This window comes from Chiloscyllium plagiosum, unplaced genomic scaffold, assembly GCF_037043375.1.
Source record: "Chiloscyllium plagiosum isolate Xiang-an unplaced genomic scaffold, Cpla_swu_hap1 HiC_scaffold_21, whole genome shotgun sequence".
NCBI lineage: Eukaryota > Metazoa > Chordata > Chondrichthyes > Orectolobiformes > Hemiscylliidae > Chiloscyllium > Chiloscyllium plagiosum.
In genome coordinates this window covers 68,936,271-69,008,359 of record NW_028270159.1, presented here as the reverse complement: position 1 = coordinate 69,008,359, position 72,089 = coordinate 68,936,271, and the positions used below count along the sequence as shown (strand labels likewise).

Genomic DNA, 72,089 nt, shown 5'->3' with positions numbered 1-72,089 from the left:
ATCTATGTTGTAAACTCAACCTTACTTGTACCAGCTCTTTTATCAAATTATGAGGTGAGACGATGTTTCTTAAGAGTTTTGGTTTCAATATCAGGGACGAAGGTTTTGTAATAAACTGTAGGCTCAATATTCCGAACAAATAATTCTCGATGTTGTGAATGTACTCCACATTCTAAACGTACAAATCGTTGTCGCCCCTCAGTTTACGATGCAAAATCATTATTTCCTATACAGTTCCTCAATATCTAAGTTTAGAATGATAATCTAGCTGACTACACTGCGTTTTCCGAAAATCTTCGTCTTTGAACGTGGTGATTCTCAGATTCAGCTTTACATTTATTTAACGTAAGAAGATAAGCACTGAGAACAGGAGAGGCAATTCAGATCCTTCAGGCTGTTCCACCATTTAATATGATGAAGATTGCCACCTCTACTTCAACTGGTTTTAACCGCCTGCTCTCTCACCCTTCAACTCATTGCAAATTAATCATCTGTATCTGTTCATCAACTTTGCTCATAGAACATCGGACATAGAACTTTACAGCGTAGTACAGGCACTTCGGCCGTCGACGTTGCGACGAACTGTGAAAATAATCTGATGCCCATCTAACCTACACCATTCCATTATTATCCGCAGGCCAATTTAAATGCCCTTAAGGTCAGCGAGGCTACTACTCTTGTAGGCCGGCCGTTGCACGTCCCTACCACTCTCTGATTGATGAAATTACCTCTAACATCTGTACTAAATCTATTCCCCGCTTGTCCCCTCATGTTAGCATTTACCATTTGAGGAAAATGTCTCTCCCTGTCCACCATATCTAACCCTCTGATTATCTTATACGTCTCAATTACAGCCTCAGTTCCCTCAACCTTTCCTCGTAAGACCTTCCTTCCATACCGGGCACCATCCCAGTAAATCTCCTTCGAACCCTTTTCAAAGCTTCCACATATTTCCTAAAATGCAGCGACCACAATACTCCAGGTGCGGCCTTACCAATGTCTTGTACAGCTGAAGCTTGACGTCGTGGCTCCTAAACTCAATCCCCCTTCCAATCACGGCCAACACACCACATGGCTTTTTAGAAACCCTGTTAACATGGGAGTCAACGTTCAGAGATTTATGCACCAGGACACCGAGATCTATATGTTCGTCTGTACTGTCAAGAATTTGACCATTCACAAAGTACTTTGCATCCCTATTACTTCAGAAGTGATCCACATGTGGCGTGGATCACTTCTGAAGTGATCCACGTCACATGTTTCTAAATTAAACGTTATTTTCCATCTCTCAGCCAAGCTCTGCATCTTTTCTATGACTGAAAAATGTGTTGCTGGAAAAGCGCAGCAGGTCAGGCAGCATCCAAGGAGCAGGAGAATCGACGTTTCGAGCAGACGTTTCCTGAAGAAGGGCTTATGCCCGAAACGTCGATTCTCCTGCTCCTTGGATGCTGCCTGACCTTCTGCACTTTTCCAGCAACACATTTTTCAGCTCTGATCTCCAGCATCTGCAGCCCTCACTTTCTCCTAGCTGATCTTATCTATGACCTTCGATAACCCACAACATCCTTTGGCACTATCCGTAACGCTGCCTACTTTAGTGTCAGCCGAAAACATTACTAACCTATCCTTTTTAGCACACATCCATCTCATTCTTTAAAAAGTAACCAAAAGCAGTGGCACCAAAAGAGATCCTTACGATGCACCACTGGTAACTGTGCTCCAGGATGAATATTTCCCATCAACCACCAACCTGTGTCTGCTTTCAGCTTCTCAACTTTCCATCTGAACCGATAAATCACCTTCAGTCCCTTAACTCCGTATTTGGTGCAGTAGCCTATAACGCAGAAGCTTATCAAACCCTCGGTGAAGTCCATATACATCACATCAACCACTTCACCTTCATCGACCTGTTTGTAGCCTTCTCGAAGAACTCTATAAGCTTAGTGAGGCACGACCTACCCTTTCCAAGATCGTATTGACTATCCCTAATCAAATTATTCCTTTCCAGATAATTATAAACACGATCTTTTATAACCTTGTCCAAGACAGTACCCACAAACAAGTAATGCACACTGGCCAGTAATTAACAATGTTCTCCCTACTCCCTTCTTCAACAAGGAAACAACATTTGTTATCCTCTCGACGTTTGGCATTACTCCTGTCGACAATGATGACATAAAGACCAAAGCCAAAGGCTCTGCAACTCATCCCTGCCTCGTAGAGAATACGATGATAAATCCCGTCCGGCTCAGGGTATTATCTATAATCAGATCTGCCAAAATTGTTGAACTCCTCCCTGTCAACCTCAATCTGATCTCATCTTGTAACCTTTGTCTCTGTATTGTCACTAACATTGCCCTTTTCCAATGTGAATACCGACGAAAAATATTCATTAAGCACTTTCCCAATATCCTCAGATGCCAAACACAACTTCCCACGACAATCTTTGATTAGCCCTAATCTTACTCCTGTCATTCTTTTATTCCTAATATACCTATAAGGTTTCCTTTGATCCGATCCACCAACAAATTCGCATGTCCACTCCTGGCACTTCTTCGCACTCTCATTGTCCTTGCATTGAATAGTGAATTGCACAGATGCACAACACATTAAGACAAGTACAGTCTTCCTCATGAGAATAAAAGAGAATCCCAAGCGTGCAGAAACAGGCTATTCATCCAAAGAGTGCACAACAACCCTCTGAAGGTCATCCCAAGCAGACCCACCCATTGCCTGTATCCTTGCATTGTCTATAGCTAATGGCCTGACCTGCACAAGCATGGACACTGTGTACATTGTTAGCATTGACAATCCACCTAACCTGCTCATTCTTGGACTGTGGGAGGAAACGGGAGCGCCACATGAATGCCACGCAGACACGGGGAGAATGTGTACATTCCACGCAGGCAGTCGTCCAAAGCCGGAATCAAAGCCGGGTCCCTGATGCTGTGAGGAAGCATTGCTAACCACTGAGATAGCTCTGCTTAAAATATGCTAGCCGTTATTTATCTCCAATCTCAATTCAGCGGATGTCTTTGGAAAATACAATAACAGCCTGTGTCCTGTGTGTCTGAAGGGGTCCCCAACACCCAATATGCCCACACTTTTCAGTGACTTCACTAAATATTACAACTCCCACAATTCCTTGGCCAGAAACCATACTTGTGCCGGCAATCTGGCACTGTGCATGTCCAGAATGGGGACGGAGTTTGGTGTTTGTGTGAGGCGGAGCTGGGGCGGATTACACTCCAGACTCTAATTGGCTGTAGGGGAAAGTCATCCACTACTTCCATTGTTCTGTCCCGGAGGCAATGTGTCACCAACACCTCGTGAGATGAAATTCCATCCCCAAATCATCATTATACTGTGATTTGAACAACGGAAAGCAAAGAAGGACCTGACTTTATTTCTTTTGTTTCATTCTGATGTTACATTGCTAACTTGGAGCAAATTAAGGGCAGAGAATTGAAAGCAGAACTGGTACAGAGTCTAACCAGGACGGTAGGTAGAGGGATGTTTCTGTATATTAGCAACTCCATGAGAATGGCGATGGTATACGTTGGGGAGCAGCACAGTTAGAATGGTGGGATAGAGTGGGTGGAGTGAAGCATTACAGGTTTGGGAAAAGCAGTGAAATAAGTTATTCCAGACAAACTGGAATTGTCGGTTCTGAATTTCTAATCTTTACTTGTTCATTGTTACAACATGCGAAATTTTGAAGATTTGCAGACTGATATCTCAAACTTATATGTAGATTGTGAATAAATTAACCAGGATTTGAAGAATCATAGATAGAGATTGGCTGGGTCAAAATGCGGAATCTCTTTCCCTCACAACATTCTAAGCCTTTTTGTGTCAAATTGACAGCAAATGGTTCAAAATGGCAGCTCGTCATCATCTTCTCAAAAGCATCTAGAGATGAGGAACAAATACTAGCTGAGACAGTAATGCCAATGTCCTGTCAATTACTTGGTTTATTTTTAAAAATAAGTAGGTTTCTATCTCTACTTCCTCAAAGCTTATTAATGTCACAGCAGGATGATGAGTGACGCTGAGTGCATCCTCCAGGAGGCCGAAACATTTCATCACCCCTGCTCACACCGACTCAGTAGCACAGAAATATCACTGGAACATAAGGCGTGAGGCCAAATGAGGGGTAAGATGTAGTCCTTAGAGTTAAAAGCATCAAAGTGTGTTGGAACAAAGTGGGAGCAGGGTATTGAGCTCGGTGGTTAGCCAGAAGAACATTGAATGATGGTGGGTGTGGGGGAGCTGTAGATAAATGGTGCGGCAGGTAAAGGTTGGTGACCTGGGGAATAAGTGAAAGCAGGTACAGCATATGATGTGTTTGATTGATGGGAGTAATCAATCCGGTTGGTGGCAGGGAGCGGGGCAATGAGGGATAGAGGCTGGGAAAGGATGGAGGGGATGTGGAGGGATGTCATTTCAAGTGAATGGTCTGTGGGGTGCCCAGACATTGTTCCTTCAATAGGAGTTGCGGTTTGTTTTGGAAATGGCAGTGAACAATGATAATCATGTCAAACACGGACTGATTGGAGGAATTGGAATGGGTGCCTAATGGGAGGTCCGGTCGGACCCAACGGTTCTGGCTGTGATGCTTACTTACCAAATCCTTAAGTATATGTTCAGGGTCCCGTTGCAGAGAAGACCACATCGGGAGCACCGGATGTATTAAACTGTTTTGTAAGAGAGGCAGGTGAACCTCTGTCTAACTTGGAAGGTGCGTTAGATGGAGGTTTGGGGTGGTGGTATACTGGCAGACTTAGTTTTTCTTTTCTGGTTGCATGAGAAGGTACATGGGGCTTCGGTACCAGCGTGGCATGAACCAAGGACTGTCAGAGTGAATTGTCCTTGCAGACATCAGAGGGTGTGAGGAGGGGAAGATGTTCTTTTTGGTGGGATCTATTTGGAGTTCGTGGAAGTGTTTGACAATGATGCATTGGATGCAAAGACTAATGAGATGGTAGGTGAAGACAAGTGGATCTCTATGCTTGTTGGGTTGGGAGGGAGTTTAGAGGTGTGAACTGGGGAATGGAGTTGCTGCAGCTGAGGGCGGTGTGGATAATGGAATGAGGAAAAGCATGTTAGTCTAAAGAGGTGGACATCAGGGATGCTGGCAACTGTTAACTGTCAACATCAGAGCATGCGCAGAGGCAGAACAATTGCAAGAGTCCACCAGCTCAATAAACAGTTTTTAAGTTTCATATCGAATATCAAAAATCAGAAGTTCACAAAACTCAGCTCTTCTCACCTCCAGTGGGATAATTTGTTTGCTGTTTGAATTTCGTTCCTTGGTTCCAGAAACATCCAGACCCCGCCCAACACGCTGCTACCACCGGCATCACTCACGTGGAGACTCCCTCTCGCTGCAGACTTCTCCAGACGAAAGCGACTTCTGGATTTGACAGCTCTTCCGGTTCCTGATTGACACCTGTTTGTTTCGGACGTTTCACTCAGATTTCAGCAGCATGGTGGCTTTGCTAACAAATTTACTAAAGAAGAATGCAAACGTTTAGTGGACAGAACAATGCCAGGAGGCATTTGAGAACTTAAAAGCAGTATTAACCATTGCACAAGTTCAGGCTGCATCAATGTTTTTGAAAATACTCAAATTTACAATTGATGCTCGCGATCTAAGAGTTTGAACTCTGCTGCTATCGGAAGATGATGATGGAATTGAACGCCCAGTCGCCTACTTTGCAAAGGAATCCAGCACTACCAGAGAAAGTACTCTAGCATTAGAGAATAAAGATATTGAGTTTGGTACAGGCGTTACAACATTTTCTGTGTCGGATAGGGACAAAAAAACCTGCAGATTCTGGAATCGAAAGTAGACAAGCAGGATGCTGGAATAACACAGCAGGGATGCAGAATGAGAAGGTGTAGAAGTCAAAGTTTCGGGTGTAACCTTTCTTCACGATTGAGGCAGTAGAGTGGAGATAATCAAAGGCAATGAGAGCACTGACAATGTCTTGGATTTAGGTATGATATTTCATGGTGGGGTTCTGGGCAAAGGGGAAGTAAGGTGTGGAGTCAGATAGTTGGCGTTCCACCTCTGCGCTACAGAGGTCCATTCCACAGACTACCACTGTCTCACATTTTCAGCGAGCATGATGGTGAGCCGAAGGATGTTACAGAGCGAGTGGAGTGCTTCACTTTCGGAAGGGGAGAGTTTGGATTGTGTGGTGGTTGGTGAAGTTTTGGCGGCCATTGTTACGTCGTCAGTTTGCAGTGACGAGCTATAAGGTGGGTACAATGCCGAATGAGGGGACAATGACGAGGAGGAAGGTTGAAGGTTGCAGAAGGGGTCCTTTGAGGGAGATTTGACGTTTTCTGCTCCAGAACAAGGCACGACGACAAAGGCAGCGGAAGGAAAGCTCCGCAATGTGGTAGATCCAGAATTCATTTAGTTGCGGGTGGAGGAGATAAAACGTGAGCCGGTTCCTTACGGTAGACCGTCTGGTCGCAGAGAGTTCGAGGTTGGATGCCCAGTAAATGTGTGGCAAGGCTCCGTGGTGGAATTTTGGGCGAGTCTCGTGGTGGGTGATGGACGCAGGGAGGAACGGTGATGGCATGTGGTGCGTGAGGATTGGATGTGGTGTGGTGGGGGAGTGGGTGTGGAAATAAATGGTGATTGGGAGTGAAGTGGGTTGGGGAGTGGGGTGGGGATCTGAGAAAGGGTGCAATGGGATGAGGTGAAGGGGGTAAGTGGATGGGTGCGATGAATTGTGGGGTGGATGTATGAGGAGAGAAAGTTGGTGTGTGGTTTGGATACAGATCGGAGTAGGTCCCATGACTGATGTTATGTTCAAGGAACATCACCTCTGCCCTCACAAATTCTGTTTTCTTTAAGGTTATTAGCCGTTTTGCTTCTTGTTATCGTTCAAAGAGCTCTGCCTACTGTACCATATGATATTTCCAAGACACGCTAAAGATCATTGCATCACCCAGATAAACTGCGCAATTTGTTTGTCGGGCCACAACTTTGTACGTGAGTCTTTAGAATGTAACTAGTTTGATCTTCATTCTTAAAGGCATCCCCTTGAATTGATATTGGCCGTTTGGTGTAACAAATACAGAAATTTATTTTGCATTCGAAAATATATGTACCTTCAATAATCAGGCAGAAAATATGATGGAAGTAGCTTGTCGAAACTTCTCCACACAGTCTTGGTACTGGGTATAAGTCCAATTTTGTTAAGGCGATGACTTTCTGATCGTCCACAAAAATCCATGAGTGCCATCAGTTTTGCGAACTAGCATGATCGGTGAATTCCACTCATGCTGATTAGGTTCGATGATACCTTCATTGGGCATCACATTCAAATCCTTCTAGACCTGCGTGGCTTTGAGGGGATTAAGTATATAGTGGTTTTGTTTTATCGCAACAGCGTTCCCCCTTTCCACATTATTCCCCCACAAATAGTCCTTTCCACCTTATTCCTGCATTTGTTTTCATACTGCTGGAACAAACCTCTCAGCTGGTTTATTTGCTCATGGTTCAGATAGTTCAATAAATTATCTCAGTCCTCAAGGAATTCCTCATTATTTAATCTATATCTCGGCATATTAAACTTCATGAGACCTTTATTAAAATAATTCGTATAATACTGACAGAATGGTCGAAAATTGGCATGAAGGGTCTGATGTTCCCCTTCTAAGGCTCCCTCCATTTCAGGATGATGCGCACTTGATTTAAGTGCTGTATCCCTTAGCTATTAATAACTTGTTTAACAGTCTAACAGAATCTCTCGGGGGAGCCCATACCGCCTGCAGAAAGCTGCAAACTTCTCTCCCCTGCCTTTTGCCTTAATGCTTCGTTATAGTATTGCTCCCAAAAGGGTGGTAGATACATCCATTATGTTTCGTAAGTACTGGTTCAACCTTTTAATTTTAGCAGAAGATGAACGCAATCAATCATAACCCATGTGAAAGGTTCTTCGAATGCGGGAACTGGCAACAAAGGTGCCTGATGCTTACCCACCCTTTGGGACGTACGACATGAACAGCAATATTTAACCACAACTTTGTTAAATATATATGCTTTTGTATTTTGGCTGAATCTTCCTCGCACCTCGGTGACCTGCAACTGTTTATTCATGAGATACTCATAACATCTGTCTGGATGTTACTTGTAACACAATCTAACTTATGTCTACCCTTTCCTCCTCTGCACATGATCCCAGTTTTCGTCTTATGGAGTTCAATGTAGGTAGGTAAGTGTGAGGCGATTCACTTTGGTAAGAGTAACAAAAAGATGGGGTACTGGGCTAATGGTCGGATACTTGGTAGTGTGGATGAGCAGAGGGATCTTGGTGTCCATGTACACAGATCTCTGAAAGTTGCCACCCAGGTAAATAGTGCGGTGAAGAAGGCATATGAAGTACTGGCTTTTATTGGTAGAGGAATTGAGTTCCGGAGCCCTGAGGTCATGTTGCAGTTGTATAAGACTCTGCTGCGGCCGCATCTGGAGTATTGTGTGCAGTTTTTGTCGCCATACTATAGGAAGGATGTGGAGGCACTGGAACGGGTGCAGAGGAGTTTACCAGGATGTTGCCTGGTATGGTAGGAAGATCGTATGAGGAAAGGCTGAGGCATTTGGGACTGTTTTCATTGGAGAAAAGAAGGTTTAGGGGTTACTTGTTAGAGGTGTACAAGATGATTAGGGGTTTAGTTAGGGTTGACCATGAGAACCTTTTTCCACGTATGGAGTCAGCTATTACGAGGGGGCATAGCTTTAAATTAAGGGGTGGTAGGTATAGGACAGATGTTAGGGGTAGATTATTTACTCAGCGAGTCGTGAGTTCATGGAATGCCCTGCCAGTAGCAGTGGTGGACTCTCCCTCTTTATGGGCATTTAAGCGGGCATTGGATAGGCACATGGAGGATAGTGGGCTAGTGTAGGTAAGGTGGGCTCGGATCGGCGCAACATCGAGGGCCAAAGGGCCTGTACTGCGCTGTATGTTTCTATGTTATATGTTCTGTGTTCTATTCCTTCTTTAAGATACAGCCCTCAGAAATGCATTCTGGTTCCTTTTCTGAGTTTGCATCAACATGGAGACCTATCATCGTCTTCTATTTATTTTGCAATTCCCTTTGCCGTTCAGGACCAAAAACGTGTGTTTGACCCTCGGCCTGTTCAGGTTTATCGTGCAACATTATGTGAAACATGACTCCCGTTAACTGAATCTCAATTCCTTCGTCTTTCTCTTTTTTAGATTATTGCTGTGACTTAGAATAGTGGGATCTGGTTGCTGCACATTACGGAAAACTTCCATGGACTTGTTCGGTAAACTTCTCAGTTTCTTGATCTTCCTTTGGCTTCTCCACAATAAGGGGAGTCATTCCCGCATTGGATCCTGATATATCATTCACAGGAGTAATTATAACTTCTTTCTCTTCCCCTAATGTTTTTTTTTTCATGAAGAAACTTTACACACAGAGGCCAATTCTTTATAGATATCGGGCTCTACCTCAGTACCCATCCCCCGCCTAGCCTGTCCAGTCGCCTGCATCTCCATCTAATTTCTTGTGGATTCCTTTATTACTTTCAACAGCGCCACTGGCTTAGTTGAAAACCCTCATCTTTTCCCACAGTGCCTTTCTTCAATGACCAGCACTGTGACTTTACGTGTACGACCTTTTGTCAGTGAAACTCCCTTTTTCCTGAGCCCCTCATAAACCACCCGACTCCAACTCCATTACAGTGAGAACACCTAAGGCCTTTCACCTCCTTTCCACACTCTTGGGCTTCTTTTTGAACGTGTGGTAAACTATTATCTGTGTGCTCTGCTCTTTTTTTCGTCGTGCAGGATCTCCCCTTCTCCCAATTTTAATCGCTCACAGGATGAAATTCTTGTTGGAGCTAATCTGTGCCTTCGGCACCAATGCATATTCATCTGCCCTCTCTGCTGCGCTTCTCATTTCATACCATTTCTGTTCGTCTATATGAATTCTTTACATCTCTGGAAGTGAATTTTTAAACAACACCCAGCAGAATAAAATCTCTTAAAGCGTCAAAAGTCTCATCTATTTTTAAGACCATCTTACAAAATCACAACGTTTAATTCTTTCGAACACAACATAAATCTGATTTGGTTCCTTAATGATGTTTCTGAATAGCTGTCTATACGCTTCTGGTACCATTTCATAAGCGCTCAAAATAGTCTGTTTGACATTTGCATAAACTCTTCACTCTTCGTTTGATAGCGCTGAAACCGCCTCACTAGCTCTGCCTACCAGCTTATTCTGAATTCGCATTACCCACAAGTTATCTGACCACTCCATCTGCCAAGTTAATTTGTCCAGTTAAATAAAGAAGGCTTCAACATTTGTTCATCATATTGCTGCAATTTTAAAAACATATTTGTATACATCACTGCTATCGCTCTTCATCTCTATCCTGTTAAATTGATTTCCCAAATTCGCCACTTTTGCATTTCAAGTTCACTCTCCCTTTCTTGTTCTCTTTCTCTAATTTCTACTCTCTCTTTGCTCAGCTAAAAGCCTTCTCTCCCTTCCTGTTTGCTCTCTCTCTTTCTCTCTCTAACTCTCTTCTTTCTCTCATGGTTTTCCTTATCTTCTAACTTCATTTACCTCAATTGCAACTGAATTTTTCGAGCTCTACCCGATTTGTCTGTTTCTCTGATATACCGAAATCCTGACAAAGTACATCACAATTTCAGCTTTCCTTTCGTCCTTGATTAAAACCAATTCGAGCCCGTTTGCTAATTATAAAAATATATTCTTCGTCTCTCTTTCTTAGCTTTCTTGGCAAATTTGAGAAGCATCTTGAAACCTTCAAACATTTTTAGCAATATTGGGAGCAATTTCCTTCACTTTTGTTTAAACCAACCACAAGTATTCAAAACTAAACAATTTTTCTCAACGACACTTTGTTGAAAGGACACTAATCGGCAAATGTTTAAAGCTGCTTGGACATTTCATCGCAAAACCTGTTCAAATCTGTCCAAATCTCAAAATGAATATTTCTAACCTGCCCCAGTCAAATAGCGGTGAGTCATGCTGTTCATTAAACCAAACAGTCAGACAAGCTCAGCTCGCCTCGTAATCTGTTATCAAATGAGTGACAAAGAACCTTCAAATCACACTATTCAAAGAAAATGACTTCAATTTGTTTTAACTCTATAAGTATTAATCAATTATTCATAACTCTTAGTATCCCTTTCTCTTAACTTCTTACTATGTACCTTCAACTTCATAACAATACGATGTTCCCATAAGACATTTATTAAAATTTCGTCAGCTTAATGTCAGAAGTACACAGCAACTGTGGCCTGCAGTGTCTTTCGTCTTCCAGCCGAACGCACCCTGGGTCACCATCTTTCTTCTTACAGGTAATATGTTTCATATGAAAAGGTACCTTTGATAGAAACTGTGTCCGAATTTATTGGATTTGTGTTGATGGCAGAGGCTTTTTCCGTAATTTTTAAAATGTCTGCATTTTAAATTTCGCAACGTCTGATTGTCTCATTGGTTAGATTTTGGCAAAATAATAAATTCAAACTCGATTGTGTTTTAGTATCCTGGAGCATAATTTAAATTGATGGTAAAATTCATAATGCAATCAAAACAGCAACCAACTCAAGTATTCACTTCACAGTGAAATGTCAGATATTTCAATTTTACAGTACACTCTGGGACTGGCATCTCATCGTATCTCACAGGTGCTTGTAAGCCCTCCGTTCAGAACAGTATTCACTCCCTCTTCAAGTTACTTCACACACTTTCAACTTCAAAATACTTGTTACTTATAAAGTGTATACAGGGGTCTCCATTTCATTTAAATATCATTTTGCAGACAGACTGACGGCATGTCGTTCGTGATTTGAACTGACTGGCGTCTCCTATCTGGGCTTTAGACAGGATTGGATGGCTCAAGCCTGGAATTTGGACGGATGTAAACAGACGTAGAGATTATTACCATAAATCTTTAAATATATCTGTGAAGTGGAAAATCCGATGAATTTCAGTTACTTGTGATTGGTTAAATTGAAAATGAGGGAAATTGTTCTGAACATTGCTAAATAGGTTGTGAGATTTGAAGATGCTTCACAAGTTTGCCACAAGAGTTTCGAACGACAGAGGAAGGGTCCGAATAATTTCAGAATTATCAAACAGTTTACAATTGAATTTTACTCAGGATAATAAGAAAACTGAAATTTTACAGAGTTGGACAAGCACTTCTGCTTCTCAGAAAAACATGCAAGTGTGGTGGAGTTAAAAATAAGCGAAATTGCAAATGAGACAACTGGAGTTGGAAGATAAAGGTGGAGAGATAAGAATGTTTTGTCTTGTAAAAGGCAAAAAGGGAGGAAAGAGAGGGATAAAAATAGAGAGCTTGAACATCCTGAGTTGCAGATTGAATACAAAACTCAACTTAAACGAATAGAGATGAAGGCAACAGAAATGTTCAGTGAGGAGGAAAGTGATAATAATTAAATCTATGATAGCCAAAGTTCGGGTAGGGAGAGATACAAATATTTCATTACATTAGCGAACTTCGATTAAAAAGATGTCAAAGGCTTTTTTTCCACTTCTTTTGAGAAATTCGCGAGGCAGATGGACAGACCAGAGACTGTGTGGGTCATGTTAATTCAGACTAAGTTGTCGGCAGTGCCATTGAGTGGCTTGCTGCGCTGTCAGATGAAATGTCAAGAGATGAAGAAGATGTGAAGCAGGTTATGTTGAGCCCCTACGAGTCGTTACCAGAAGCATATGGACAACGGTTCAGAAATGGGAAGAAGGAACTAAGTTTGAATCATGTCGAGATTGAAATTATTAAATGTCGCAACTTCGGTAAATAGTTGAGGGCATTAAAGATAGAAAAGACATACGAGTCTATTAGAGAGATTATTTTGCTTGTGGGATTAAATATTCACTTCCAGAAATGCCAAGAACTCATATAAAGGAATGGAAAATTAAAACAGTGAGAACAGCTGCAGATATGCATTAGTGAGTAAAACATAATTCGCTTCTAACAGGAAATTCAGTCCGTGGGTATAGAAATTTTGAAAGGCAGAGATCCTTCTGAGAAAAGCAACGATTGGATCACACTGGGAATAGTTTACCACAGGTGAAAGAAAGAAACCTAAGAGGGTAAAAAGGAATTGAAAGACCTCGGTGTTTTTCATTGCAATAATGTGGGACAAACAAAGTCACAGTGTTCGTCGTTGAAGAAAGGCACTGAGAAAAATTATTTTGAAGAAGAAGTTAAACCAAAGAGATTTGTAAAGGTAATGAAGGAAATCTCAAAGCAAGTCAAATAACTGCAGGGGAGTCTACAGCCGAGGCATGGGTTACGTATTGAGTTCTTGCCTGATCTTTATAAAGACTTCACTGCTCTCAGTAAAGTTTACTCAGGAAGAACGGGGAAGATGGGAAATAAATTAAAATAGTGAGAGACGCAGGATTTAATTAATCTCTTATAGTAAGGAATGGATGTATTAAAACTCTTTTTAGTGTTACCAGAGAGAGAGTGGTTATCTGTGGGGTAGATTGAAAGAGACTTAACGTTCCCACTGTGCAAGATCATGTTGGAATTTCTACACAGGATGAGGAAGAGACCGTGACAATGATTGAAAGAGAGGCAATTCCGGGAATACAGTTGGTTCTTGTGGAAAAAAAAAACTCTCAGAAACTCCGTGTAGTGGAGAAGCCAAAGGAAAATCAGGGGAATGACGAACGTGAAGAAAGGTAAAGTGGAATGTTTCCGGACAGTGTGGTCAGAAGAACCCACAGCCATATGTTGAGGCAATAAGGAAAACTAACGTGAGACCCAAAACCTAAACATAGAACAGTACAGCACAGTAGGGGCCTTATGGGCTTCGATTTTGCGACGACCTGAGAAACTAATCTGAAGCCAATCGAACCTCCACCAGTCAAGGAGTAGAAGTTGAGATTCACTTAGCTGACAACTTATTTCACGAAATGATAAGGCAAGAGCCTGAACAAGGAGAGGGCAATGCAGTGGTGTTTAGTTCTGAACGATTACATGAGTTATAAGGAAAAGATGAGCCATTGCAAGATTTGCAAAATAAATCCAATTTGGAAAAGAAATCTGAATGTGTTCCCAAGTGTTATAATGTCACAGATAGAATCCTAACTTAAAAGTGGAGACAACGGCAGTTTAGGGCAGAAGAGAAAGGAGTTGAAGTACATCAGATTGCCATGCCGGTAACATACAGATGTAAAGATTTATAGGAGCACAGGAATTAATATTAGGAAGTCATCTCGGAGTGAGTAGATATAGGCTAAGATAAATAAAACACTTCTATTGGTCTATATTGCACAAAGATGCAGTTGAATTTATACAGACATGTCATATATGTCAGATCGAAACACCACATACACTAAAATAGCCATCGCCTTTAAAAATGAAACCGGACTGGTACTCCTGGCTGACGCCTACATCCGAAGGTCCACAGATTGATGCTGCTGCCCGATGTCTATAATCTGGATACTCGTGGACTGGTGCTGCTGCCTTCGACCTCATATCGGGAACACCGCACACTTGTACTACTGCCTGAGGCCTACAAATGTGCACTACGTAGACTGAACTACTGACTGAAGTCTGCAATCCAGAACCTAGCAGACTGTTGCTGCAGTCTGACACTTATTATCTGGAACCCCACGGACTGTTCCTAGTATAAAGTTTCTGTGAAGATCGACAATCTATGTTTGGAATTGTTGGTCGGTTCACTAATCGGATTGGTTATTTTGCAAATGTTTCATCTCCCAATTGAACCTTCATTGCTGCGTTGCCTCTGGATGAAACATTGTTGTCGTGATCCGCCCTGAATTGATACAGTTCTGTCTGCCTTGGCAGTGGTTGTATTTCCAGTTTTGTACTGTTGTGGTCTGCAGATGGGGTTGAGGTTAATGATTTTGTTTATGGAAGGGAAACAAAGCATTTAAAATCCTTCTCTCCGGAGTCTGCAGCCTGAAATTTAATTTCAGGGAGGGCAGACAGAACCAAGACCAGGGGCTGCTGGGAATGTAATCAAACCGTTATAAAGGCTGATACATTCGTTCAGCGGCTGAACCTGCCTTCCTCCTCGAATCAAAAAAAGGACTCTGGTATAATGCAGGGAATTTGGTAATTTAAGGTAAGTTGGCGAAAGAAAATCCTTTTTCGTTACTTTACTCTCAATTTAAACAAAGTTTAAGATGAGAAATAGCAGGAAATATCAGAGATGCATTATGCTCCTCTTGCTCAATGTGGCAGCTCAGGGACACAGCTGGGCTCATTTGTACATCTTGTTGGCCTTCATGACGGCTCTGGAACTGCGGATGAACTCACTTTGAAGCATACACGATAATGTAGGGGTAATGAATAGCACGTTTAGTGAATTGTTCACACCATAGACGAGGATTACTGAGGGAGACAGGGAACAGATGACCAAAAAGTAGAGAGAGAACAGGACGTCAGTACAGGTGTCTTCTGCGGCCATCTCCCTTTTAAACAGGTATACCGTTTGTACACTGTAGGGGGGAATGCTTTACCAGGGGAAGGTAGCATCAGCCAAATTAATAGCATCGTGGCAGTCTGCTATACAGAAGGGAGGGAGAAAAGAATGAAAAGACTATAGTCAGAGGGATTCCAATTATCAGGGGGTTTGATAGGCTTTTCTGTCGTCAAATTCGAGACTTCTGAATAACATGTTGACTCCCAGGTGCGAGCGTCAGGGATGTTTTGAATCGACTGCAGAAATTTCTCAAGGGTGAGAGTGAAAATCCAGTTGACTTGGTACATGTTGGCACCAACGATATCGGTAAAAACGGCAATGAGGTCCTTCACTCAGAATTTAGGGATTTAGGAGCCAAGATGAGAAGTCGGACCTCAGAGGTAGTAATCTCAGCTTGGCAAACCAGTGCTCCGTGTGAGTCAGTGCAGGAATATTCGCATATTTAGGATGAGTTCGTGGTTTGAGAGATGGGACAGGAGGCAGGATTTCAGACGTATTGGACAATGTGAACGGTTCTGTGGGATGTGGGGCTATTACAAATTGGATAGTCGACAGCTCGGCCGGACTGAAACTAATGCCCTTGGGGCGTTTTTGCTAATGTTGTTGGGAAGGGTTTAAATTAATTTGGCAGCGGGCTGGGGACTGAATGAGAAGGTTAGTGAACAATAAGATGGTAGTAATTAAAGCTTGTAAGGCACTGGAAAATGAAGTCAGAGTGACTTAAGGGAAGAGTACGCAGGAAGCGATCAAAGAATTCAGAGTGACTGGTGGTCGGAGGTGCATTTGTTTTGATGCAAAAAGTATAGAAGATGAGACAGATGAACTCAGGGTTGAGATTAATGCTTGGGAGTAAGATATTTTTAATAATACATTTTAATAATACATTTTTGAGGAAAGGGCATGATTGGCAACTAAATATCCGAGGATATCGATGCTTCAGGCAGGATTGAGATGGAGACAAATGGGATGGAGGAGTCTCACTCCTGGTCAAAGAAGATATCAAAGCTGTGCTGAAGGAGGGCATTATGGAGGACTCGAGCATAAGACAATATGGGCAGAGCTGACAAATTTGAAGGGTGCCGTTCCAGTCTTGGTGCTGTACTACAGGTCTCCCCACAGCGAGCATGAGATGGAGGTACAAACATGTAATCGGATTATGGAAAGGTGTAGGAGCATCAGGGCGGTGATGAAAAGAGATTTTCAATTTCCAAACATTGAATGGGATTCACTTAGTGTTCGAGGATTAGACGGTGCAGAATTTGGAAGGATCATTCAGCAAGGATTTTCTCGGGTAGTATGGAACTGGTCCAAATCGTGAAGGGGCCATGCTGTACCTGGTGTTAGGAAACGGAACCAGCCAGATGGTTGACGTTTCAATGGGGAACTATTTTGGGAAGAGTGATCACAATTCCATATGTTTTTGGATACTCATGGACAAAGGAGAGATTGTTCCGAAATGAAGTGTGCTAAATTGGGGGAATGCCAACTACAATAACATTCTGCAGGAACTGGGAAATATAGATTGGGAGAAGCTATTTGAAGGGAAGTACACATTCGATATGTGGGAGGCTTTTAAAGCGAGGTTGATTAGAGTTCAGGAGAGGTATGTTCCTGCGAAAATGAGAAATAGCAATGGCAAGGTTAGGGAACCACTGATGACAGGCGAAATTGTGAGACTCGCCAGAGGAAAAAGGATGAGTGCATAAGTCCTAAGCGACTGAAGTCGGAAGAAGCTTTGGATGAATATTGTGAATGTAGGACCAATCTAAAATGAGGAATTAAGAGGACTAAAAGGAGTCATGAGATCTCCTAAGCGAACAGCGTTAAGGAAAACCCGAAAGCATTTTATTTATAGAAAAGGACCGAGTGGGTGATGAGGGAAAACGTTGGTCCTTTCAAGGACAAAGGAGAAAAGATACGCGTGAAGTCAGGGAAAATGGGTGAGATTCTTAATTAGTACTTTCCATTGGTATTCACCGAGGAGAGGAACATGGTGGATGTTGAGGTTAAGGATAGATCTTCGATTTCTCTTCGGCATAAGAAAGGACGACGTATTGTGTTTTCTAAAAGGCACTAATGTGAACTAGTGAACAGGACCGAATGGGGTCTATCCCAGGTTACTAAGCGAAGTGCGAGATTAAATATTTGGGGCTATGACAGATATCTTTGCTGCTTCATTGAAAACGAGGGAGGACTCAAAAGACAGGAAAACGACTGATGTTGCCCCTTGTTTAAGAGAGTTAGCACGGATTATCAAGTTAAGAACAGAACTGTGAGCATGAAGTCAGGTTTAGGGCAGCGTCTGTAGAAAATATTAAGGGATATGATATATATATTATATATATGTGTGTGTGTGCATACACACACACACACATACATGCATACTTAGACACATTTGGAAGAAAAACGCTTATGAGTGATAGGCACCATGGTTTTGTGCAGTGAATGTCATGCCTAACAGAGTCCAATAGAATTCTTTGCAGGGGTTGCAAAGTTGATTGATGAGGGAAGGGATGTAGATATCATATGCATGGACTTTAGTCGGGCATTTGACAAGGTTCCCCATGGTAGCCTGACGAAGGAGGTGAAGTCACATGGCGTCCAGTGTATTCCAACTGGATGGATAGAGATCTGTTTGTGCAACAGGAGAAACAGAGTAGCAGCAGCTTCTCAAAAGGTAGACCTGTATATAGTGGTGTCTCACATGGATCCGTGCTGGGACATCTGTTGTTTTGTAGGAAAGTGGCAATTGCCTGATTAGCAAATTTGCAGATGACACTAAGATTGGTGGAGTAGCAGACAGTGAAAGGGAATGTTAGAGAATACAGAAGAATATAGATAAATTGGAGTGTTGGGTAGAGAAAGGGCAGATGCAGTTCAATGCAGGTCAGTAGAGAGGTCAAGAAGGATACCGCGTGCTTTCATTCATTGGACGGGGAATTGAGTACAAGATTTGGCAGGTCATGTTACCATTGCATAAGACTTTGCCTCGACCACATTTGGAATACTGCGTCTAGTTCTAGTCGCCACATTACCAAAATGACGTGGGTGCTTTGGAGAGGGTGCAGAGAATGTTCACTAGGGTGTTGCGTGGAAGGGACGGTGCCAGCTATGAGGGGAGGTTGAGTAGATTAGGATTAATTTCAATGGAAAGAAGGCGGTTGAGGGGGTACCTTATTGAGTCCAACAAAATCATGGCAGGTGTAGTAAGGGTGGATAGCAAGAAACGTTTTCTCCCAGTGTCAAGGACTCAAAAACAGGGGTCACAATTTCAAAGTAAGGGTGAAAAGTTTAAGGGAGTAATGCGTGGCAAGTTCTTCATGCAGAGAGTGGGGTGTTCCTGGAACGCGTTTCCAGCGGAGGTGATAAGGGTGGGAACTATAGCGTTATTTAACACTTGTCAAGACAGATATGTGAATGAACAGGGAGCAAACGAATACAGATCCTTGAACGTAGATGGCGGATTTAGATAGCGGATATGGATCGCTGCAGTCTTGCAGTGCCAAATGACCTATTCCTGCGCTGTGACGTTTTGTGTTCTTTGTGTCAGTGGATGAAAACCAGGCCGCACGGAGTTCCAACAATTGCCTCTGTTTAGCCTGTCCTAGTATTGTAACATTGCCCCAGTTGAACTAGTATCCTTCATTGTCAGCGGGTCATGTCTTGTTGCCACAAGGTGATGCTTATGTATTCTGGTGGGAAGTTTCCTGTCTGTTTTTACCAATGTCAATTTGTTTTCGCTGTTGCTGCACGGAACTTTGTATAACACATGTTGTGGGTGTGGTGTTTTTCGTCTTAGACACTAGTTGGCAAAGTTTCGCTGTTGGTTTCTGGGCTATCATTATTCCCAGTGGACGTAAAAGTCTTGATGTCACTTCTCATACATTTCTAATGTAGGTTTCCGGTGCACAGTGACTTCATGTTCTTGGATGAAGCTCTTTGGGTGTCCCTTATTAATAAAGACTTCAGGTAGGGTTTCCCATCCATCATCATCCTCTAACCAAAACAAAGTGTCTATGCGCTGGTTTCAGTAAGATTGTTAGTTTTATTTTCAATATTCGCTATGGGAATTTAGAACAGTGAGAATGGAGGTTCGGGCATCTGAATGCTCCTCCTGTGGTATGTGCGTCGTAAGAGTCACAACTCGTGTCCCAACGTTCTTCCTCTGCAGGAATTTCACCCAACTCCAGCACCTTGAAAACGGCATTAAGGAATTGGAGCTGGAACTGGATGAACTTCGGAACATTAGGGAGGCTGACGTGTAATTGAGAGCAGTTACCAGAGGTTTGACAATTCAGGTACCGGTAAATGGGAGATGGGTTACAGCCAGACAACAGAAAGGATGTGGCATCCAGTGCGGGGAAACCCGGTGACCATTCACCTCAATACCAAATTTGCCGTTTGGGATATTGTTTGGGGGGCGTAATTACCATGGGAAGGCCATGGGGCACAGGCCTCTGGCAATGTGTCTGTCCTGTCGATCAGAAGGGAAGGAGTAGAGGAGCAGAGCATTAGAAATTGGGGACTCCATAGTTAGCCGGAAAGATAGAAGGTTCTATGGGAATGAGATTGACTCATGTTTGATGTGTTGCCTTACACATGCCAGGGTTTGTTACGTATGGGAATGTCTTTTAGGGATCATTAAGGGAGGAGGTTGCAGCCCAAATCGTTGACCACATAGATTGCAACGACTTAGGTAGGTAAAGGTATGCGATGTAAGGCAAAAATTCAAGGAGCTCGTGCGAAACCTTAGTGATACAAAAAAAAAGAGTTCTTTTTCTGGTTTATTACTCATGCAGCATGCTCGCGAAGAGAGGAGCAGGGAAAGAGGAAGGTTGAAAACATGGCTACAGGGATGGTGCAAAAGGGATGGAATTGGACATCTGATTAATGAGGGCTCATTTTGAGGGAGTTGCGACCTCGTCAAATGGGGTGGTATACACCTGAAACAGAGGAGAGCCAATATCTTTTGGGGGAATTTGCTTATGCTTTTCGGGAGGGTCTAAACTAATTCACCAGCGATATGTGAACCTAAATTGTCGCTCCAATGTCCACAATGTTGAGAGTCGTGAGTACATAAATGAGTTTTCAAGGGTGCAAGAGTGCATTTGCATGTAGGAATTTGGTTTTAAGTGTGTTCACTTCAACACCAGGTGTTTCCAGAATCAGGTGTGTGAACTTGCAGCATGGGTTTGTACCTGGGACATCGAAGTTGTGGTCATTTTGAAAACGCACGTAGAGCCGGACAGGAAACATTGTTGCAGCTTCCAGCATTTAGGTGTTTTAGTAAGAAAAGGAAAGTTGTGAAAAGATGGAGGTGTGTGGCATTGTTCGTCAAGGACAGTATTACGTTGGCAGAAAGGACGTTTGAGGACTCATCCACTGACTTAGTATGGGCTGATGTTCGAAACAGGAAAGTAAAGGTCAATCTGGAAGGCATTTTTCGTTGGTCTCCGAACATTTCCAAAGATGTACAAAGAAGGATAGCAAAGATGATTCTGGATAGAAGTAAAGGTAACATGCTGGTTGTGGTGTGGGACCGTGACTTTCCAAATATTGACTAGAATCTCGATAGTTCGAGTACTTCAGGTGCGTCATTTGCTTTGCCCAATGTGTTCATACGTGTTTCTGAAACAGTATGTGGAAAGCCAACAAAGGGCGAGACCACATTACGTCAGGTACTGGACCATGAACCTGGCCAAATGTTTTATTTGGGTTCATGTGAGCACTTAGGCGATAGTGACCACAATACAGTTATGTTTACTTTCGCGATAGAAAGGGATAGGTATGTAGCAAAGGAAAACAGTTCGAGCTGAAGGAAAGAAACTATGCTGCGATTAGGCAAGTTTGAAGGAAAATAGTCATCCTTCAATTCAATTACATGTGATGTACGGCAAGGGTCTGTTTTGGGGCTACTGCGGATTGCCATTTTGGTTATGACCTAGATGAGAGCATACAGGATGTGTTAGTAAATTTGCGGATGACACTAAGGTCGGTGGAGTTGTTGACATTGCCTTAGGAGAGCTAGGCTAAGAGGTGGCAAATGGCGTTTAAGCAGAAAAATGTAATGTGGTTCACCATGGAAATAGATTCTTAGCAGTGTCGATGTCCATGTATATAGATCCTTGAAAGTTGGCACCAGGTTGAAGTGTTCTGAAGCACGCATGTGGTGTGTTAGCTTTTATTGTTTGAGGAATTCAGTGTGAGAGTCATGAGGTCATGTTGCAACTGTACAAAACTCTGGTGCTGCCGTACTTGGAGTATAGTGTACAGTTCTGGTCACGGCGTTGTAGGAACTAAGCGGAAGCATTGGAAAGTGTACAGAGGAGATTGAAAAGGTGTTGTCTGGAATGGACGGAAAGCTTATGAGGAAAGGCTGAAGGACTCGAGGCTGTTTGAGTTAGAGAGAAGAAGGTTAAGAAGTTACGTAATAGAGACATAAAAGATTATCAGAGGATTGGATCGCATGGGCAGTGAGAGCTGTTTTGCTTGGGTGGTAATGGCTAGCAGGAGGGGACACAGTTTTAAATTGAGGGGTGTTTTTTATGTATGAAAGATGTCAAATTTTCTTTCTTTACTCAGAGAGTCTGAAGGGCGAGGAAGACTCTGCCTGCAGCAATCGTAGACCCGCCACAATTAAAGGCATTTAAATGTCATTGTTTACACATATGGAAGAATATGGGATATTCTAGGTTAGATGGGTTTCATCATTGGTTTCATAGCTCAGAGCAACATCGGGGTCGAAGGTCCTGTACTACGCTATAATGTTCTACGTGCCATGTTCCATACTCTATGTGGTTGTTCGTCTTCTGTTTCGTGGAGCTCTGGCGTGTTGCAGTGTCTTATTGCTCGTTTACATGTTGCATTATCACAGTTATGTTTGTGGTCTTTGGGGTGGTTACTGTTGTAATTGAGGGTCCTGTCTGTATGTGTGTCCTTTCTTGATACTCTAGTTATGAATTAATTAGTGTACTTGGCCTGCAAAGCCCTCTGCGTCAATGAGTTCCATAGGTTTTCCACCCTCCGGCTGAAGAAAATCACTCACATTTCATTTCTAATAGATTGTCCGTTCCCTCTGAGTCTTTGCTTGCATCAAGTTTCTCCTAATAGTGAAAGAATCTTACCTACAGCGGCGGGTTAAAGGCCTCTCAGTATTACGTATATTTCAAACAGACCTTCCCCGTATCCTTCCAAAATCCATAAAGTACAAACGGGTTTTGAATCGTTCCTCAATTCCAAGGCATTTACTATTCTTATAAATCCCCTCTGGCGATCCTTCAAGACCAGTACATCTTTTCTCAGGCAAGGGGACCAAATTGTTTCACGATATTCCATCTGCAGTCTCACTATGGACTTTATGCAGCCTCAGCAGTACATCGCTGCTCTGGTATTTTCGCCCTCTTGGTGCGAAATTTGGATTTATCTTCCGAACTTCCAGTTGATAACGATAAGAGAATCTCAATTAGAATACTCGCACTTCACACTACCAAAGCCTTTCCCATTTTGAAAACCATCTGCATCTCCATCCTTCTCATCAAGGTTGCTATCTCACACTTTCTTACATTGCATTCAATTTGCATCTTCTTTGGGTAACATGTCTTCAAATTTCAAGACTTTTTGCAGCCTCCCTGCTTCCTCATCACGAAATGTCTGTCCACCTATCATTCTGTCAATTGCCAACTCAGAAAAAATGTCATCAGTTCATTTATCCATATTGTTAATATTTTACGTGAACAGTTGTGGTCCCAACACTGAATCCTGTGGAACTCCACTATTCACCATCTGCCTTCCTTGAAAAAGTCTTCTTTGTCCCTCCTCGCTGCCTTCTGCCGGTAAGCCAATGCTCTTTCCATGCTGGTTCCTAGCCCCAGATTCCGAAAGCTCTTATCTTATTTCAGAGCCTCCTGTGTGGTAGCTTGTCAAATGATACGTTAGTATTGGTAACGAGATAATTTTGAAAAATAACTGAATGTTTGAAAATCTGGCAGACATAACGCGAAATCATACAGGGTGGAAGCTGATACACTGGAGAACAATTAGGTTGATAACATCAGGATGATGATCGAGAAATACACCGATTCAGTAAGGTAGCAAAAATTATAAAATAATGAGAGTGCATTCATATCAAAACCCAAAAGACTGGCGACAATTTAAAATTAGATTCACGAAACAAAGAACAGGTCTCTCTCTTTGTGTTTTTTTCAAAAGCAAAACAGATAGGCATGTGTGAATAGCATGTGACTAAGTTGATTCACGGGATTGTCTCTTCATATAAAGGGGTTGGCTTGTCAGAAACTTGTAAACGTATTAGGCCTACATTCTTGATAGTTCAGGTGAATGAATACCTGGAAATACATGGTAAACTGTCGCCTTCATTGAACATTCCATCTGTGGAGCAGTTCTTGCAGATTCCTCAATGTCATTTCACTATTTGGCATGAAAGGGAGAGGAAAATAAAAGCTGAAGGACAGACCAATTAACACAAACGCAGAGAAAACTGTGAGGGTAGACAATCGGAGATGTGCTTGCAAAACAGTTGGAAAAGTCTGTTGAAAATGGATAACATTTTACAGAATTGGCGAGACTACATGGAAAGGGAATGCTTTCTGTTTGTGGGTTCCAGAAACAAGTTTTTAATATTATAGAAGATGAGAAAGGATTTTTATCATTGAGAAGAAAAAAAACCGAGACATTAAATGTATTAAATAACGAAATAGCTTTTTGTAGGTACTTGCATTGATCAAAGGGAATCGAAAGAAAGCAAGATACGATGTTGCCATAAAGCATCACCAATGACCATATTAAATAGTGGAGCTAGCTCAAAATCATTATGGGCTGGATTTTTCCACCTTGTCTCGATGATTCTGTATTCAATTCGAAGGGGGTCACTGATTCATTTCTTGTGCCACTACTCCATCAGTCACTCCAATTTTAAACATATCCAGGTTGGTGACATTGGAAAAATTACAGGTCTCAGACAAATCTGGTTAAGCGCAAACAAATATGTCATGCTGATTTATTTATTCATAACTGCAAGACTATTACTTAGCCAAGACTTCATAACCAAAGATACAGGAACTGCTCTCCAGAAGGAATGTTGAATGAAGGCGACAATTCACCAATTTAAATGATAGTCCAGGTATCCATTCACCTGAACTATCAAGAATGTAGGCCAAATGCGTTTCGCAGTTTATGACAAGCCAACCCCTTAATATTAGTAGACAGTGCCACAATTCAGTTTGTCACATGCTGTTCCCATATGCCTATCGTTTTGTTTTTGAACAGCAAAATCTCTTTATTGTTAACTTGGAAATAGTTCGACGAGTGAGAGTTACAGTCATGTCAAAGACGAGGTAACAGATTGCACCAGGTGGTGTTATAATGAAGGTTTGCTCACACAAGATGCAGGCGCTGCATGGTCATCAATGAGCAGTTGTATTTGGCTGAAATACTTGTGCTCCAGCTGGTGGGCTTGATTTTAAAGCGTACTCCACAGAAATGCGTCAAGAGTGATAAAGATTACTTTGGGATTCTCTGATTATCCATGTTGCTGGAAAGAAAGAGTGGGCTAAGAGGCAGGAAAATAATTCTCCCTCTCTGAGTTCCAACATCTAAGAATTATCCCACAACACCATACTAAGTCATATGAACTGCCTCGGAAATTTCCCAGAACAATATATACTCCCTTTATGGAAGTGCTACTTATTCTTACGTGGGTCAAGAAGTTTTGATGTGATTCATGTTTTATAACATTTGTATGAAAATGCTATTTTCTCTGGGTTTGGGCCACTGAACAAGAAGAACTAACCATTCTGACTATCCAATCTCCTCAAGGCCAGTATGGTTCAATCAGATCACTTCTCACTTTCAGGCCAAACGAACTATACTGCGATAATATAAGCGCTTTATTCCAGGAATGAGTGCAGATAAAGTACACTGTGCAGATTCTAAAGCCATTATGTCTTTATGTTTCACTCAAGGAGATGAAATTGCACAGTCTCACAAGTGCCCTCCACAATGCAGTAGAACATGGCTGTGTTTATATCACTTCGGAAGCTACAACACGACAGTACCTTCGGCCCTCGATGTTGTGCAGATAATTTATCCTATCTAAGGTCAAGCTAACTTACACACCTTTCATTGTAGGATTGTCCATGTGCCTAGCCGAAATTCGCTTATGTGTCCCAAAATATCTGATTCTAGCACCACAACTGACAGTTCATTCCATACAATAACCATTCTCTGTGTAAATAACCCACCTCTGACACCTCCCGTAAACCTTCCACCAAACAACTTAAAATTAGATCCCCTCATGATAGCCATTTCCACCATGGGAAAAAGTCTCCATCTGTCCACTCGATCTATGCCGCTCATCATCTTTTACACGTCTAGCAAGTCACCACTCACCTTTCTCCACTCCAATAAGAAAACACCCTCGCTCCCTCAACTTTTCTTCATAAGACATGCCCTCCAGTCCAGGCAGCTTCCTAGTAAATCTACTCTTCACTTTCTCTAAAGCTTCCACATCCTTCCAATAATGAGGCAAACAGAACTCAACACAATATTCCAAACTTGATGTAACCAGGACTCTGTACACCTGCAGCATGAAAGCACAACCCTAAAACTCAATTCCCCTGTTAATTAAAGCCAATACACCATATACCGTCTTAAAAACTCAGGTGGTAACTTAGAGGGAACTATGGACGTGCATTCCAAGATCTCTGTTATCCTCCACACTGCCAAGGATCCTGCCTTTAACTCTGTAATAATAAATCAAATTCGCACTTGCAAAATGAAGTACTTCACACTTTTCCACATTGCATTCCATCTGCCGCTTCTCAGCCCAGCTCTACATCCTTTCACTGTCCCGAATGGAAAATGTTATAAGAACAACCATGTTCTCTTATTACACTCTTTTCTGCTTTTTTTCCTAATCAATATCCTGTTCAGATTCCCATTCACATTTAATCAATGACATTCTGTTTCCTAAACAAATACAATTAAATGACAATCGATCACATTTAGTTCTGATTCACCGATAATCATGAAGTTATCCAACTCAAAAACAGGCCCTGCAGCTCCCTACGTCAAAGGACTGACTGGAATTCAAAAGATACAATCTTCTATTTCCGGTCCAGTTTGCTTTACTTTCTTTAAAACTACCGATGCTTTCTGAGCAACAACATATTTTTCCAGATGCTGTTCTCCGAAAATTCCCAAAATAATTTGATGATGATCCATAATGATCAAGGTTAGCTAGATTATGGACGTTCGCTCTGCTACGTCCCCCAATACTTCCTTCAGTGACCGCAGTGCATTCCACTCAAACTGCGTGAATAACATGTTTTACTGTAATAGAACAGGTGTTAGTTTGAGGGGGGTTAACTGGAGCTGTTTACTCAATGACTTTAATTAATCTCAATTTCTAACAGTGTCACTGGAGAGTTTCTCTCTTGTATTAATAAGCGACTCAGTTTAATGTGTTATTCCATAATGATAGGAGACCATCACCTTCGGTACTCACCGGGATCAACAGAGAGCGGGAGAGGAGAGATTGTAATCAGAGAACAATAGTCTTGAACGAAATAACAATGGGCCGGAGTTTATCCTTGGGTCTTTACTGGCTTTCACAAGAGTGGGCCTGGTTAGATTTGCGGATTCGAGCTGTACTTTGGGTGATTCAAGCTGGTTACTATCCCACCCTCGCTATCGTTGGTGTTCCTGGTAAGATTATCTGAGCATTAACCTTATGAACTATGTTGCATAGGAATAGCATTCTAATTAGTTAAATTATGAAAGGTTTGAAGCAACTGCTGTAGTTTCCATCAATAAACTCTAAGTTTTTGTCAGGTAGGTAAAAACAATGCCTGCAGATGCTGGAAACCAGATTCTGGATTCGTGGTGCTGGAAGACCACAGTAATACAGGATTCCTTATGAAGGGCTTTTGACCGAAACTTCGATTTTACTGCTCCTCGGATGCTGCCTGAACTGCTGTGCTCTTCCAGCACCACTAATCCAGAAACTATGTTTTTGTCAACCAACTTTAAAACCTATATCTAAGAATGAAACAAACTGATATACAATCGCCAGGCGTGAACTTGCCTTGAGTCTATTTTTGTCTCCACACTACGAGCACTGCACTCTATCAACTATACAATACCCCTCGTCTTCACCTCAGTCTGACTGTCGATACTGAATATGTACGCTTCTTAAATTCAGATTTCGGTATTCCAATTCTCTTCCACCTACAATTCTTAATTGCAAATAATTCAATCAGAAATATTTCTTGCTCTAAGGTCGACACATGTTGATATCCTGGGGAGACATGAGACTGCCACAGTGTTGATGCAGTTGAAACCCACACCTCCAGGCTCATACCGTGGGGACACGAGTGGAATTCCATCCCATCCCCTTTCAGCTGCTATAATTTACAATAAATACCTGCTCATCAATACCAATATTTTAGTGATTTTACTTTCCTCATCCTGCTACATTTATGTTCGTTTGGTGCAGGATATTTCTTTCCTTGCTGAGTCTGTTCTTTACGCGACTTCACATCAATACAAATAACAGTGGTTCTGTACTGTCCTCGAGAAAGGCCGAGCAAACCACGCAATTCAGGGAAAATCAGGGTAGATCACAAAATCTGGTTTTACCTGTATTACATATGTTACAAAAGATTTATTCAAAAAAGATGAATCCATTTCCTCTGTAATCACAATTTTTTCCTGAAAATCCTTTTTCATTTTCATATGTGCCTAATTCGTTTCTTAAAGTGTATTCCATTTTCTATGTTTCTCCAACTGACTGTGGCGTTGACCTGCACAAAACCATTTGTAGTGATTGTGACCGTCAGAAAATGGTATGAATTCCACTATCAGCTATTTTATTGGAGAGATGAAGTGTCCAGTCTTGCAGGTTGCTGAGATTAATTGGACATCTGAAAGAGCTATGTTAGAATGGTGAAGAATCGGAATGCACCAAAGACAGGAAAGATCAACACCGAGTAGGAAATCTGTGTATTTGTGGAATGTGATGTGGTGACTTGTTGGAAAGTTGGTGCAGGTATTGTTAAATTTTCCTCTCATGTGCTGGAGATTCAGTGAGGATCTGCAAAGTCACTGACAAAGTGAGGGAAGACCGCTGGTACGGAGAAGCTCTGTGAGGAGGAAGGAAGATGAGGTTGGGGTAGGTCAGGGAGCTGAGGCAGTTTGTACTTGTCTGACAAATCTTGAATTTTCGAGGAAGACATTCCCAACAAATTCGTAAACCAAGAACACAGAGTGAGGCAAGCCTGGTTCAATGATGAGGCGGTGTCAACATTTTCTGCCTCACGTTTAACAAACATTGGATGTCACATCAGGATGAGAACTATGCTCACATTGGCCAGGTAGGTCATAGTTTTGTTCAATTTCTACGACCAAGAACATTCCAAGCAGGTTTGGGTGACATTTCCGTTAAATGTCATGATGCTGTCAATGGCTGTGCTCATTAGATAGTAGAGGTCACCACTTCTGGGCGAGGGACGCATATTGTTTCTGTCTTCATGGGCGGGTGACAGGAAGTCTTGCAGAAATGCCATTGAACTGAATAAATTACATCGAGTTGCAGATATCCATGGGATTGTGATGTCTTTGTCTTGGCCAGGTTTTGTTGTCCATTCCAAGTAGACTGGAGGAGATGCTAGTCGGTTGCTTTGTTGATCAACTGCAGTTTCGTTGGTGTAGGTGGAACCTGAATACCGTTCAGCGGGAGATTATGAATTTTGATTCTGCAAACCTGAAGGACGGCGATATCTATTTCAAATCAGGTTGACAAGTGGTTTGGAGGGGAACTTGCATGTGACTGTGTTCCCAAGTGTCTGCTGCCCTTGGACGTATTTGTAGATTGAGAAGGTGCTATCGAAAGGACTTCAGTGCCGTTCTGCAGTGAACATTACAAATTCTATAACAAGTATTTATGGGGAATTGCATGAAGGTAATATTGATGAAAATGAGGTCGTCCAGATAGCAGTTGTACAGGAAAATGCATAGCGACTGGGAACTGAAGTGGTCCATTCGGCCTTTCCAGTTCTGACATTCGACAAAATCATGACTAACCAATTCTGATTTGTGATCAGCTTCTCCTTCACCCTCAAATACGGTTTACAGCCTTTTTAACAGGAATATATACACATTCCCCTTTATTGTTTATGAATACTTCACCTCGACCATCTTTCGTGTGGTTCACTCACCTGACCCATGGTAACGATGGGTCAGGTGAGTGAACCACAATGCGGGCTAATGGATAAATAAGGGTTAATGCAAAATAGCCCATTAGCCGAAATAATTATTAAAAAGTTTCATTTATCAAAATTACGAGAGATGACAGAGTATAAGTTACAGATGGATCAGGGCGTCCTCATGTATGGAATGCAGAATAATTGAGTCAAGAGTAATGGGGAAAGTTCATAGGACTGAATGGAAGCGCCTGCAACACAGTATGTTCTAACTATTATCGAGCTAAGAAACTGTGAGTTGACTCGTTATAGTAATAAATGATAATGCTCATTCATTTAACACAACTAATATTATTCTAATAAAATAAACTCCAAACTAACAGATTACACTATAAACCGGATCAACTACCTTGTGCTTGGTCTTAACTCTGGATGCTCCAATACCACCACATGAGATCTTGGCCTTGATCCATGTGATTATGATCGTCTAGTCTTCGTCCCGTGCTCCTAGGCATGCCTTACCTTCACGGTGGTTGACCGAGAGTTGCTGCTCCTGAAGGTGGGGTTACAGTGATTCTTGTTTGTAAACTTGTTTGCGCCCATTTGGGAGGGTTGTCGCTATCCTCCAATCCCTAGATCAGAGCTCGGTGACCTTGATTAAATGGACCCAAACAGGAGTTGACATGTCAATGGCAGGGTGGTCCTTGAGCACCCATTCCTGGAAGTTTTAGTTGCACAGAGGGGAACCCTCTGCAAATAAGCGTGTGATGTGCAGCTGTGCCTGGTAAGCAACTCCATATTGTGATTGATCAGGGCATGGCATTCAGGTCAATTACATCAATTGGAATTCAAATGAATATTGTGTGACCTGCAGCGGTTTCGTCAGTTACATGCTGTCAGTCTGTTGCTGCAGGTTGTGTTGGTTGCACAGCTTGTTTTTTAAAACGATCACTTAAGACAACGCTCGGCTCAGTTTCCCAGCATGCCTCACCTTTTGCCGATTTTTTGTAAATCCACCAATTGAGTGCCGTCTGCCCACAGAATTTAGAAGTTCGGGGTAATTTTTCAGTGATGCCAAGCACTTGGTGTCGCTTACTTCAGTTGGTTAGAGGTGTTTTTAAAAGCAGAATAATGGCAATAGCATGGGTAATCCTCGCCGTGGGTGTGTGAGTTTACATTTTAATGATGGAAGTATCTCCGCAGGGAATATTTGATCGTGGGCAGAGAAGCTTTAAGAAACTTTTTTTTTCCGATGACGACCTGAAACTAGTGAGGTGTCACAGGGATCAGTTCTGGCGACGCAATTAATTCCAGCACAATGACTTGAGTAATAAAAGTGAATGCACGAACTCCATATTTGTAAGTGACACAGACCGAAGGGGAAGGTAAATGGTGAAGATGATGCAAGCAGTTTATCATGGGATGAAACAGCTGAAGGGATTTTGCAAAAAATTGGCGTCTGTCATATAAAAATTAAATGTTTGTGATGACGCACTGTTTTCAATAAAAACGGAGCAGCTGATTATGATTTATTTGAGAATGATTCGAGAAAGCCATAGCACACAAGAACTTCAGTTTCTGTATTGACCAACAGAAAACTTCTCGCAGGTTACAGGGAATACAAATTTACCAATAGCAACTATTTCAAACACGGTGATGTCTAAACACCCACAACTTTCCTTGCAGAACGCGCCTGCAATAATATGAACGGTTTTGCAACCTTTTTCTTCGGATATGGCAGATGCAATGGAACCGGGTGAGAAAAGGTTCACAAAACAAATCCCGACAATTACTCTCTATAATAATTAATTGGAGGAGGAGGTAAAACACAATCTATCGACAGTTGATGATGACATAAAATAGCTTAGAGTGCATGGAATGAAATTAATAACAAACATGTTCAATAAGCGAAATAGGTAGATGGTGTTCATTGTAGCAAAATAATGAGTTGGGGATAAAAACACCAAAAAAAGCCTATATTTTTCACATGCAGAGAGATTCTCAATAAAAGAGCAGAACAGAAAATGTGGGTTTTGCTGTGCATGGAAGTTAAAATGTTAACATACAGGTGCATCAAGAATCTAGATCAATTTAGTCGGCTGATCATTGCGTTAAAGAAGTTGACTGACAGTTAGAGTCATAGACGATGTTCTCTGTGACCACAATCGATAGTCCCGAAGATCGTGTTCGGGATATCTTACCTAGTTTCTAGAGGAAATTTGTGTGGGAGCGAAAAGGTCCAGCGGTCGTGGCGCACATCGGTACAAATAACACAGATAAAATGAGGGCAGAGGCCTTGACAAGGTGGGGCGGGGGGGGGGGGGGGGGCGTATAGCTCGAAGATAAACTAAGAAATACAAAACCAAGAAGGTATTGTTCTCTGGCTTACTACATAAGCCACGCGCTAATTGCCACAGGCTCACGAAAATTAAGTAAATAAATTCTTGAATCAAAGATTGGTGAGGGCTAAATGGATATGAATTCTTGGGACATTGGCACCAGTACTGGGGAAGAAGGGAATGTTGCGATGGGATGATCTCCACTTGAACCATGCTGTGACCAGTGTTCTGGCAAATCACATAACTCGGGCTTTGGACAGGGTTTCAAAATAAAAAGTGGTGGTATGGTTCATTTCTGGGGGAAATTTGAAATCCCGAATTAAAGGCGGACGTAAGCGTGCCAGACTCTGAAGAGGTTATTTAAATCTCCAGCACAGACAGAGATTGCATGGAAATGGTGAGCAAACAAACTTCTAGAACAGTGAATAAAGAAATGACAATGAAAAGTGAAGTCCAGTTCATGCAGGACTGAAGTTGTCGTATCTGAATGCACGCAGTTTTAGGAGTATGATAAATGAGCTTGTGGCGCAGATCGAAATTGGCAGGTAAGACGTGGTCGGTATCAGAGAGACGTGGCAGCAAGGGGATTACAAATGAAAGCTGAAAATTCAAGGATAAACGTCTTTTCGAAAAAATAGGCAAGTGGACAGTGGGGTGGGGTTGCCTTATGAGTGAGAAATGAAATTAAATTCATGTTCAGAAACGAAATCGTGTCAGACGTTGTAGAATGTATGTGTGTAGAATTGAGGGACCACAAAGGTTAAAAAGAGCACAGTTGGAGTCATGTACATTCCGTGTACCATCGTCAAGGGGTGGGGTGCACGGCACATCTATATACAGAAAAGATATGTGGGAAATGCAAACGTGCAGTGATCATGGGGTATTTCAATTTGCATGTGGATTTGAAAAATCAGCTTGGTATTCAATTGAAAAAAGTCATTTGTAAAATGCCTATGAGACGGATTTTCGAGCAGCTTGTTGTGCAATTTTAATCTGCAACTTGAGAGGGAGACGATAGAATCAGAGGTAACGGTATGCCAGCTGAATAAAGGCGACAACAGATGCATGAGGAACGAGCTGTTTAGAATTAACGGGGAGAAGAGCCCAGCAGAAAAGACAGTGGGCAAGCAATGATAGGTTCGATCGCATGGGATGCAAGGGAAGCCAGCAATTGGTTCACAATTGGCTTGATGGTAGGGAGGAGAGGGTAATAGCGGAATGATGCACTCAGATTGGAGACTTGTGACTCGTGGAGTGCATCAAGGGTCAGTGCGAAGCCCATTGCTTTTTTTATTTATCGATCCCAATGACTTGGATGTGAATTTGCAAGCATGACCAGTAAGATCGCAGATGAGGAAGCTTGTCATAAATTTCCGCAGGAGCTTAAGGAGCCAGGAAAGTAGACCGAGAAAGAGCAAATCAAGTTTAATATAGTGTGACATCTTTTATTTCGGAAAGACAGACCAGAGTAAGGGTTTTATGGTTGATGGTCAGGCATAAAGTGATGTCGTGTAACAGAGAGATCTTGGAATTCAGGTTCAAAGTTCTCCCAAAGTGGAGTCACATGGAAACAGATCAGTGAGGAACTTATTTGGCACACTGGCCTTCATTAGTCAGGGCATTGAGTATAGAAGATGGGACATTATCAGACAGTTATACACGTGATAATGCCACACGTAGAATATTGTGTTCGGTTTTAGTCACCTTATGATAGTAAAGACGTTCGTAACGTTTAAGAGTGCAGAATAGGTTGCCAAGAATTTTGCAAGGATTCAACGGTCTGAGTTACAGGGAGAGATTGGACAAGCTGTGACTTTTTTTTCTTAAAGTATCGGAGACTGAGGGGGCATCATATGGAGTGCATAAAATCGTGAGAGGTATGGATGGGGTCATTGTATTCAGTCGTTTTCCGAGGGCCATGGAAACGAGAATTAGAGAGCATCAGTTTAAGATTAGAAGGGAAACAATGAAAAGGGAACATGAGGGGTAAAGTTCTTTTTGACAAGTGAGTTTACCCATATGAATAACTTTTCAGCAGAAGTGATTAAGGAGTTCATTAACAACTTTAAAAATGCATTTGGACAAATACATGTAGAAGAAAGCATGAGAAGGCTATGGGCCAAGTGCTGAGAAATGCAAAACAATCGTGGAGGTTCACTTTGGTCGCTATGTTGGCCCAAAGGGCTCCATGTTAGAGGATTGTACATATCTATGGCAGGGGTTTCTGAAAGGAATTCAGGAGACACAGCAGACATTCTTTCCAAGGAAAATGAAAAGTGGAAAAGAAGGATGAGACAACCATGGCCGACGAGAGAAGTCAGGGACAGCAGGAAAGCAAAGGAGAAAGCAGATAATGCGATGACGGGCAGTGGGAAACCAGAGGTTTGGGAAGTTTGCAAAGACCAACAAAGGGCAACAAAAGAGGAAGTAAGAAGGGAGAAGATTAAATATGAGGGTAAGCTAACCAGTCGACTAGGGGCAGCACGGTGGCTCAGTGGAGTGCACGGTTGACTCAGTGTCAGGGACCCAGGTTCAATTTCCACTTTGGGCAACTGAATATGTAGGGTTTGCACATCCCCACCCCACCCCACCCCCCCCCCCCCGCCCCCCAACCCCGCGTCTTTGTTAGTTTCATCCGGGTATTCTGGTTTCCTCCCACGTTCCAAAGATGTGCAGGTTAGGAGAATTGACCATGATAAATTGCCCATAATGTTAAGTGCATTAGTCGGGGTAAATGTAGGTGAATGGGTCCGTGTGAATTACTCTTTGGAGAGTCGGTGTGGACTTGTTGGGCCAAATCGTCTCTGTCCACACTGTAGATAAGCTAATCTAAGAGTGTGTTTCGATTCACAAACGGAAATAGTGGGCATTTGTCGTTCAGCTGGACAATTGCACTGGAGGGACAGCAGTGGGGGACATGGGCATGGCTGAGGAAGTGTACAATTATTTTTTTCTTCAGTTCTTCTGCTGGACGACATTAGTGATATCCTGAAAATTCAAGAGAGTGAGAGGCAGAACTCGCTATGGTGGCCATCAACAAGGAAAAGCTATGACAAGCACTGAATGGCCTGAAATTGCATAAATCTTCTGCACCATAGGATTACACGCCAGAGTTCTAAGGTAGTGAAGAGGTAGTGGATTCATTAATGGTGCTCTTTCAAGAATCATTAGATGAAGGGAGTAAGGTAAAAGCTAAACGTGGGGAAATTATAGACCAATTAGCCATACCTCGGTTGTGGGTCAGATCCTGCAATACAATGTGCGAGATGAGATTTCCGAATACTTGGAAGTGTATGGTAAAGTATGGCATAGTCAACATGGTTTCATCAACGGGAGGTCATGCCAGATAGATCTGCTGGAAGTATTTGAGAAAGGAACGATCAGATTGGACCAAGAAAACACAATGATTATTATCTCCCTGGACATCAATAGAGGCTTTGACAATGTGCCGACAGGAGGCCACTAAATAAGATAAGGTCCATGGTATCAGAGGCAAGGTGCTCGCTTTGTTGTCTGACAGAAATCAGAGAATGAGGATAAAGAGGTCTCTCTCAGAATGGCAGCTGGTGGCAAGTTGTGTTCGGCATGGCTGTGTTAGGACAACAACTTTTCACTTTACAAATTAATGACCTGGAAAAGGAATTGAGAATATTCTTGCGAAGTTTTAAAATGACACAGAGATAGATAGAAGAACACGTGGCATTGAGAAGGTGGGGAAAGCTGAAGAAGGATTTGGACAGATTAGGAGAGTGGGCAAAGAAATGACAGGTGGAGTACAACATGGCAAAGTCAGAAGTCATTCATTTTGGTCAGAAGAAAAGAGGCATGGACTATTTTTCAAATGGGTAGAACGTTAAGAAGTCTGAAGTGCAAAGAGAAAACTCTCATCCAGAAATCCCTCAAGGAAAACTTGAAGGTGAAGTCAGAATTTCGGAAGGAAAATGCAAAAATGGCGTTTATGTCGAAATCACTTGAATATAAAATCAAGGACGTACTTCCGAGGCTCTACAAGTCTCTGGCCAGACAACATTTGGAACATTCTGCGCCGCTTTTGGCATCATATCTCAGAAATGATATCTTGGCCTTGGAGCATGTTCAGAGGAGGTTCACAAGAATTATCTTCGGTGCAAATTTAACATATGAGGAACATTTGAGGACTGCTAGTCTGTATTCGTTGGAGTTTTAAGAACGATGGGGGGAATCTGATTGCAACATACAGAATACTGAATGGCCTGCACAGAATAGATGTTAGGAAGATGTTTCCATTTGTAGTAGAGACTGGCACCAAGGGCACCGTCTTAGAGTCGAGGGAAAACCTTTTATATTGGAGATAAGAAGAATCCTCGTCAACCAGCGAGTGATGAATCTATGGAATTCACAGCAACAGAAGGCTATGGTGCCCATTGCATTGATCGTATTTAAGAGTTAGATAGATAGGTTTTTGAGTATCAAGGGGATCAGGTGTAACGGGCAGAAACAGGGAGAATTGGGTTTGGAAACTTATCAGATTTGATTGAATTGAGGAGCAGATGCGACAGGATGAATGGCCTGATTTTTGCTCCGCGATCTTATAGTCTTATGGTCTTACCAACAAGGTAGTTCTTTCGGAGCTACCGGTATTGGACTGGTGTGGACAAAGTTAAAAATCATATAACACCCAGTTATTGTCCAACAAGCTTATTTCGAGTTCTCCTCCATCAGGCAGTCACAAGCCACAGAATTATAGGACACATAATTTATAGTAAAATACCCTTACTGTAAATGTCGTACTCTATGATTCTGCCCCACTAGAAACCTGATGAAGTAGCAGTGCTCCAAAAGCTGGTGCTTCCAAAAACACTTGTGGAATATAAGTTGGTGGTGTGAGAATTTTAATTTTATAGTTTGTGGTAGAAAGGAATGAAGGATCATATTGTTAAAATCCGTGAGATTCAAAGGGTGCATGACTGAGGAATGTTGAGTAGATGTTTCCAAACTGAGGGAAGTCTGGAACGAGGGGCGACTTATTTACTGATCTACGGATACTCGTTTCAAAATGGGATGCAGAGGAATATCTTCTCTCAGAAGACAGCGAGCCTGTAATCTCTTGAACCAAGAGACTTCTGGAGTCTCAATCACTGAAAATATTTTCAAAAGCAAGTCGATTGACGTTTTGTCCTACTTGAGTTGAGCAATACAAGGACTGGCATGAAATTCGATTTGATGATTGGAGTATGTCAGTTGTGAATGAAGGGTTGAAACTCTGGATTACATAATCTTGTTCCTATTCCTTATGGTCCTCTGTACTGATATTGAATAATCAGTGTTTTGATCTTCGAAGTTGTGTTGTGAAATGCTGTATTCAGGCGGACCAGATGACCAGGTGATTCAAGTCTGGGCGAAGTTTTGGGCTGCATTCACAGTCAATCTAGTTAGAACATGAAACGTAGAATAGTACAGTACAGGAATGGGTCATTCGTCCCACAATGTTTTGCCGACCATGACGCAAAATTAAAATACGCCCTTCTGCCTGCCGTTGTTCCATAACTCTCCACTCTTTTCATATTCATATGCCTTTCAAGACGTTTCTTACACGTCCCTTTCCCCTCTGTCATCACTACCACCACCCTTATCAGTGCGTTTCAGCCTCCTGCCAATCTCTTTTGATCTTCCCCACAATCATAAATACATGCCCAATAGTTTTTGATATTTCATCACTGTGAGAGAAATTCTGACTGCCAACTTTCTTTAGGTATCTCATAATTTGCAAGAATTATATGAAGTCCATCCTCAGCCTCTGTACTCCAGAGAAAGCAGCTCGAGTTTTTATACTCTCCTCAAAAATCATAACATTGAATCCAAACAGTGTCTTGGTTAACCTCTTCGTCACCCGATCCAAAACCTTTTCATGCTTCCTGTCATGTAGCGGCCATATTTGAACGCAATGTTCTTCGTGTAGCCGACGCAACGCTCATATGAAGCTGCAAGATAACATTCCGAGCCTTGTACTCAATTCCCCGATCAAAGAAAGCAGGCATGTCATATGCCTTCTTTACTACCCTCTATAATTGTTTGATCACTTAAAGGGAGTTGTGTACTTGAGTTGTGTACTCTTCAGGGTTTTATCACTAACCGTGGACTTTTTCTCAACATTTGACATCCCAAAGTGCAGTACCTCACATTTACCCAATTAAAACTCAATATGCCATTTCCCCGCCCATACCTCCAACTGATATATATCCCACTATATCATTCAAACTTATTCTAAGGTATTCTCCTTTGAGCAAACCAATTATGAATCCACGCACCCACTAACCGTAAATTCCATGCATTTTAACCTTCTGGAAGAGCCTTAAATAGAGAGTTGCAGTGGTCGGGAAGGTACTGCCAGGGGTGATGTTGGTGATGGTAGATGCGATCAGTATGGTTAGGAAACATTTCGATATGCACATGAAATCGAAGGAACGGAGGGTTATCGGCCAACGGCAGGCAGAAGAGATTAATTTTATTCGGCGTCATGTTCAATATAACTTTTCAAAAGCCTTATTGAAATCCGTGCCGACAACATCCACTATTCTACCCCCATCAATCATCTCCGTCACCTCTTCAAAAAAATGAAACTAGTTAGTAAACATGATGTGCCCAATAGAACGCCAGGCTAACAGTCCTCAGTTTGGCACTGTGTTTCGAAATAATCGTAACTCCTATTCCTTAGAATTCTCTCCAAAAACTTCCCAAGCACTGATGTGAGATTCATCAGCCGAGAGTGTACGATATTATGCCTGTTTCCCTTCTTGAAAAAAAAGACAAAAGAAAAAAAATATGGTGGCACAGTGGTTAGCACTGCTGCCTCACAGCGCCAGAGACCTGGGTTCAATTCCCGCCTCAGTCAACTGACTGTGTGGAGTTTGCACATTCTCCCCGTGTCTGCGTGGGTTTCTTCCGGGTTCCTCCCACAGTCCAAAAATGTGCAGGTTACGTGAATTGGCCACGCTAAATTGCCCGTCGTGTTAGGTGTAGGGGAATAGGTCTGGGTGGGTGCGCTTCGGCGGGTCGGTGTGGACTTGTTGGGTCGAAAGGCCTGTTTCCACACTGTAAGTAATCTAATCTAAAAAAATAGCTGTGCATCAATCTTTCGGAACTGTTTTTTTTCATTGGATGGAGTATTGAATAAAAAAGTTATCTTCGAGGAGAAAGTGAGGACTGCAGATGCTGGAGATCAGAGCTGAAAATGTGTTGTTGGAAAAGCGCAGCAGGTCAGGCAGCATCGAAGGAACAGGAGAATCGACGTTTCGGGCATAAGCCCGAAGAAGGGCTTATGCCCGAAACGTCGATTCTCCTGTTCCTTGGATGCTGCCTGACCTGCTGCGTTTTTCCAGCAACACATTTTCAGCTACAAAAGTTACCATTGGATAAGTCTTTGGCCGGCCACATTTGGAACATTACATTCAGTTCTGGTCGCCGCAATACCAAAACGATGTGGATGCTTTGGAGAGGTTGCAGAGGTCATTCACTAGATTGTTTCCTGGTGTGGAAGGCACTCGCTGTGAAAAGATGTCGAGTAGATTAGGATTACTTTAATTAGAAAGACAGAGGTTGGTGGGAACCTGATTGAGGTCTCCAAAACCATGAGACGTATGGACAAGGTGAATCACAAGAAAAAGTTGTTCCCATAGTGGGGGAATCAATTACTTGTGGTAACGAGTTCAAAGTGAGAGGGAAAAAAAGGACGATATGCGTGGAAAGTTCTGTGCGTAGAGGTTGGTGGGTGCCTGCAATCTGTTGCCAGCAGAGCTGCTAGAGACGGGTGCGGTAGCGCCATTTAATATGATAAAGGCAGATCCGTGAATGGGTGGGGAGAAAGGGGTCACAGACGATTATGAAATATGCGACAGGTTCAGATAGAGAATCTGGATCAGCAAAGGATGGGAGGACCGATGTGCTTGCTCCTGTGGTGAAAATTTCTTTGTTCTTTGTGCTTTGATGGATGCCCTGTATTTTTGGACTTCTCTTTCGACCCCAGATACGACACTGAGTACGTGATGAGGTCAGACCAGGTTCGGTGGGTCCGGTGGTGTGTTCTCCTGTGGGAAGAGAATTTTCTGCCTCTGTGCTGAACCATCCACCAGGACCTCCGTGTCTCTATCGACAAATCATTGCGTGATTGTCTCATATATGCCTTGCTCAGGGTAAACTGTGCAGGCAGCGCTCAACTGAGAATGTTCAATCCTGTGCCCGTTGGCCTTTGAAGGTTGGCATCAGTTCCAGGGATCACAGAACATTCAGAGACATCTCAGGGATGGTGAGTACCTCCAGCCATGACGGGTGGGAGAATCGGGCTGGCACATAATGAGTGGGACACCATGGTGTGAGGAGGGTAGCTAATGTGCTGAGTTCTCTCAGATAGCTCCAGGAAACTAGCTCGGCCTCGTGGAGATAAATCCTCTGTCACACACAGTGAAAATGGCACTGGGGCACATTATTCTTAAATCTAGCCCAATGAGCCGACTATTCTGATTACTACATTTCCAGTTAGAAAGCTGCAGAACAAATGCCCATTCAAGACTCTCCAGCATCTAACCACACGTCAACACCTCATTCACACGTCCTTCCGAGAATCACTGGCGCATGTTGCAGGATACTATCGAAGTGTCTTTATTTCCTCATTCTAACACCCGTGAACATGTCCTGCCACTGACATTGTCTGTCAATCTCTCGTTGTCTGTCTATTTCCCACAGCCCTCCCATATGTTGGTATTTCAACGAGTTTCCTGCCATCTCTCTCTGGCAGTGATTTTCACACCCACAACACCCCTTGTCATGGCACAACGGATATATCGAGATCTACATGGATGGGAGCTGCACACCCTGTCACTTCCACTATCGGCTGTAAGTTTCCCCACGCTGACCTGTGATGGAACACACTGTTACCCAACAACGCACTGGTGGTGGAATTCACTGTTCTGCATGCTGAGAGGATAACTGATCCTTGTTATTAGATTAAGTGACTGGCGTTCATTGCACAGCTGTATTCGTTGGAGAGATAGCTCATCTGTGTTTTTAGATCTGTACACTGGTGAGGTCAGCACAGCTCCCAGTACTGGACAGATTATCTGAAACAGGTTTATAGATCAATGTGTTTGACATCTACACAGATCCAAATACTCGACAGATAACTAGTCCAAGTTTATAGGTTAATGCACGAAAATCCTTACTTGCTCTGGCCTACTTCTGATTCCCGACGCAGACTCTTAACTTCGTGGGCGGCACGGTGGCACAGTGGCACAGTGGTTAGCACTCCTGCCTCACAGCGCCAGAGACCTGGGTTCAATTCCCGCCTCAGGCGACTGACTGTGTGGAGTTTGCACGTTCTCCCCGTGTCTGCGTGTGTTTCCTCCGGGTACGCCGGTTTCCTCCCACAGTCCAAAGATGTGCAGTGTCAGGTGAATTGGCCATACTAAATTGCCCGTAGTGTTAGGTAAGGGGTAAATTTAGGGGTATGGGTGGGTTGCGCTTCGGCGGGTCGGTGTGGACTTGTTGGGACGAAGGGCCTGATTCCACACTGTAATCTAATCTAAATCTAAAATCTAAAAACTGCCTCTCAGAGATGAACAATGAACGCTGGTCCAGCCAGTGATGCCCACTTCGTGTGAGTGAATTCAAAAAGACGTGTCTGCGCAGGTTCTGTGTGGTGGATTGATAATGTGATATTGATTGAATGATTGATTGATTTAGTGTCATGTGAAACCAAACTGCAGTGAAAATGTTTACTTATGAGCAGTGCAGACTGGTCATACCAAGCAAGTATAGAGAGATCAGAAGTACTTAGACTGAGGTACAGTGGTTAACATGTACAGGTAGTGGAATAGGCAAGAACAATGTTAGGAAGATCAGCAACATTTGAGGTGAGAATTGCATTCATTTGTCTAATAATAGCCTGGGAGAAATTGTTCTTAAACCAATTCGTTCATGTGCTCAGGCTTCTGTGTCTTCTTCCTGATGGGGTGTGCACAACCCTGACCATCACGGAAGCCAACCTGCCATCCATGAACACCATTAGCACTGCTTATTTCCATGTGAAGTCCGACAACATGATCAAGTACCACGCCCAAACTAGCTTCTGTACTTTCTTATGGTCCTGTGCTCAGCAGTTGCCATACCAGAGTATTTATGTTCCGGATAGTCTGCACCCACAGACCCTTCCTGCACGCGCAGCCCATCTGTGATTGTGCTGGAAATTTTTAAATGAATGTCATCTACAAATTCGCTGACACCAGCACCACAGTGTACTTCCAATAGTGCATAAGTTGTTGAGAGTCCTTATGGTCACGCCGATTTTGCTGAGGCGCCTGAGGAAGAAGAGACGTTGTTGAGCCTTCTTGACCGTTGCATCTACGTGGGAGTTCCAGGACACATTGTCGGTTATCATCATTCTGAGGAACTTAACGCTATTCACCCTTTCAACCTCAGTTCCATTGATGTGTATGAGGCCGTGTCCTGCTCGTTTCTCTCGGCAGTCAAAGATTAGTTCTTTAGTTTTGCTGACGTTGAGAGCGAGGGTTTTCTCATTGCATCACGTCAACAAGCTCTCGACGTTTTTTTCTGCATTCTGCTTCGTCTTTTTCATTTATCCTTCCTACTATGGTGTTGCTGTCAGCAAACTTGTCGATAGCATTCCATTGGAAATTGTCAACACAATCACGGTTGTACAGGGCGTGCAGGCGGGGGCTGAGGGTCCATCCTGCGGGAGCCGCAGTGTTGAGCGTTATCATGAAGGAGGTGCAGTTACAGATTCTCACTGACTGCGGTCTGTGAGTCGGGAACTGAGGATCCATTTGCAGTGAGCGGAGACGAGGCCAAGGTCACGCAGTTTTGAGACCAGTGTGGAGGGGATAATGGTCTTGATCTAACTAACCATATCAGCTGATTAGGCAATATATTTGTTCTGTATGCACATCCCTGTGATTGGGCCCTCCATGTTTCACTCTATTAATGTTGCAGTATGACCATGCACAGTACATCACACTGGTGAATTCTCACTCTCTTGGCAGCAGCCGTTGCTTCTTCATTCAGAAGCAGTTAGCCCTTCCCATCCTCTTCGAGTCTCCACGTGGAAAGAAAGGGTGGCCTCTCGTAAAAAGACCATCCACTTGATAAACCTCTCAAAGCACTCGCTCCCTCAGGACTCCCCACTGCCAATCAACCACATCAAAATGTCCCGTGTGTACTCAGTGCAATGGGGCCACTAGGGACCTCAGGGAGCAGACCATCAGAGAGATGGAGCAACACTTCCCATGTCTGAATGGGTCAGGGTGAACCCTCCAGTACACACTGTATCACGAAGTCCAGTAATCTCTCCGCATTCATATAATATACATCCTTTTCATTCTTATGGAAGATTTACATGTTCAGAGCTACTCGCTTATATTCCATCTGTTAAACAATTATCCATGCTTATCCATTCACAGACTCTTTACCTCCACTGGATTAATTAGTTCCCTGTCTACCTTCGTGTCATGAAAATTTAATTCGAACTCGTTTGCTCCATGTAACTGTACCATTGACATAGATTGCAAATAATAAAGGACCCAGCACTGTTCACTGAGTTACTGCAGTCATGACGTTCTGTAAAACTGAAAAACACTACGTTTTGCCAGTGGACAGTATCTTCAATATGAGACCGAGACGTTCCCTCCACCAGGACTGTGTGCTGGGTGCTTCTACAGATACTAGTAAGGACATATCCATCTGTGACAAGTGGCTTGTGAGAATGGTTTCCTCTTGCTGATTCGCCCATTACCACCCACAGTCTGGCTACTGTATATCTGCGCCGTGTCCCTGCTCAATCAGTGGTGGCCCCGTGGAGACACTCTCGGTGATGGACATTGAACTCCCACACACAGATTACGTCATGTGCTATTGTCAACTTAGTGTTTTCTTTGATTTATTTTAAGATCAAGGGGAACTGAATTATCACAGAAGGCATTAGAGGTTCATCATCAACTGTCACCTGTTACCATGAGATTTCCCGACTTCTGGAATCAATGTTGGATAATTCCACAGTAATATCTTCCCTGTCTGCATCCTGCGATGCCCCCACCACTGATGGGTCTTTCCTGCCGGTCGGACAGCATCTTCCCAGGAATAGTGATGGGCTTCAACTAACATTACCCATCGGGTCTGATTCTGTGATACGAGTGTGTCAGACTGTTTTCTCACTAATAAAAATAAGGAATAAACGGAAACATGAAGCAGGGAACAACGGCATGATAACGGCTTAAAATGAAAGGCACTCTATCGGAATGGGTGTCTTATTTTTAAAGAAGTATGTAAAATTTCAATGCATACGTTGACGGAAATGAATATGGTTTAAAGGCATTAGAGAGGCAGAGCTGCCTGGTATCTGATATGGGGCACAGAATATCCAGAACACTTTACACGTAGGAGTGCGATACAAAAGTGTAAAAAGGAGGTAAAGGAGATCTCTGAATAAGGACGATATGATATTCAAGCACGATCGTACATGTAACGCTCGTGGTATTGGCTTAATCTTATCGGTTTTGTCTGCAAAGAGTGAGTTTACTCGAGTTTGGGAGGAGATTCGAACCTTGAGGCTGAGTAGATCTCACCAATCGTAATGGGCAGAAGACCTTTGTGACATGCATTTTTATGACTCTCTCACAGTTTAAAACTGACATTTCCCGGAACGTTCTATCCATGACATGATTTGTGAACGGACGAACGTCAGTAGATTGAAGAAAAGAGAAGATCCCGAGGGAATATATCCCGTTCCAGGGAGAAGGTGACACTGTTCTGAAGTCCCGTCAGGCAGTTGAAGGGGTGAATGTGTTTTCCCCGAGTTTTCATTTCTTCAAGACAGAGGTTCGCCCACAAGTTAAACTAAAAGACATAAATTTCCCAACTCCGTTTGTCTCAAAGGAACAGAGAGAGAATCTTTTAGGACAGCAACGTTTTCACCCACCAAATTAGGAACTGGAAAGAAGTGGCCTTTGTCTGCTCTTGGGTGATCGAGTGTGTGGGAATGCCCTCGAAACGTTCTTATGGATGTATTGTTGTTTGCTTGGGGAGACAGGATTTCTTATGGATTACCTCACATTTCTGTGAATGATTCAGAAGTTATCATTTGTTCTTTCAGCTCTCATTATTTCAAAAACATAGCTGAATACAGTGACTCATTTGAAAATCGCTCTCTATTCTCATTCAAACGGATAATTCTGCTTCCGGGCTGATGTATAATGTGTTTGTTTTCCTTCCTCACAGTTAACGTAGTGACGATCTACGTCCTGCTTTGTAAAGATTGTGGATTGTCTCCATGTATCAGACGTTATCTGGGGGCCATGTCAGTGGCAGACCTACTGGTCATTATCATCGACCTGATATTGAGACACATTCCCATCGTTTATTATAAACAGTTTTATTTCTTGAAGTCGATCCCCGTGTGTAATATCCACGCCGTCCTGCTTTATGCAGCCACTGACTGTTCTGTCTGGTTCACCGTCACTTTCACCTTGGATCGGTTTGTGGCCATTTGTTGTCAGAAGCTAAAACGTAAATATTGCAACGAGAAAACGGCGGCTATGGTTCTGGGAACAGTGACTTTGATGAGCTGCTTAAAAAACATTTTCTGGTATTTTATGCTCACAGCTTGGTATTGCTTATCAAACTTCCCCTGGTTTTGTAAAGAAAGGAGTGATTCTCGTGGCTCTCCTGTCTGGTTCACAATCGAGTTCCTCCATCATATTCTAACTCCGGCACTTCCATTTCTCCTGATTATGCTGCTCAATGCCTTCACCGTCAGACATATTTTAGTGACCAGCAGAGCCCACAGAAGGGTCCGGGCTCACACTAATGGGGACGGTATAGGTGACACAGGAATGCAAAATCGAAAAAAGTCCATGATTTTGCTGTTTGTGATCTCGGGTAATTTCATCCTGTTATGGTCAATGTTAATGGTTTATTCGATATGGAAACGGATGTGGTTTATTGGGGATGACTCAATATATCTGGATTATTTTGTGCTGGAATTAGGCTTCATGCTGCAGCTCCTCAGTTGCTGCTCAAACACCGCGATTTATGCCGTGACCCAGACTGCATTTAGACAGCAGCTGAAGAATGTGCTGCAATATCCCTTCACCCAAATTCATCAATCAATCAAATTCATTCATTAATCACTTCACCCAGGATTATCTCTTTTCTGTTCAATTGTATGAGCAATTTATAGGCCAGTAAAACTAACATGGGTGGTGGGGAAAATTCTCGGATACTTTATGAAGGACTTTATAGTGGAGCATTTAGAAAGCAAAGTCAGAATCGGACAGAGACAGCTTGGATTTTGACAGGGAAATTATGCTTTACAAATCTGTTTGAATTCTATGAAGATGTACACAGCACAGTTGACAAGTCGGAGTATCTGGTATATTTGGACTTCGGAAGTGTTTGACAAAGTCCCGCAGAAGAGATTATTGTGCAAGATTAAAGCGCATGGGATTGGGCTGGACGTATGGAGTTGGATAGAAAACTGTTAGTTTCAGGCTCTGGTGAAACCCGAGACGCAACACGCATGATACCTCACGCCCACTGTCCTCCTCTTTCCAAAGAAAGAAAGACTATGTGTAAAGGTTCGGCAAGGTCACTTTTTTTCCATTTTCTTTCATTTCAACAATGTCTGTTGGAAATTCAGAGCAGAGAGTATGGAAGCCAGTGCAGTTGCATTCGGCTGTTGCAGGATGTCGAATGTAAAGATTATACTGCTTTACCTGTTGACTACACCCGCAACAGGTGAACCAAAATTCACCTCCTTACAGGCAACGTGGGGGAACGAGAGGAGACAGGATTTATGATTACTTCAAAAACCACCGTTTAATTAGAGATAAATGTTGTTGAATACTTTCAGGATGTGACAAAACACATTGATGAAGATAGAGCAGTGGTTGTGGTGTGCATGGATTTTGGCATGACATTTGATACGTTTCCCTATGGTAGGCTCACTCAAAAAGTAAGGCAACACAGGAAAGAGGAAATCCTCTCTGTCTAGATACAGAATTGGCTGGCCCAAAGACGACAAAGGGTGGTAATTGATGGAAAGTATCCAGACAGGAGCTCGATGACCATTGCAGTTCAAAAGGCTTCAGTTCTGGGACGTCTGATCTTTTCTAAGCGTATTGGGTTAGGAACTGGAAGGGTGGGTTAGTAATTTTGCCGATGACACAAGGGTGGGTGCATTTCTGGATAGTGTGGAGGGCTTTGGATGTTGCAATGCGACGTTTACTGGATGCAAAACCGGGCTGATATGTGGTAGATGGAGTTCAACCTGTAAAATTGTGAAGAATTTCGCTTTCAAATCAGAACATAGAGTTAACAGCAGGATGCATGGTAGTGTGGAGGATCAGAGTGATCTTGGCATCCATGTCCATACATCCCTCAAAGTTGCCACCCAAGTTGATAGGTTTGTTCAGAAGTTGGATGGTGCGGTGCATTCATTAGTTGTGGTACTGATTTAAAGAGCCGCAATGTAATGTGCTACAGCACGGTGGTGAACACTTCTGCGAAGTATCCTGAACACACAGAAAACCTCAATTCACCTCGTAACCTGTTGAAGTATAAGTGACAGAGAACGACCAATATTCCACTATTTAAATAAAAAAGTAACAATATTATTCTTTAACTCCAAAAGACAACATTAAACAACTATTTACAACTCTAAGCCACCTTTCAGTGAAAGGTTTGTTTACTATCTTCTACTATATAACAATATACTGATCGAACAACGCCATTCTTAAATTTACAGCAAAATCAATTTTCAAAACCAGACCACACCTGTCCTCTGCGAAGGGAGACCTCTCTGCCGATAAGTGTCCCTGAGGCGTCTTCAGTCTCCAGCTGTAAATATGTTTCATATGAACAAGGTAACTTTAACAAAGAGAGTTTGCACGGGGTTTGTCTGACCATGGCAGGTGGTGCTCTTACGCTGGCTAACTGGCTAAACCTCCGGCGTAATTATACCACAAGTCATCGGGTTTTCTCACATGGTTCAATGTCTTCAAAACACTAAAATCCAAATTCGATTGATTTTCAGTATCTTGGGGTGTAATTTGTACCGATTGGTTAAATTCGAACTGCTGCAAAAACATCACAACCAAGCTCAGGTACTGTTTCAAAGCCAAACATTACACACATTTAATTTTACAATACATGCTGAGATTGCTGGCAATCATGTGACAGGTGCCTTCATTCACCCTCTCTTAAAGGTACAGTGAACGTCTTCAGCTTCGTATCACCTCTGTCTTCGGAAAATAATGGATCATCATCATGAAAAGATAGCTTCTTTTGTTCTAATTCTTAATTCTATTACGATGAAATATATAGGACGTTAATATCTGTTCACATTAACTTCTGCATACACGTATACATAACATTTAGAATCTGTTCCATCTTATCTATCCTTTATCTGTTGAATCCGTGATACCGCAAATTCTATCACATTCTTACGATCTGCAATATGTCCAATTTGTAAATTAAAAGTCTGTAACATACACCTCCAAATAAATAGGCTCATATTCTTGTCTTTAAAGAATTCCAAATGCATAAGAAGATTGGGATCTATATGCACAACCATCTCCGAAACTTTGTTCATGACATAACCATTAAAATGTTGGAAGGCCAGTACCAACTGAATAGTTATTGTTCTAATGTGCCGTAATTTCTCTGGTGCGTATTAAAGCGTCTTTGAAAAGTACGAACTGACAGTTCAATTTCATCAGCATCTTCCTCTTCCAGTACATTTCGAATTCCTATGTTGCCAGTATCGATTGCAATTTTGAAGTGTTTCGAATCGTTTTGTGTATCTAAAATTGGTGCAATGGTTCGTACTGCTTTTAATTCTCAAATATCTCCTAGCATCGTTCTGTCCAAAAAGAAACGGTGTTCTTCTTCACCAAATCTCTTAATGGTGCCACTATGCTGCTGAAGTTTGGAACAAACTTCCAATAGAATCTTCTTCCTCCCAAAAGTCGGAGCACCTCTCGTAGATGGCCTTCGTCTTCGTTTTCCTTGAATTCAACGTTCCATGGCCAAAGATATTTCCCAAGAACGTCACCTGTGTGTTTGCGAATTCTGTTTTCCATAATTTTGGTACAGGTTTTGCTTCCCTGAATCGCTCAAACAGCACTACCAACTGTATCTGGTGATCTTTCCAGGACTCACTAACTATCACTATAATGTCCAAATGGACGGCACAGTTTGTTAACTGAGCCACAACTCTCTTCATGAGTCTTTGGAATGTGGGCCGGTGGGGTGGGGGAGACAAGTTCTTCATTCGAATGGGTACCACGTTGAATTGATGTAGCCCGTTAGGTGTAAACAATGCAGAAATTCCTTTTGGTTTCTCTGGTAAAGTTGCCGAACAATAACCACCCAATAAATCCAACTTTGAATTATCACTGGCTTTTTCAACGTTCTCTGAACAGTCCTCCAATCTCGGTATTGTGTATGAGTTCAATTACAGCATTAATATTCCAACAGTTCACGCAAAATCATTGAGGTCCGTCAGGTTTGGGAACGAACACGATCGTCAAAATCCACTCACTCAATCTCGGTTCGATGATATCATTGTTGAGCATTGCCTTCATTTCTTCTAGACCAATCCAGCTTTAAAAGGATTGAGTCTGTAGTGGTATGGTTTTATCGAAACAGTAATCTCATGCCCAAGGGGATTAGTCTTCCCCATCCTCTTCCTGCATATGTCCTAATACTGCTGCAACAATCCTTTCAAAAAGTTAAAGTTCTAAATTAGAGAAAGGCCAATTTTGAAGGCATTCGGCAAGAACTTTCAAAAGTTGATTTGCGAGGGAATTTTACAGGTAAAGGGAAGGCTGGAAAATGGAAAGCCTTTACAAGGAAAGCCCACTGGCAGGCACATGTTGGGGAGAGAAGCGGCAATGTGCTCTTCCTCTCCCTGTGAACCAGAGGCTTGTGCAGGGGTTGCGATAGTGGTGGGAGTGAGATGGTGGGAAAATGTGGAATGGTGAGCAAAAGGGGGATTATGGCAAACACTACAACTAAAATTCCGTTAAGTAAATCGTCCAAATTACTCCCTGTGAGGCAGACAGAGACAGATGCAGAGCCTCTGCGAAACAAAGAATCTCTTCCAGTAATGGAGAACTGTGTCTGTGTCCTTCTCGATACCGCAGGGTGGGTGCTGCTGTGCTGCTGTCTGAATCAGCATGGAATGATACTGCAGGGATTCCTGTAACACAGACATAGAACAGCTGATCTGTATAAACTTCCTCACGTTGTTACTAGCTTAGATAATACATTTTACCACTCACATCATCCCAGAATGACAGGCAACAGTTCAAAGTATATGAGGCCATAAACTTGACGCCTCTCAGGGGGAAAAGGGACAACTTGGCCCGTGTTTAATAACAAAATTTGAGAGATTAAATAATTCACTGCTAACAGCAAACGGCGGAGGCCGTTTGTCTTGCTTCTTAAAATATGTGAGTAAATTTTATAGAGCAGCAGATAGTTCTCCCGGTGTCAGCGAAATGATAAACAGCAGAGTACATTTCAAAGAGTGTGAACTGACGTCTGGGATTTTGTGCCACTGTGACACTCTGCTCACATGATCTGAACACAAATAAAGAATGTCTCAGTGACAAGGTTTGTTGTGTGTAATTCTGTGAAGAATTGAATCCGATGGTATGGGAAGTCCCATGGCAGCGGAGATGTAGCATCGTCCCCTGAGAGGGCATTGTTTTCCATACTCGAGAAGAGTGCACAGTGCTAATTCCAGAAGGTAGCATTCGGACCCTGTCTATTCTGGATAGGTATAAATGATCTTTTGTCAATAGCAGGCAATTTCAAACTCCTAAATGAGTCAAAAAAGCATAAATGAGCGAAACAACACCGAAACCCCGGAAATTGGTATTTGTCGAAATTGGTATTTGTCAAAAACATCTATTCTGCTCATCATCGTTCGCTGCCATCTTACTGAAACGAAGGCGAGAACAACCAGTAGCCTATGTTAATCAAAACTGCTCTAGTTAAGACTTGATCTCAAACTTGGCACTTCACACGCCTCTGTATGTCTCTTTCAATATTGCTGCCGAGTGATACGGTGGCTCAGTAGTGAGTACTGCTGCCTATCAGTGCCAACGACCCCGGTTTCATTCCAGCTTAAGTAGACTGTTGGTGAGGGCAGTATTCAGGGACAAATGTAGAATAATTGGGTAGGGGAATGGTTCTGGGAGCATTAACCTTCGGATGGTCTTTGTGGATTTGTTGCAGAAAATTACTTGTTTCCACACTGTCCGCATTCCATGATCCCTTATTGTATTACTTCAGCACACGTTAAGAGAGAGACGAAAAGTGATAAAAAAATGAGTCACTTCCCCGTCAAGGATTAGCACCAAACGATTCAGTAGTGACTAAAAGAGCCCCCACCTTACTTAAACTGGAAGTGAAATTGTACAGCATGACAGCGAGCTTTCATGTCCTGATTTGGACACAGCATCCTTTCTCAGGAGGGAATTTGCCGAGATATGAAGACATGATTAAAAAAAACAGGGATGGCATTTACTGGAGTATAAAGACGTTAGGAAGGTCAGGGCAGTGTTTACCTGAATACAAAAACATTGTAAAGCAAGCCAATGGGGTTTGCTGGGAGATAAAGCCTTTAGAAAATATAAGGCGGTGTTTAATGGAATTGTGGAACAAACGAATAGATCACATGGATTGAAAACAGTAAATATTGAGCTGTGTCCTCATGGAGGTTTAGCAGATGTTGCGTATTTGGTGAGAGCTAATAGGTGGGAAATTCCATCAATTAAATGCGTCGATAACTCGAGTTTAGAGCTTCAGAACCAGCAGTCAATGATAAAGGAAAGTTTGGAGCACGGATTTTGTTTTCATTCTGCCAGTTACTGAATTCGGCAATGATTTTCTTTCAGAGAAAAAGTCGTTTCAGTAGCTGATTCCAGAATATTTGAAAAACCGTGTGCAGACACCCAAGGAGTGAATTCAATACGACAGGGAGTCTTCGCTGCCGGGATGGGGAGGCGTAAGGGGTGAACTCTCTAATTGCATAACATTAATTGGAAAGAAATTGCATAACACTCACAACTGAAAAAGACGATGAATAGAAAGATCTGATGGTTTTGAAAGGTGTAGTAGCTTGTTCCACATGAGTTATGATAAATTGTAAAAGATCTGAGTTGGTTGTTTTTGTTCCGTTTGAAAGGAAACCGTTTAGTTCAGTCTGCTGCCTACCTTGATTATGATACCAAGTCATAACAACAGTGTGGGATTTATTCTCGCACGGTCTTACATTACCACAAGCAACCAAATCTCCCCACTCACCTGATCCAAAAGAGTTCAGTGACACTAAAATCATGTTAAAGGGAAATTATACCACAATGAGTAGAAATTGATCTGTCGATGTGGCACACTATTTTTATTGTCACCTGTTGCCTTGAACACTTCGCTGCTGTCATAACTGATCTCCACCGAAGAAATCAAGTGAAAAGACTCCAAAATTACTCCTGCTTAAAATCTCTGTCCTTCACAGCAGTACTTTAAAGAAACTTTATCATTTCGATGCCAGTTTTTCCAAGAACTTTCAAACAGTCCAAAAGGTAAGTCCAACTCATTTCGCATTGGTTTAATGACCTGAGCGAGTTTGCAGCAAATGCAATACTATGAAAGGAGCTAAACAGCCTTTCCTACAATTTAACACAGCTCAGCATCACTGATATGAGAAAAGTCATCGAGCTCAAGAGTCACCTCTGTTTCTCTAACCACAGATGGATACTAATCTCGGGAGTATTTGTAGCTGTTCCTTCATAATTGAGGTGTTTCCCAAGGGCAGAACACTCCACAAAATCAGAAACTGGTCATCTCGAATAAATGTTGCTTTACTCAATATTATTTTGATTCTTTTTTATATGTGTATAGTCTGTCTGGGAAATCAGAACAATGGGGATGCATTGTAGGGAGTTGAATGTTCCTTCTGGCAAATGAGGGAAGTAAGTGTCACTGTTAGTGTCTCTGCTGTCTGCATCTGCAGGAAGTGCGCACAACTCTCGCTCCTCGGAAAGAGCGTTTGGGAACTGAGCTGCATTCGTATCATTCGCGAGAATACGGGCATTATTGACAGTAGTTATAAGGAGACAGTAACATCTCAGGCACAGGGGACAGGTAGATGGGTTACAGACGGGGAAGGTAAGGGGGACTGAGAGGCAGTACAGGGATCACCTGCTACTGTTCCCTTTATTAACAGGTATACCGTTTTAAGGATACTGTTGGGGAAATGTTTTAGCAGGGGTACGCCACGGTGTGCAGATGCCTGGCACAGAATTTGTCGCTGTTACTTAGAAGGGAAGGGGAGAGAGGAGTAGTAGAGCATTAGTCATTGGGGACTCCATAGCTGGTGGGACAGATAGAAAATTCTGTAGGAATGAGACAGACTCGTGCTGGTGTGTTGCCTCCCAGGTGCCAGCGTTCATGATGTTTGGATCATTTTCGGGATACGGCAGCAGCCCGAAATTGTGGTCCACATACGTATCTCTGATATAGGTAGTAAAAAACGGATGGGGTTGTAAGGTAAAAATTCCGGGAGCTCCGGTGGAAATTAGAGATTGAATACAAAGAGTTGTTATTTCTGATTTCATGCCCATGCTATGCGCTAGTGAAGTGAGGATTGGGGAGAGAGGAATTGAGCAGGTTGCTACAGGGATTTTGCAGGAGGGAGGAAGTCTGATCCCTGCATAATTTGAGCTCATTACACAGGATGGTCTTCGTCCGAACCCGAGCACTATCTATATTCCAAGGGAGGGGGGCGTGGTGTGGAATTTGCTAATGCCCTTCGGGAGTGTTTAAATGAATTCAGCAGTGGAGAGGGAACATGAATTGTAGCGTCAGTTTCCAGGAGGTTGTGATTAGTGCGGTCATAAGTTAGGTTTCATGGTCCCAAGAGTGCACCAACAAGCAGCAAGGTGGTTTGAAGTGTTTCTACATCAACGCCAGGAGCATCCAGAATACGGTGGATGAACTTGTTGCATGGTTTGGTTGGTACCTGAGATTTCGATGTTGTGGTCATTTCGGACATTTTGGATAGAGCAGGCGAATGAATGGTTGTTGCAGGTTCCGGGATTTCGAACTTCCAGTAAGAGCAAGGAAGATGGAAGAGTAGAAGAGATGTGGCATTGTTAGTCAAGCACAGACTTACGGTGGCAGAAAAAGCATTTGCTGAGGACTCGTCTACTCAGCCAATATGGTCTGAGATCAGAATCAGGAAAGGAGAGGTCACTCGATTGTGAGTTTTCTTTGGGATACCGAAAAGATCCAAAGCTGTGGAGGAAAGGATTGCAAAGATGAATTTGGAGAGGAGAAAAAGTAACAGTGCAGTTGTTATGGGGAACTTTAACTTTCCTAATATTTGCTGGAAACGCTATATTTCGAGTACCTCAGATGGGTCAGTTTTTGCCCAATGTGCGCAGGTGGGTTTCGTGACACAGTATGTGCATAGGCCAAAAAAGGCGAGGTCAAATTGGATTTGGTACTTTGTAATGAACCCGGTCAGGTGTTAGATGTGCAGGTAACTGAGCACTTTGATGATCGTGAACACAATTCGTTTATATTTAGTTTAGTGATGGATAAGGATAGGTATGTACTGCAGGGCAAGAGTTGCAGTTGAAGGAAAGGCATTTATTATGCGATCAGGCAAGTTATAGGATACAGAGTTTGGGGAAGGAAACTGCAGGGGCTGGGCACAATTCAACTTTGGAGCTTGTTCAAGGAACAGGTACTGTTTGTCCTTGATAATTATGTATGCCACAGGCAGGGAGGTAGTAGTCGAGAAAGCGAGCTCTGGTTTCCCAAAGAAGTTGGGTCTGTAGTCGAGACGATGAACGAGTCTTATGTAAGGATGAGACCTGAAGGGTCACTAAGGGTGCGTGAGTGTTAAAGATTAAGCAGAGAAGTCCTAAAGCGATAGTCAAGGAGAGCCAGGAGGTGACGTGAGAAGTCTTTGGCAAGTAGAATCAATGAAAAACCTAAAGCTTTCGATTGACATGTCATGAATAAAAGAGTGAAGAAGGTAAGATTAGGGCCAGTTATGGACAGAAGTAGGAAATTGTGCGTGGAGTGCGAGGATAGACGAGGCGCTGAAGGAACATGTTCCTTCAGTATTACACATGAAAAAGACAATGTTGTCGATAAAAATATTGAGATACAACCGATTAGAGTAGATGGAATTGAAGTTCATTTGAAGGAAGTGTTAGTGAAAGTTGCCACTCATATTGATAGCTTTGTTTGAAAGGAGCACGGTGTATTCGGTTTTATTGGTAGAGGGATTGAGGTTCGAAGGCAAGAGGTCAAGTTGCAGTGCGAGAAGTCTTCTGGTTTGGCCGCACTTGGAGTATTGCACACAGTTCTGGTCTCCGTATTTGTGGAACGATGTGGAAGCATTGGAAAGGATGCAGAGGCGATTTACTAGGACGTTGCCTGGTATAGTGCGAGTGTCTTTACGAGGAAATGCTGAGGGATTTGAGACTGTTCTTGCTCAGAGTACAACATTGAGAGTTGACTTAATAGAGACATAAAAGGTTACCAGACATTTCGGTAATGTGGTGATTTTTTTTGCTTCGGATGGAGATATCTAGCAGAAGGGAGCATAGGTTCACATTCAGTGGTGGTAGATACAGGTCGGATATCAGAGGTAGGTTCTTTACTCAGAGAGTGCCAAAGATGTGGAACGCCTTGCCTTCAACAGTCGTAAACGCAGCAACATTTAGGGCATTTAAATCTTTTGATAAACCCATGAATTGCACTGGAATAATGTAGCTAAGATGGACCTCAGATTTGTATTCCAAGTCGACACAACATCGAGTGCCAAAGGGCCTGTGTTGCGCTGCAATATTCTATGATCCTCAGCCTGATATTCCAATAATCTCTGGTCACTGTCAGTAAAAACTGATCCGGGTGAAAATGGAACTCAAAATCTCAGCACTTCCCACATTTCTATACTGTCATATAGGTGTCACCCACTTTCCGATTGAAGACATTCATGACACGGGCCAGCAGCTTGTCATGGGTCCTGACTTTACCACTCGTCCCTTCAGTCCAATTACAAAACTTTTCTGTGATTCTAAATTGAAATCTAACGCAGAGGAGGTTATCCTAACAATGAACCATCGATTATGGAAAACCAGTCTCAAAAGGGACATTGAAATGTGTTGTGAAAGAAATATTTTGTTGAAAATAAGTCCTGTGTTGATTACAGACAATATAACACATCCGCTGCCATGGGCCTTTTCATTCCATCCGCTTCAATTCGCTACAGAATTCGATTCACTGACACTTCATCAACTTCCTTAGGAAAGCTCAACTAGACAACATGACCCACACGATACCCACTGTCAACAATCTTCACCATTACTACATACAAGTGCTCAGTGCAATGTTTTTTTATGAATATTGAAGATATAGAATGCTTAGCAAGGAAAATTGATTTTGAATTTAAATTGCAAAGTGCCAAGAATCCAGAGTAAGATTCAGAATGGCAGAAATTCATGTTCATTACAGTGGCTGGAAATCCAGACTAGCAAATGGGAAATTTCTCCCTGATTCCCCAATATCCACGCGGTCATTTGTTCCATGTGTCCAATTGGGAATATGTGTGAATAAGCATGCAGTCTCTCAGAGCGCCTGTGAGAATCCTTCTCTGTCTGATCTGAAGCTGTAACAGCAACTGTCTATTCCTGATGTAGGTCCTTTGCCCGAAACGTGGATTTTACTGCTCCTCGTATGCTGCGTGAACTGCTGTGCTTTTCCAGCGCCACTCCAAATTAGACTCTAGTTTCCAGCATCTGCAGTCATTGTTTTAACCCAGTTGGAAGACCGGTGAGGTAATGGTGAGGACATTAATATTCCGTGATGTACATTCACACTGTCCTCATTATGTTATTGTTTAAAACCCTCTGCCAGAAAAGCCCAGACAGAGAGGAAAACGAGGAGGTCATTCACCCAAAAGCCCTGCCATTCGATATCATATGGATGATCAAACAGTTCAATGTCTTTTTCCAACCAATCCACATTATCCAGTGACCGACTGGGTAGCAGACATTTATCGAGAACTCCCTTAAACAGAAATCGAAAATATGCATCTGTGGGAGGGCAATGTTGTGTTCTGAGATAGAACATAGAACATAGAACATAGAACAATACAGCGGAGTACAGGCACTTTGGCCCTCGATGTTGCGCCGATCCAAGCCCACCTAACCTATACTAACCCACTATCCTCCATATACCTATCCAATGCCCGCTTAAATGCCCATAAAGAGGGAGAGTCCACCACTGCTACTGGCAGGGCATTCCATGAACTTACAACTCGCTGAGTGAAGAACCTACCCCTAACTTCAGTCCTATATCTCCCCCCCCCTTAATTTAAAGCTATGCCCCCTTGTAATACCCGACTCCATACGCGGGAAAAGGTTCACACTGTCAACCCTATCTAACCCCCTAATCATCTTGTACACCTCAATCAAGTCACCCCTAAACCTTCTTTTCTCTAATGAAAACAGCCCCAAGTGTCTCAGTCTTTCCTCATACGATCTTCCTACCATACCAGGCAACATCCTGGTAAACCTCCTCTGCACCCGTTCCAGTGCCTCCACATCCTTCCTATAGTATGGCGACCAAAACTGCACACAATATTCCAGATGCGGCCGCACCAGAGTCTTATACAACTGCATCATGACCTCAGGACTCCGGAACTCAATTCCTCTACCAATAAAAGCCAGTACGCCATATGCCTTCCTCACCGCACTATTTACCTGGGTGGCAACTTTCAGAGATCTGTGTACATGGACACCAAGATCCCTCTGCTCATCCACACTACCAAGTATCCGACCATTAGCCCAGTACCCCATCCTTTTGTTATTCTTCCCAAAGTGAATCACCTCACACTTAGCTACATTGAATTCCATTTGCCACCTTTCTGCCCAGCTCTGCAGCTTCTCTATATCCCGCTGTAACCTGCCACATCCTTCCTCACTGTCAACAACTCCTCCGACTTTCGTATCATCCGCAAACTTGCTCACCCAACCTTCTAACCCCTCTTCCAGGTCATTTATAAAAATGACAAACAGCAATGGTCCCAAAACAGATTCTTGCGGAACACCGCTAGTGACGGCACTCCATGAAGAAACTTTGCCATCAACTACTACCCTCTGTCTTCTTCCATCCAGCCAATTCCTAATCCAAACCTCCAACTCACCCTCAATGCCATATCTCCGTATTTTCTGCAGATAGTTGCGTTTCTGCTTGAATTTTGCAAGTAAGCCAGTGATGCCAGTCTGATGACATTTCAAACCATGAGCTAAAACCCAACTCTTATGGGAATGGAACCTACTATCTTTGAAAGGCAAGCTTAACAACGATACAGAAATCCTAACCACACTCCCTTGCGCCACAGAGCAACGCCAACTACCCTTTTACAGCACACAAAATCGCCCTTGACACATTGTGTTCTGGACTCCCGGCCAATATCTGTTATCGCCCGTCTTTCCAATACCTGGTCGTTTCCACGCGTGCACTGACTTTTCAAGTGTTCGACTAAATACCGCTGAAATATTCTGTTGACTGAGCTTTACCACCTTCAGTCAGTGAATTCCATATAAACAGCAAAATCTGGTGAAAGCATTCTTCCCAAATCTCCTTTAAAGGTCCTCTCTCTTGCTTTTAATCTGTGCCCCTGGTCATTAATCCTTCCCATATCATGTTTAATCCTGTCACAAATGTCTTACCTCTCCACAATATGTGCAGATTACTCGGTTGCTCTATCAGCCTTCTCTGCGCTCAGATAAACAGCGCCAGCCTAGCTCATTTATCTTCTCATTCGGAATGGTCCAGCCCAGGCAACACACACAGTCTCCTCGGAGCACTCTTTCCTGAAAGCAGACAGTTCCTGCAGAACGGAACAAAGTTGTCTGAAGAAAAGCAGAAGGTTGTGTACATCTGTGCAAAAAAAGGAGAGATAACGTTTCCAGTCCAGCCATCGATCTTCGTAAGTGATGGGATGTGTGGGTGGATCACGAAGGTGGAAGAAGGCGTCAGGTTCTCAAATGAATGAATTCGATTTTGGCACCTGAAGACTGAATGGTCTTTCGGTAGAGAATCAGGTGCTGCTCTTCCAGTTGACGCTGCACCTTGCGGGAGCACTGCAGCAGCCTGGAGACTGAAATGATGGTATGGGAACACAATGGGTTATTTAAGTGTCTTGAAACTGGAAGCTTCAGTTCATTTTTTTCCAGAAAGAGCATAGGTGTTCCCAAATTACTTTCTCACTCTGTTTTCGTCTCCCCAGATTAGAGAGAACACATTGTGAGCAGGAAATAAAGCCTAGGTGGAGGGAAGTGCCGATAAATCACTGGAAGATCAGTCTGGAACCTTGGACACTGATGTAAAATATTGTAAACTGGCAGGTATTATGTCTTATGTGATATCACGGAATTCTGCTGTGTAGGGAAGTGCTGGAATACAAGGAATTTTGGACGAGGGTGTCCAGAGAGAGAGTTTCCTGCATTGTGCGAACAAAACGTGATATTCACTGAGATTGGATATTGGATATTGGAAATTGGGGTAGAATGAATATCTTCCTCAGATTCCTGCTTCCAAGACACATTTCAATTTGAAACAAATCGACGAAATGTTTTTCATTCCAACATGGGCACAAGGTACAGCTTGGAACAATCACGGACACTGACACTCTGTCTCGGGGAGCTGCAGTCCTTCCCCATGCCGATTCAGACAGCACTGTCCTTCCTGTGACCTGTTCCATCAATGATGTAAGGACAGGTATTAATAACCCGAACTTGGGAACGAAGTATACATTTTCCAAATCCTAAACATATCTCGTTTGTTCATTCAGTTACCGGTAGAATATTGTGTGCAGTTCTGCAATTCACATTTTGTAGGGATTTCAAAGAAAACGAAACAAAAGACAAACGTTCATAGAGTCAAGATGATAGAATTTATGTAGTGCAGACAAAGACCGTTTGGCCCATAGAATCTGCACGGCGCCACCGAAGAGCAACACAATCCCATACCCTTTATTTCCAAAACCGCATTGAGTATTCACCAACAAAAATAGAAATTATGAGGACAGCTCTGTGGTCTTACAGCATCAGTGAAGAGAAAGCAATGTCAAAGCTTCAGTAGAAAGCTGCCCGGAGGAAGGCTGACTCAATCCAAAACATTAACTCTGAATTCTCTTGTGCGGTAATTCTTAATATTGTCTCTAATTTGCAGCACTTACATTTCTTTTGGGGTTTATTTCGCATCAACCTAACATGCATGTCTTTAGAGAGAGTGACGAATCTGGAGTAGATGGAAGGAACCCACGCGGGAGAACGTGCAACCTCCACGCAGTTAGTCTCACAAGGCTGAATTCGAATCCTGTTTCCTGGCGCTCAGATGCAACAGCGTTAACAACAGAGTTGCCCCAAAAGGCAAACGCTTTTCCCAATGGGGAAATAAACCTCTGACTCTCCCGGTAACTGGCAGAGGTACGAACCAGGACTTCTGTGCAGCATGATTTCCCTCAGCCTCTGTATTGACAATGAACAATAGCAACCGGTTTATTATCCTAATTTTTGTTTAAATCACTTACCCGATAGTCTTTTATATTTTGGCATCACAAATTCACATCTGAACAGTTCATAAAGTTAGGAGGAATTCTGACCCTTGATGTTAGTTCCACATTCCAAACAAGCCATACGTGAAAACCTTACTCAAATCTTTCTCCCTCTAAACTTAAATCTATGCTCCCCGCTGATTGATCTCTTCATCAACGAGAATTTTTTCTTTCAGTCTACCTCATGATTTTGTACATCTTAATCTTGTATCCTTTCAATCCTCTCTGCGCGAAGATAAACAATTCCAGCCTGCCTAAACTCTGTTCATAACTGAAGCTCTTCAATTATACAATATCCTGATAAATCTCTGTGCTATCACGTTCGGGCTATGATGTGAATTGCAGAACTGCTCACAATACTCTAGCTAAAGCCGAACGAGCAAATGATATAAATGACGCAGAATGCCACAGAAAAGTTTCAAATAAAATTGATTTTGCTCAATACTGCCTTATGTCCTTTTTGTATAATCATAGAATTCCTACAGTGTGGACATAGACCGTTTGGCCGAGCATGTCCACACCGATCTTCCGAAGAGTAAACCGCACCCCACCCCGATGCAATCTCCTTCATTATTATCCTATACTTACCCCTAATTAATGCACATAATGCACACAATACATAAAAACGGGAGATAATTTGCATGGCCTATTCACCCAACCTGTTAAAAATCATACAACACCAAGTTATAGTCCAACAGGTTTAATTGGAAGCGCTAGAATTGGGAGCGTCGCTCCTACAACCACCTGATGAAGGAGCGGCTTTCCAAAAGCTAGTGTGCTTCCAATTAAACCTGTTGGACTATAACCTGGTGTTCTGTGATTTTTAACTTTGTACACCCCAGTCCAACACCTGCATCTCCGAATCATCACCTAACCTGCGCATCTTTGAATTTTCCTGAACCTAATGCCCCAAGAATCTCTGGTCCAGTCACTGAAAGTCGTTACACGAGCTATGATCTCAGAACCGTGGCTTCGAAAAGGATCGGCTGGTTTGAATGGTGAAATTGAGGAACGTTCACCTAGCAACAGTGTCCGCAGCAACATACACTGAACGGTGTCAATGTCAAAGTGAGAGATTGTTTGTGCAGTGCCGAACATAATTGGGAAGAATTATGTAAAGGAAAGTTAAAGATTGTGGGAGCAAGAAAATTAATTACGACAATGGTGGGATTTTCGAATCATGATATTTGACGTGCAGAAATATGAGACTGCAGGGTTTTAAGGAACAAAATCATCACCTTGGATGATATTTCCATTTGAAAATAATTAATTTCTTACTGCGTTTGGTTAGAATGTGTTGCATTGAGTAAAATGGGAAAATATTACCTGCTGTGACTCGGATTATAAATGTGTTGCTGCAGACACAAGCCAAAATAATGACCACTGAATACTGAAAACGATCATGGTGTCACGCAAACCAACACGTTTTCAAAACTTTAATTATTACAGTTGCAGGTGATATGTCAAAAACAGCGTCACGAACATATGACAAAACTTGACAAAGCTGGACTGAGATATGGGTCTTAATCTTAAACATTGGTGTCCCCACATGCTGTGGAGTTTCCATCATTTAGTATATTAAAGACTGAGGTTGATAAATTGTTCCAAAACTCCAAAGGCTCAGACGATAGTGCAGGAGACTTTTGAATTGCATGTATGAATAGAAATGCATTTTAATATCATTTATTTCGTCAGTTCCCCGAATAACCCATACCCACTGCTGCAGACGCTCATATAATCTAAGTTTCCAGGCCACTCAGAGAAACTGAGTGGCAGAGCGGCGAAGATCCAAACGGAAGGAGAGATGGAAATGAGTGCGTGGAACGACTCTGACGCTCCAGTGACGCAATCGGTGAGCACGCGGTCCAAGTGTGAATGTAGAGAGGGGCGTGAAATGCCGAGGCTAGGAGCTCCAAAATCTCCTGGAGCAGCTTCTATTGACATGGAGCAGGGAGTATTGCGACATTAGGCTGGGAGTTCTTACCGTTCCTGGAGCAGGTTCAGTGGACATGGAGCATGGGAAATGGGTCATCAGGCTGGGGTAAAGGTTACTCAGCTATTTTAAGCTGAAGCAGGACACACGTTAATGCAATGAGAGGGTTTATTCCAAGGAAATGTCCTAATTATAAAGAAAACTTGTGCAAAATCACAACTTATGGTTTGCGATCTCAGCAGAGAGAAACAAAGGCAATCTTTTTGATCGCCGACCTTTTCATATGGCTGAATGTAGAAAAGGATAAAGTGCATAAAATGCTTCTGAATTCGTTTCATATTTTTTACTTTCGTGATTTGAATTCCTTATTTTCAGGTACGAGACTTCTTCCTCACTAGAAATTCCACAGTATTGGTCTACACCAAATATTTGCAATGCTTGAATGTCTGAATTATCGTTATAAACTCATATCCAAGTTCAATCTATTGTCCAAATACACGTGTTGTCGTCTGCGAAGATTTACTACAGTTAATATATCGAAGGATTATGTCGTAATAAAGTTGTTTGATAGAATAGTTTTTCGTCAGGGAGTTAGTGCGGCCATCTTAGCAATAAAGTGATCACTACAACTCCACAAATAGATGAAAAGAACTGACTTCTTCATGGGAAACATCTTGCGCGTCAAATAGTTTATCCTTTTTCCGAGTTAGTTTTCTAAATATCTCTGAAAAATACGTTTCTGAATACTTCAGAGACATGGAAGGGAAACAAATAAATAGACACCATTTTCAAATTCTCGAATCTTGAAAAATACTTTTGGACGGCAAATCAAAGGTGAATGAAAAGGGAACTGTCCGACTGAGAAGAGGCAGTCAAGGCATCTTCCCCTTCTTTCAGAGGCAGGGATATAGACTCTGATGTTCTGGGGCACGAATGTATCCGAGATATTAAAATGATTCCTGTCAGAGCTGTTCTGCTCCTTGTTGTTGTAACCATCAGGAGCAACAAATCCTTATACTTGACTGAGGATCAAATCCCGGCCGCGACGTTGCGAGCAGCTTATCTTAACCACTAAATCAGCAGTGCTGCCTCGCGATTGTTGGACTGTTTCTTAATGCCGCAGATTTTATGTTTTTTTTTTAAATCAGGAGATAACTTTGATCAAATCATCGAGTTGTTCCAGCTAGAAAGATGACTGCTGTCCACTTTTCCAGCACTTGGCCTGCAGCCATGTCTGCTCCGACATTTCAAGTGTTCATCTCAACGCTATTATCCTGTCATGTTTTACTTTCAAACCGCACAACAAATCTCGACTAAAGTTTGAAATGGAAATCCTGTGTTAACGCCCCCTCGTTGATTAAAACCTTATTTTCACTAACAGAGGGAAACACACAGTCAAAATCGGCCAAGAGTGACAGAAGCCTCAGGAGAGAACACACGGGAAGTAGTATTTCGCCGAACTGTCTTACTTTGTCCCTTTCCAAATTTGAAAACCAGAGTCTGGTTACAATAAAAAGCGGAAACATTAGGTCTTTCTTCCGTCTGTGTTCTTCCACCATCTATTTATTGAGCTACGGAGGCAGTACAGCGTGCTCCGAGAGAAGGGTTCTCATACATTAGAAACTGAAATGTAATAGATATTTGGATAACCTGGGTAGTAAAAACCAATGGTAACAATACCAAGACAGAACGGAGGGGATCACATGCAGAAGGAGGAATAATGCAGTGCTGAATCAGACAGTGTCCAGGGAGATAGAAATAGAGATCTTCCCTGGTAGTGTATTCATTCGGATTCAGTGATCTCACAGCCACGGCCTACACATCATGAACATTTATACTAATCAATATGAAATATTACCTTACCTTTAGAATTAGAAATACGTCGTTGTCACACACACAGAAATTGTGAAATTGAAAAAGTTATTCTGATCCTTTGTAGATTCGATTGCTGAGTATAACCAGCACCATGTGAACTCTTGGATTATCATTAAAATTCAATGTTAAAGCCAGGTGGTGTTTTCACAAAAGTACAAAAGGAGAGGCGGAGCCGGACGATGAAGGATTGAATGAGGCGACTGTTCTTCCTTCACTCAAAACACCCTTTCATCGCTCCAGTCCGAAGAACTAGTACAGAAGCAAGATACTGAAATGCTAATATAAAAACAGAAAATGCTGATCATGCTGGAGCGGCACGGTGGCTCTGTAGTGAGCACTGTTGTCTCAGAGCGCTCAGGGCATACCTTCGATTCCTGCCTCGGGCGACTGTCCCTGTGGAGTTTGCACATTCTCCCCATGGGTTTCTTCTAGGTTCTCTGGTTTTCTCCCAAATTCCAAAAGATGTGCTGGTCAGGTGAACTGGAAAGCCTGAATTGCCCGTAGCGTTAGGTACATGAGTCGAGGATAAACCTCGGGATGGGGAATGGGTCTGGGTGGGCTAGTGTTTGCAGGATCAGGTTGGGCTTAAGGACCATTTTCCATACTGTGGGGAATCTTACCTACTCAGTATGTATGGCAGCTTCTGAAAGCGTTAAGGCTAATGAATTCAAAGTTCTTCGCAAGACGTCCAGGTAATAATGGGTTTTCTGTCCGTGCCGTGGAGATACCAGCATGGTTGCTTCCACAGACCTATGCGACTTGCGAGAGAAACAGAGCTGACATGGAGCCATAGGCCATTGCCAGGAGAACAAACGGTGTTGAGTTCAGAAGTGGTGGCAGTGAGAACAGCGTTGTGACGGTTTCACAGGCTTTTCCTGGGAGAATAGATTGAGAATGGGGTCACAGACTGTTGCCAGAGGAACAGAGCTGGATTAGGATAATAGGCTACGGCTCAGAGAATGGTTGAAACCTTAGGTCATTATTACGAATACAGAGTGTAAATAGGATCAGAGGCCGTTGCTCAGGGAACAAACTGAGCATCAGAAAATGGGTCGTTTCTGGGAGAACAGATGGGGAATGGGCTCACAGATTCTTGCTGGAGGAACAGCGTGACGATTGGTTCAGAGGCTGTTTCTCAGGCAAGAGAATGTGGATTGATTCTCAGGCTATTGCCAAGAGAAGAGAGTGGGAATGGGTTCACAGATCGTGACTCGGGGAACAGAGCGTGTATGGGATCAAGGACATTTGTTCGGAAAACAGAGTGAGGATGGGTTTACAGTCAGTTACTATGACACATAGAGTATAAATGGTTGCGACGGCAATAGAGTTGTGTTGGACTCACAAGCAGTTGCTAGGAAAACAAAGAGGCAGGTTTGCTCAGGATATCGCTCTCAGAACAGAGTGGGGATGGAGTCACAGGCTGTTGCTAGGGAACAGATTGTGGGTGGTGCCAAGTTTTTCTCGAGGAACAGAGTGGGGAAGGGGTGAACAGATGTTACTCGAAGATTACCGCTGGAATTTGTTCATAGGCCATTGCTCGTTTAATAGGATGGTAATTGGTTCACTCGCTGTTGCAGAGAAATAGAGCGGGCATGCGTAAATATCCATTGCTGAGGAAATTGAGTGGGCCAGAGGCACAGGCTTTTGCGAAGGGAACAGAACCGGTGTGGGTTCACATTACATTGCGAGGTGATGAGTGTACAGTGTGTTGGGTGTTCGTTTTCAGGTAGTTGCAAGGAGAACAGAGTGAGATTATGTGCAGAGACCGTTCCTTCGAGAACAAACTGAGAATGAATTAACAGGTTTCAATAAATTAGATTCCTGACAGTGTGGAAACATGCCCTTCGGCCCAACAAGTCCACACAAATCCTCCGAAGAGCAATGTTTCCCTCTGACTAAAGCACCTCTAACTATAGTCAATTTAGCATGGCCAATCCATTCGAAACTACAAATCTTTGGTTTGGCCGAGGAATTCGGAACAAACCCATGCAGACAATGCGCAAACCACACAGACAGTCGCCAGAGGCTCGAATTGAACCGAACTCCCTGATGCTGTGAGGCAGCAGAGCTAACCACTGTGCCATATTTTTTATGTGAAAGTGCAAAGCATTTGCATCAGAGAGCGAGTGACACAGAGGCAAATGATTACTTATAACCATCAGGTAGCCAGGACAACAAGGTAATCAACAGTGGGATATCAATAATCCGGCGGAGATCATTTTGCATGTAGACAGATCAAAAGGATAGCTAGTCTAATAACTGTGCTTTATAGAAAGACATAAGCCGTGGTAACAAACTCCAAAATCTTAGCGTGGAATTAGAATAACTAGAAGAAAGAGTGAAGAGGGAACCGATTGTAAACCCCCGAACAAGCTTTTTGTTGTTAGGTCATTAATCGGGAAAGAGAAACAACAAAAAAAAAAGAATTCAGCAGGTCTGACACTATGTGTGGTCCGAGAAATGTTGTGACCTTCAAAAGTCAAATACTCTGTGGGAATCACGTGCCCAACAGAGCTCTTGCAGACAAACCTGCCTTATGTTTATTTGCGAGTGATATTCAGAAGAAGATATGGTACAATTGACTATGAAAACTATTGCAGAATCCCTACAGTGTGGAAGCAGGTTACTTGATCCAACAAGTCCACACTGACATTCAAAGAGTAATCCGCCCCGTTCTTTTCACATACCTAATTACTCGACATTTACCCCTGATAATGCCCATAATAGACCGGCAGTGGCCAGGAAGATGGAAAGGGCCTTGGACTGTGGTGCATTGGGGGAATTGGAATTCAACATGCCTCACGAAAGTTATTGGATTCCATGACTATGAGACAAAACACATTCATGAAGGTAGAGCAGGAGATTTGTTGTTGATGGATTTCAAAAAGGCTTTTGGTGTATTTTGCCATGGTAGGTACATTCAGAAAGTAAGGAGTAATGCGATGCAAGGAAAGTTTGCTATCTGCTGGTAGAATTGCCTGGTCCATAGAAGACAGAGGGTGACAGTGGAACCTAATACTAGCGGTGTTCTGCAAGTATCTATTATGGGATCTGCGGACTGTGATTTTTATGAATGATTTGGATGAGGAAGTGGAATATTGCGTTAGTTGGTTTGCCAATGACAAGAAGCTTGGTGGCATTGTGGATAGTGTTGGTGAAGATTGCAATGCGACATTGATAGGATGCAGAACTGGACTGATAAGTGGAAGATGGAGTTCAACCGGGAATAGTTAAAAGTGATACATTATAAAATTAGATTAGATTACATTACATTACAGCATGGAAACAGGCCGTTCTGCCCAACAAGTCCACACCGACCCGCCGAAGCGTAACCCACCCATACCCTTACCTAACACTATGGGCAATTTAGCATGGCCAATTGCCATGACCTGCACATCTTTGGACTGTGGGAGGAAACCGGAGCACCCGAAGAAAACCCACGCAGACACGGGGAGAACGTGCAAACTCCACACAGTCAGACGGCTGAAGCGGGAATTGAACACGGGTCTCCGGCGCTGTGAGGCAGCAGTGCTAACCACTGTGCCACCCTCTCGCCCACAATATTGAATTCGAATACAGAATGTAGCTTTCACGGCTGGTTTCTTTGCAGTTTTGAGGAACAGAGGGATATTTGGGTCCACGTCTACAGCTCACTCAATGTTGTCAACCAAGATGATTGAGATTTTCAGAGGGCGTATGATGTGTTGACTTTCATTAGCGGGGAATTGAGTATAAGACCTGCGAGATTATGCTGCTAGTCTTCAAAGTCCTGGTGAGATTTTAAATGAATAATCGTGTTCAGTTCTGCTTGCATCATTATAAGAAGAATGTGGAAGCTGTGGAGAGTGTGCACAGGAGATTGGCGTGTATGAGAACTGGTCTGGAAGGCAAATCTTCCGAAGCAAGTGTCTGGGATCGAAGGCTTTCCTCATTGGAGCGTAGATGGATGAGTAGTGACTTCATAGATTATACAAGATGATGAGAGACCAAGATAGAGTCGATAGTCAGACACTTTTTCCGAGGGCAGAAAATGGCTATGGGCATAATTTTAAGTAATTGGAGGAACACTGAGAGGGTGGCAGAGAAAGGTTGTTTAGAGTGAGATTATTGGTTGCGTGGAATGCAACGGCAATGGTGACAGTCGAGACATATACATTCTGGATATTTCAGCGATTCTTGTTGAGGCACATGGAAGATATTAAAATGAAAAGTATGTAGGTTAGTTTGATCTTACATGAGGATAAAAGGTCGGCACAACATTAAGGACCGAGGGGCTTGTACTTTGCTGTACTATTCCATATTCCATGTATCCTGACCGCTACCGCCCGCATTCCAACGACTGCAAGACATAGCGCAGGCCGTAGATGCACAGTAAGATCCCACAGGGTGTTTACTTCCCGCTCCATGATTTTTTCGATCTTCACTTTATACCCGACAAGAGGCTGTGGATTTAGTTGGCACTTTTGTTTAAATAAGATCACCTCCTCTCTTTAAGGATTCATTTTTTGCAGCTGTCACATTCCAGAAGGAAGTAATTTGAATTGGGCCGTGTTAGGATATTTCACACAGCCGTTCTCTTACACAAACCCTCGAACAACCCCTGTGTCCACTTCAGAGCCCAGCTACCAAGACATATATTATTCCTCGATCGCTCTCTCATTCCAAAACGCAATCTCTCTTATTGTCTTCATCTTTTGTGTCTTGTTGCCACATTGACCAACAAACAATAATATTCTGCTGTCACATATTTCCATCCCCTCCCACGTCAAACATCTACGAGTCACATTGCTGTGTGTCAGAGGTTTTATTGTTTCAAAATCCAATAAAAGAAAGCTGGAGAGGGTTTAAAAGAGGGAGTAGAGAAAGAGAAAGCGAGAGAGAGAAAGATCCCCTCCAGACATTAACCGAATTGAAATAGGCAACCTGTGTTTCACTTATCCAGTCATCATATTCAATTATCCTGCCCGATATACATCTCACGAATCATCCTTCATTAAAACAAATCTTTTGAGAGATTTTCTTATAAAGGTTAAAATGTCCTCCTCGGGGAGTCCTGTGTGTGAGACAGTCACTGGAGATTGATGTATTTGTGTCAAATCCCAAGCCCGCTTTGACAGGTGTCAAAACCCTTTAAAATGAATGGGGCACAATCGCGAAGGAGTCTGTTAAGATAAGGCACCGAAACCCAGGATCCCACAGAGGAGATTAAACTTTGGGATACATAACACACAACTCACATGGGCCCCCACGTGGTGCAGCCTGTTGACAAGGCCTTAAGCCTCAGGACATTTCTCCCCCGGGAAGATTGTTCTTGTCCACGGCTTTCCTCGTTCATGTCATTTTGGATGTTTACGTTGCATCTTGCCCAACAAAGTTTGCTCTGGATAAAGGAGAGAAAAGATTTGTTGAAAAGGGACCGAAAGCATGTTGAAGGAAAGTTACACAGCAAGATCCCGGGTAAAATTCTCCCACCTTCCCCATCAGCACTGTTTTGCATGAAATCACAGCAACATTGACATATAAACAAAACATTAGAGAGCAATTAACCAGAGGCTTGAAATATCTTAAATCTCTTAGCATGGACAGAGGGAGAACAGAGTTTGAAATTAAGTTGACAGTTTCTTCTTCGGCTTATTCTCAGTGAAATGTTGTTGACTCCATCTCTGCAATCTCAGACACTTTGTCATGTCGATCAGTCTATTCCCTGTGGAGATCTGTATGCTATTGTGATGATATTTCCCAGGACAAGAGATTTTTTGGATCGTTCTTGCCATTGAGGTGTTAATTCCCAAGGGACGGATTTGAACGGGGTTGGACAAGGGTACAAATCACACAACAGCAGGTAATAGTTCAACAGAATTGTTTGGAGGCACTAGCTTTCAGATTGCCGCTCGTTCATCAGCTAACCTTGATCAGAATGTTAAGACATCAATGTTTAACAAAAAATTAGTGTCATGCAACTGGAATTATATATAGAACAAACCTAGTTTGCTGATAATCTTCCAACGTTTCGAATAGGTTGCAGGTTACCAGAACCTGATCACTCTCTGGAACATGGTTGAATCGCGTCGCGCATACCCTCCGACAGGAGTAGCGGCTGTCGTCAGGGAGCCGTTGCTTAAGAATCCGCATCTCCGTACTCGCGGGTTCGAGGGGCTGTTGGAGGGGAGGGCCATGGCGGTGAGGGTGACCAGGATCGGGGCCGTTCTGGGTGCCAGGGCCCTGGGATGGACGCTGCAGCAGGACATAGCGAGCAGGCAGTTGTAGACGTCCGGTACGTGGCCACCACCATCTGAGGCCTTAAATGGCGGTGCTCAGAACCGACGTCATGCACCAGTTGGAGGAGGCTCAGGTGTGCGGTGGGATCCCGTCCGCGCTCACCCCAGCCTGGACGGAATTTCACATTGGCGCCAATGTCCCGTACTTTCCGGTGGGAGCCTGTGCCCCACAAACTGAGCTGCCTCCGGAATTTTCATTTTATCTCTTTTAAGGATGGAAAAAGGTGGGCCCTGTATCGACTGCTGCTGCACACCGTCCACCTCTTCTCCCTCATCCACCATCCGAACACGCCTTGGCGTGCCCATTTGCCACCGGGCGGTGGGGATCCCCCGTGGAGGGCTCTCTACGCGGGAGTCCACCCTCTTTCTCTCGGGGATCTGGGGTGGAGGGTGCTGCACGCAGCGATCCCCTTCAACCGCAGATTGCGGTGGTTCACAGACTCCCAGCCCAACTGCTTGTTCTGTGGTGCTGTGGAGTCCGGGGACCACGTGTATATTGGGTGTGGGCGTTTGCACTCCCTCTTTGATTTTCTAAAAAACCTCCTGCACTGCTTTTGGTTGCACTTCAGCCCCACGCTCCTGATCTTCGGGCAGCCGGTACTGAGGAGGGAGTCCAGGTCTGAAGACCTCCTCTTGGGTCTGCTCCTGGGCCTGGCCAAACTGGCCATAAACAGGTCCAGGCAGCGGGCCGTGCAGGGGGTCGTTAGGGCCGACTGCCTGCCCCTCTTCAGCGGTTGCGATAGAGGCCGGGTGTCCTTGGAGAAGGAGCACGCGGTGTCCACCAATACCCTGGAGTTGTTCAGGATGAGGTGGGCGCCGCAGAGAATGGAGTGCATTATTTCCACCTCCAACTCTATTTTGATTTAATCACTGCCCGCCCCTTCACTGTTTGATCACACAGCATTGCCATTTTGTGAAGGGCAGTGTTTGTCACTGGCCATTCGGGTGTTTTCCTATCTACCTGGTTGTGGAATTGAATAAAGATTCGTGCACCTTGTGTCTCTCATTGCACACTGCTCGGACAGTACATTAAAGTGAACGGTTCGGGTCTGTGGGTCACCTAAACGAGAGTCAGAATGGTTCTATTTCCAAATTAAGAATTTATAATATCTTATATGGATTGACTGCCTGCATTAATTGTCACTCGTTTCAATGCTTTTCAGCAAAATGTGACGAGTCTGCAAATATTATTCTGCACATGAACATTCAACCAATAAATTAAAATGTGTGCATGAGTGCATGT

At 43.0% G+C, this 72,089-nt stretch overlaps 1 pseudogene; it reads left to right on the top strand.

The window, feature by feature from the left end:
- The first annotated feature begins 27,100 nt into the window (after positions 1–27,100).
- On the top strand, positions 27,101–46,277 carry LOC148146298 (putative G protein-coupled receptor 139; annotated as a pseudogene).
- Positions 46,278–72,089: the final 25,812 nt, after the last annotated feature.